Here is a 72,089-nt window from a genome sequence, read left to right as displayed (position 1 = left end):
TACTAACACATACACGTTCATGCCTGCCTCCCTCTGGAAGAATCCTGAAAACAGGAAGCCAACTGGAGCAACCCAGAAATCTTATGGAGCACCTAATTTATTTTTCTGAGTATGATGATAATAATTCCTTTTCTAGAAAAATATATTAATTTTATAATCCAAAGTACTGGTTCTAACATATGCACCTATTAAATGAAACCTAGTCCCTTGAAACCTTGGACATTAAAAGTGCCATCTAAAAGGAAATATCAATTCCAAACTCCAAGCTCAAGGAGTTTATACAATAGTTACACAATGTTTTTGGCATATTTCAACTCTATCTTTATAAGATACGAAACAGTTTGAAATTCTAATCCATGCATAAGAAGATTCTAGGCCATCAATGCAGCATGTAAAGATTCTCCTCCTCATTTTGGAGATCATACCTATTTATATTTAGGGGAAAAGCTGTTATTTATATTAGCATTTGCCTGAAATTCTGTGTGGTGTTGAAACAGATTTCCTGTAATGAGAGAGAACACAGAAAATAAGTGATGTTTTTAATGACGTATTATAACTGCATGTCATCGCCGGCCTGAAATGTTTTCTGTTTTAAGGAGCGGAACGCTATTGCACTTCGGTGAGGTGGAATGAGGGTAGGGACCAAATAAAAATATCTTTGAAAGAGAATCTAATAAAGTCATGAGTAACAGAGCCAAATGGAGTACTAAGGGAAAGGATAGTTCAGATTCACCCTTCAACATTGAGATTGACATTGAGGTGAAAGCTTCAGTTATTCAAGTGGTTATTTCCTTGCTCATGAAAGATTTTAGGGAAACCCTGTTCTTTGGGATGTGTACCAGAAACAAAACACTGGGCTGTTTGAATCATGAGTTTGAATCACAGCAGCACTTCTAATATACATGTATGTATACATGTCTCTGTGTGTTATGCATGCACCTACACACAACATCATCATACAAATACATGCATATCTAGGGACATACTTATATATAACTTTGCATATCAAAATTGTTTTCTAAAGAGAAGAAATGTGTTTTCTTTTTTGACATATAAGAAATGTTAACTTCTTGCTTTTGCCCAAAACGTTTACTGTTTAAAATAAAGTTTTCCTACATCTCAGGAATTTTGCAGTGCCTGAGTAAAGAGACACAGATTATTTATTACCAGCCATACTTACTTGGAAAGCCCCTGTGTGTTTTTCTTAAGACCTTGGTTTTTGAGTGGTTGGATGTAGAGGGAAAAGGGAAAGAAATGCAGAAGAGGTGAAAAAGAGTCTAGTGAGAAACCATGCCTTCCTATATTCTACTACTAACTACATCATATTTCTCACATTTTGGTGAACTTAAAAAGTACCTGAGAAGTTTTTCAAAATGTATGTGTGCGGCCCCCAACACTGGAGATTCTTTCAGTGAGTCGGGGGCCAGGATCAGCAAACTGTTTTTCTGTAAAAGATTAGAGAGCAAATAATTTAGGCTCGAGGCCATATAATATTTGTAGAAACAACTCAGCCATTGGAGCACAAAAGCAGTCATCGAACACATGTAAAAAACGAGCATGCCTGTGTTCCAATAAAACTTCATTTACAGGGCAGATTTGGCCTGCAAGCCATAGTTTTCCCACCCTTGATGTAGACCGAGGCCTGGAATACTGTATTTGGACAAGCGTTATGTATCTCTAAAGTGCCTATACAAATTTATTTTAAAAGTACCAAAAACCCAGCAGGAAAATAGCAAAGATTTAAAATAGGCAGTTTCAAGAAAGGAAATAAAATTATTTTATAAAGAAAGAAAAAAATCCTAAACATAATGAAAGAAATGCAAACTAAAACAAGACACCATCTTTTACCTAATAAATTGGCAAAAGTTGAAAAGTCAGATGAGATGGACTTTTGTGAAGCCGTAGGGAAGCCGGCACACTCAATACCTCGGTATGAGAATAAGTAATACATCTTCAGGAAGCAGTGTGGATACAGCTATCAAAATTACAGGGCACAGATATTTATGTATAAAGAGGGCTTATAAGCACAATAAATCGGAAACAACCTAAAAATCCATCAAGAAGGACATGGTTGAAAAAGTACAATATATATGTTAAGTCATATACTATATAAACATTATAAAGAATAAGGTAGAACAATATGCTTATTGTGGCAGACTGTTATCCCCCCAAAATCATTCTCTCCTCTTTTCTGGAGTGGGGCTGCCCCGCTTCAGGTCACTTTTTAAAAGTCCTTTCCAGCTAGGTGTAGCCATGTGTCTAAGTTCTCTCCAGCTGGAAATGAATGAAATTGGTGTGCGCACCTGCCCGCTCATCTTCTGAAAGGTGTTTACTTTTGAATGGCCCTTCCTTTTTCTAGTTCTTCAGCAGCCACAGAGGTGATGTGTTGAAAATGCTTGTCTTCAATGATATAGGTCCCTGAATGATTTCCTGGAGAAAAACCCACTTACCAGCCCTGCATGTTAATGTGTGAGAGAAATAAATATCCATCATATTTAAATCAGGGCATTTGGGGTTCTCTTTACAGTAGCTTAGGATTTGCCCTAAATAATATGGACATGGGGCATGGTGTTGCCATAACTGAAGCCTAAAATGCGGCATTGGTACAATGGGAGAACAGCGGGTGATGGGGACAACGGGTATTTCAGGCTAAAAAGTTGATGACCCTTGTTCTGCTGTGACAAAACATTTGGTAAAACTATCACCAATAACTGGAAAAGCAGATCACTTCTGTTCTGCCAAAGGAAGCTGCTGGGAAGAATCAGAAGGTCCATCTGTGTTAGCTGCTCTTTGATGTCTGCAAAAAGGTTTTTTAAAAAGTGATCACCTAAGGCAAGAATTGGCAAGTTTGGAAACAGATGGAAGAAATATGAGAGCATCCAGAAAGGCCAGACTTGTCAGGCTTGAAAATCCAACTGATAAGAGAGAAGCTTAAAATAGCAAGGAATTGCAAACAAACCACAGGGAGATAACAGGATTGCTCACAGTCTTTCTCAAAGGCCTGTTAAGACTCCTCAGCCAAAAAAAGAGAGAAGCTTCAGGCCAAGAACAAATTCAGGGTGTTACCTTCCTACCAAGCCAATTTTTTTTTCAGGTGCTGGCCATTCCAAGAGGAAAGAGGAGTGTGTGTCAAACCCACAAGCCAGGAAATATGTCAGTCTGAAGATCTGTGTCCAGAAAAGAACTTTCGAAGTGCTCACTGGCTCAAGTAACTGATAGGAAGCACAGAGACCTGCCAGCTGAGGTTGAGCGCTTTGGTCAGAAGCAGCACTCTGTGGTAACACGTGCTGGTGAATAAGATCCTCCGTAAGTCCACAGGTGCTGGGCCACACGGAAGCATGGTAAACTAGAAGGTGAACCCAAATCTAGGTATGTCTACTCCACTGGGGACAAATCACTGCCCCCTCCGAGACAGGCTAACATACGAAGTGTGGACAGGCTGCTTCCTGCCGTTGGCTGATGGGACACTCAGGCTGGGGGCAGCCAGGTCAGCCTCAGTGAGAGGACGCCCACGCTTCTGAGCCACGTGTCACCTCCACCCCTGCTGCACGGATACTGGCTCCTGAGCACATTGAGGAAACACTGGTGTGTCTGGGAAAGAGACTGAGTAGTCACACGTTCAGAGAGTGGTCACCTTGTCCGTGGATTCTACATGTGCTGCGGCCTATTTGTGCTGCAAGAACATGGCTGGGTCCAGTCTTGAGATGCCCCTCCTGCCTCATGGCTCGATGGTCCAGAGAACACCCCTTCATGATGGGATGCTCAGGCCACATGGTCACAGGTGTCCCATGGTCAGGCTTTCAGGATGCAAATCATAAGGCAAAAGACTTATTTTTCCAGAAGGAGACTAGTTATTTACTTGAGAGGGTAGGATTTGGGTCCAAAACCCTAGAAGCCTTGGCTGTGTGTCTGCTATCAAGACTTGCCACAGACCTCCTGCTTGGTCTCCTACCTACTATTGCCTCCTTCCACCTAACCTTCATATTACAGCCAGAGTGATCTTTCTAAAACTAACACCTGATCATTAATTTCTTCACTCACAGTCCTGTACACATATTTAATAAACATCAATTAGGTGCCAGTGCTAGATCTTGAGGATTCAGCAGAGATGAAGACAGAGGGCCCTTGCTTTAGCCTTTGAATCTGCAAAAGAGGTGCTTGCCTTGTAATTAATTAATAATAATGTATCAATTTTAGTTCATTAACTGTAGCAAGTGTATCCTACTAATGTAAGATGCTAATAAGAGGGGAAAGTAGGTGTGGGGTATATGGGAATTCTCTGCTCTATCTTCACAATTATTTTGTAAATTTGAAACTATTCTAAAATATTTTACTTTTTTTAAGTTGGGTAAATGAAAAATATTGACTAAATGATGGTACATATTGTACTTGAATTTGGAAACACTGTGAAACTTGTAGCCAAATGACTGGATTTGGCTGGTTTTGAGGATAACAGGGGTGACTGAACTGTCTGCTGAACACTCGTCCCTTCCCACCGGTGTGACAGGAAGATGTGTGATTAAACTGCAGCTGTATCTGCCCACAGCTTGCAATATCAGATGATTCTTCTGCAGCATTAATTAGAAGAATCTTTCATCAACCACCCTGAGAATGAACAGCGACTAACCACCAAAAGCGGAGCTGAAACTTCTCCAAGAGTGAAACGTGTCTTTCTCTAGAGGGAACTGGGCCTTCTTGGTGGCTGGGCTCTCAGGGGATTTCTTAGTGGAGAGTCATTATTTACACCCAGGTTCCGGTTGACCACAGGCATTTGACGCTTCAGAAGCCTTGTGTCTTTTAGCAGTACCCTTGGCAAACAGGAGTCCTTATCTGTAGATAAGAATCCTCCCTTGGGGAGCAGGGAGAGGGGGTTGAGGGCCATGCCCAGTGGAGCCCTCTCCCTCTCCTGTCTGGCTTCCCACCCTGGCACAGTCACCTAAAGACCACAGCACTTGCCCCTCCCTAACCTCAGCAGCCAGGCTCCCAAAGTGAGAGAAAAAGTGCCAACATTCCTCATCTGCAAAATGGAAGACAAGAAAGAGTTGGTCTAAATCAGTGATTCTGGAATTTTCACTTCCATGAGAATCATCTGGACAGCTTGTTAAAGCTCAGGTCGCTGGGCCCTACCTCCATAGTTCCTGTTTCGTAGGGCCAATAATTTGCATTTCTAACAAGTCCCCAGGTGATGTTGATGCTCTGGTTGAGCACCACACTTTGAGAACCACTCACTTAAATGATCTCAAGGGCATCTTTCAACTTTCACATTTATTAAATCCATGTGTCTCAGACTCACGTGATCATGAGACTCACCCAGGAACTCAGTTAAGCACACAGGGCAGCAGGCCCCACCCCAAACTTTCTGACAGAATCACAGGGCGAGCGCCCCGGGTGATTCTTTCCATCAGAGGAGTTTGGGAAACATGATGATATCAAAACCCAGAGCACCATCAGTGAGTGTGGTCTTGGAGCAGGACATGGTGGGAGATCCCGGGCATTCAAAGACAGCATGCAGACCCCGGGAGAAACGGGGAAAGCTGGAGGAAGGGGTGAAAAGATCGACGGGGTCAAAGTTTAGCCCTGCCCCTTGCCCACGGCATGCACAGCGCTGCAGAAATCATCTCAACCGTTTTGCATGAGTCTTCGCCACTCCACTCTCCATGCCATGGGATGGGGCAGGCAGGAGGCTCAAGGGAGTCCAAACAGCCAGGGTGATGCAGGGTCAACACTGATGTCACGTTCGTTGAGTATTTTGAATGTGCTTGGTTTCCCCTAACACTCAACAACATACTGGTGGAAAGTTTCTTCCTTCCTTCCATCCATCCATCCTTCCTTTCTTTCTCTTTCTTTCTTCCTTTATTTCTTTCTTCCTTCCTTCCTTTCTTTCTTTTCTCTCTTCTTTTTTTTTTTTTTTCTGTCTTTCCTGTATCCTCTCTTATGGGCACAGTAGTGTTCAAAGACAAACCTGGAACTAGGCATAATTAGGGTATATGGCTTCTAGAGCCTTTTATGGACCAAAGTGTCCAGGTTTTCCCAGGACAGTTTACTATTACCCCGGTCCCCTGTCCAGTCCTCATCTTTTTTTCCTCTCACAAAAATATCCTGGTTTGGATGATAAATTATATGGTCACCTTATTAGGGCTCTAATATGCCACATGTCCATGAATCTAATCATAGTTACATATTTGTCTACAGTCTCATATCTTAAAAGATATTTTTTATAAAATAGGTTGGAAGTCTTCTTATCCCCACAGTGACGCTCTGAAAACACAGGCTCAGAGAGACCAAGTGCCGTGACCAACATCACAAAGCTGTATCAGTGGCGGAATAAGGACTAAAGGCTCTTCTGATCCCGAGACCAAAGGGTTTTTTCCCCTCCACTTTGATGGTGAAGACGTCCTCCTTTTAAAACCATGTTACCTCTGTTTCCCAGAAAACAAAACTCTGTCATTAAGATGTTCATTCCTTTGAGTCTTTTAACATCAGTGTTAGATGTCTGTTTTAAAATAAAAATATTAAAATATGGGATTAAACAGAGAGGTAGCAGAAAGCTGAGCCTAGTCCACTAGGTAATTAAGGCCACGTCACCGGCACAACCCCACCCTGCCCTGGCAGGAAACAGAAGGAAAATAAGAAGCGGAGGAGAGAACAGTGAGTAGGGAGACAGGACCTCTCAACGGGTTGTGGGAAGGGGACTTTAGGGCCAGGAGGGCTCCTGCCTCCCAGTTTGCCTGTGTAGTCCCCAGCAAGTACTAGTTGTTTTGAATTAAATAGAAACTAATACCAACTCAAACTGAAATCAATGTGAAGCTTTAGTTTGGCCTAAATTCTCCTCTCATAGATTAAGGGGCAGAGGGAAACTTCTTATAGAGAAAGACCCTATCCAGTGACGGCAACCCAAGAGGCTCCATTTAAAAGAACGATTTCAAAATGCCACTATCCAAAAAAGAAGCCTTAGTCAGAATGAGACTAAGAATCTAGGATGAAACCGAGAATTAAGGTCTTTCTCCCTTTTCCCTCGGAAAAGCAGGATTCTGGGCCGTGTCATTTGTCCCTGGTGGAACCCTCCTTTCCCTTCTGCAGCTCTGTGTGGCTGTTCAGTTCAACGAGAGACTCGAGGATGAGACTGTTAGAAAATTGGAGAGGGGCTGCTAGAGAGCAGATGCTCCTGCCTTATAAATTAGCAGAAGATTATGCACGGCCAGCTGTACCATAGAACTGCCCGGTTTTTATACCACACCGTGATCCTCTGTGTTTATCATATGGTCCGGCATCTGGTCAATTCCTTCCCCAACTCCCATATATCTATTCAAACCGAGCATTGGCTGGGGATTTATTTATGTGTGTGCTTCAGTCTCAATCAGGATCCTCTCCTGAGGTCTGAACTTGCAACGTGGCAGAAAATTAAACCAGCAAGTCCTTTGTATCGCACGGCTAAGTTACTCATTCACCTGGATGTAATCATTTTATTTTTACAAGGTATGGAAGGTGAGTGGGTGGCCAAACGAGGAATGCACTTATGTGTGGGAGAGAAAGAGAGAGAGAGATATTTAATACATATAGAAGCCTCAAAACCTTAATATACCAACAGAACCAGATATGGATACTCTGAAATCAGGTTAAAAAAACAAAACAATGTATGTATGTCTTGAATAACTAAGAAAGAAAGAAATAAGATTTCTCTGTGTTTAAAAAATCTGGAGCTATATAAGTTTCCTAAGTTTCTTTCCCTTACAAGACAATGTTTCCAAAAAGAAAACCCCTCAGTTGATTTCTTGGCCTTGGGTGTTTGCCTTTGGTGTCTTTGTTCATTTATTTTAGCAAGACCCAGGTATATGGGCCCATCTTCTCGGTTCAGCCAAAAGAAAATTCTCATTCTCCTCTCACACCGCACATCAAAGCAATTCTAGATTGACCAAAGAATTAAATCGAAGAAACTTAAACTGAAAATAAACTTAAAAGAAAGCGCTTCAACTATTTTTCTGATCTCTGGAAGGCAAAGACCTTTTAGAGTATAAAAACTATTGAAATCATAATGAAAAAAGATTGATAGATTTTTATCCCATAGAACCTTAAATCTTATGAATCTTAAAATTTAGCATACACCAAATTAAAAGACAGTGAGGTGTGAATTTTTTCACATTTAATGAACAAAGGGTTAATATTCTTAGTGTGTGAAGAACTCTTATGGAGTTCTCAGTTCTCAAATGAGAAAATACAGGTTGTCAGTAATTTTTCATTGTTCACCTAATTAGTACTTTTAAAATTTCAAGTTAAAACAAAATACCATTCACACTTAACAGCTAGAAAAAAGATTAAATTATGCATTTTTGGCAAGGGTGGGATGAGATCAAAAAATTAGGGAAACCAATTTGGAAAGCAAATCGGCTGTAAAATGTTCATATCCCTTGACTCGGTGATTGTATTTCTGGGCTTCTGTACCAAGGGTAAAAATTTTCAAAATTCAAATAGAAATTCATGCACAGTGATATTCACTATAGTGTATGTTTTAATAGCAAAGCCCAGCCAAAAAGTGAAAACAATCTTAATGCTCTTCAATTAGGGAAATGGTAAAGGACATAGGTGTGTCTTTTAGACTATTATGTTCTCATTAAAAATCATTCTTACAAGAATTTGTAAAGACATAGGAAGGGAGAATAAATTCACATTTCTCTGGCCTGTTTCATGTGACCTTTCCACGTATACCCGATTTCCTGAAGTGTCAAGCCTATGTCAAGCTCTCAGCCAGTTCCCGGTGCATGAAAATTCCTTCATGAATCTTAGCTATTATTGTCATTCTCCTTTAATCCCTGAAACACTCTTGTTAAGTTGGCATTGTTTTACCCATTTCATCAGGAGAGTGAGCCAAAGTTCAGTGAGTTCAAGCCCAAGGGCATCGAGCTGAGCTGCTGTTTGAACACCGATCGGTTGACATTCACAGTCCACGTTCTTCCCAACATATTTTGCTGCCAAAGGCGGGAGAATTCAACAAGACTCATCACAAAATTCAACGAAATGCCGCATGAAAAAGCATTTTTCAACTGTTTGGAGGGTTGACTATTTGCACATTAGGGCAGGTGTAGAAAGAGGCTGCTAAGTATGACTGGTATGAAGGGCGTATTTTAAGATCTTAGGCTGATTTCTTATAAGAAAGAGCTATTATACTAATAGTAATATTTTACTTGCCAAAAGAGCTAAAAAGAAGGAAAAAAAATACATACTCTATGACTTCTTCACCACGATTTTTTCCTATTTAAGAGTTTCCTGATATCTGGAGGCAAGTATGCCTGTAAACTGCAAGTCAGAAATTCTAAAGCTGGACCCTGAAGCACCGTATTGAGTGGGATGCCATCAATGTGACCCAGCTGTTAACTTTGTGTGCTACAAACAGAGGGGTCTCAAAATGGCCCAGCAAGTGACTTATAAATATCAATGATGCAAGAAAGAATAATTTGTTTTTTCCTACCACGCCATGATGTTAAATGCATTCTCTTTGTTAGATTTTGTTACCTACGTTTTTCCTTTGTTTATTTTTGAAAGATAACATCCTTTCTACCGTATTTCAGACTTACGTTAGTATGGAGGTTTGCACGTTAGAGTTAGTCAAAGAGGTAGCTCTGCAAAGTATATCTCTGGTATAGAAAGGAGTCATTTAAGACTCTAAAATCAGTTTGGAAATATTCAAGAATTAGGAGGAAAGGGCATTATGCAAAAAAAGCATTATTTTAAGTTCAAAGAGAGCATTTAAAAAACAAAGGAGATTGAGGGAAATGAGCTGCCTCCTTTTTTCCTAAGATTTTATCTCATTTTAACTTTTCTTAGGTACTCTGGATACAAACATGTCTGTAAACGTCACAAACTTGAAATTACATATCTTGAATTTGAAGCATTAACATATTCAATGGAATACTATAAATGTACTCACAGCTGTTTCCTCACATGCTTCAAAACATAGGTGTCCCAACATGGTCAGCCAAGTGGCTTTTAAATATTGATGATGCAAGAAAAATTACCTTGGTTTTATATAATTGGGCACCATTGAGATTTTTCAAGGCTTCAGATTTTACTGGTAGTAAAAGCTATAAATTGAGTCTTCCCTTAACACCCATCTCTTCATCTCGGACCTGCCCCCAAACTCTATTTTCTCAACATAATAAACAGTTGAACGTTGTCCTAATTAACCAATTTTATAAGATGGTTTTATGACCAACCTAGAATATAGATGATACAAAAGTCTTCCCCTATTATGCTGTGGCAAGCCCACTTTCGTCATATATTTGTAAAGAGATCATTTTCTCTGACCACTTCATTCCCAAGGCGAGGGCTGGGGTAGAGGGAAGGAAGAAATGAAAGTTCTTTTACCAAGAAAATTGTCCTGGTGAGTGTGATATCGGGCAGTAAAGAGCAGTTTGGAGAATGGAGAAGCAAATAGCAGTAGTTTGGGGTTGGAGTTTTTGCTTGGGTTTTGGGTTTGGGTTTTTGTGTGTGTGTGGTGGTGACAGGCTTTAAATTATAATGAAACATTTCAAAAATAGATGACATTTCACTTTAAAAACTAAACAAATGATTATTCTAATATCATCTGAAGAGAAAATATTTACCTTTTATTCCACAGTCTTTTCTTTTAAGAAAAAAAAATATTTACCTTTTGATACAATGGAGAGTGGTCGTATGGTATTGTTGTGTGATTTATGCATAGGAATCTGTGTTTTGATGCTGAAGCCTGTCCATACATACACACCCATATGTAATGTTTCTACTGCTCTCTTACCGGTGGATTTCACAGTTATTTCCATTTAGTCTCATTTAAGGTCTTGTGGGATTGGAGTATGAGAGAGGAAGTCACTTTTCCCATGGGAAACCAAGCTTCGGTGTAGCCTCTCAGTCTGGAGGAAGGGGAAGCCACTGGTACCTAGTTAACTCACCCAGGCAACCAGTGATGAAGAGCACGCACAGCCGCTCTCAGACGAGCCTGCTGCTCCGCCAACAACTACAGGGTGGTTGGATCCCAGCTGTCTGGGCCTAGGGCATATTATTTCTATTGTCACGTCAAAAAACTAGCCCTCTTTTGAATTATACAAGTTTTCTTTTTGCAGTCATTGATTGTATTGTGGAATAAAACTCAGGAGAGACTCTACTATCCACCAGCCAGAATCCTTCTTTAACCAGTAATTTTGTACAAACTTAAAGTTGAAGCTTGCAGTCTTCAGCGTTTTGGGTTATAAACAACAGCAGATATTCCGGCTAATATAAATAAAATATGAATTTGTTAGAAGGATATACATCAACTCCCAGTACTGTTGGGAGAACTCTGCTTACTTACGCAGAACCTACGCTAGGCAAAGCCCCACCGGCATCCTGCTGGACTCGGCTGATCCCAGGGACTTGCTCTTGTGCCACCAGCCTACACCTGCTATTGCAACTAATATCCAAGTGGCCCAGGCCTTGGAGATGCCCAGCCACGTTTTGGTCACATGCCTGTGCTCTAGCAGCCAGGAGTCAAAGAGTGGAAAGAAGATCTGCCTGCCTTTGACTTCACTAGACAGGGGCAAGTCCTGTCTCTCACTCGTCTTCAGACTGTCCCCAAATTGGAAGGGTTCTGTGCATCCAGAAGCACAAAAGATTTAGGGCTTGATGATTGGCATTTCACCTCCACTGTCTCACTGAACTATGACAATAACTGTATTGTTCCCACCTTAAAGATGAGAAATCAAGGCTCGAGAAAGATAAGCAATTGTCATAATGATGGAATCCAAGATACTGAAGTGCAAACATCAAAGAAATCTTAAATTATGTTTAGTACAGTTCTCATGTCAGAGGTGTTTGAGTGTATTTCCTGTGAAAAGCCAGGATGTAAGTGTGATAAATGTGGCAATACTCTTAGCCAAAACATGGGTTTAATAAAAATATTCATTTCTTCAAACACATCAGTATCATGGTATATGACTCTTTAAGAAGAGGTTAGTGACTGCCTGTTGCATTTTATAAGCTGAAAGCAGACTTTATTCAAGGTAACCTATCTGTTTAGCTGAAAATATGGAAGGAATAATATACTCCTAGTTTAGAAGAAAGAATTTATGGAGTAAAGATAAAAAGGGGGTGCTGAAGTTTTTTGCTTCTTTGTGGACCCACAGCACACTACTGCCCTCCTGTGGCCACATTTCAGAGTGCCGTCTTCAACTTCAAAACCAGCTGCTCGTGAGGACACAACAGCAGTTGCAGGAGACGTCTCGGGGTAGTTTGATCCCAATGTGCCATCATTAAAAAATTAGTTGTCATTGTACTCAGATGTGGAATTACTGAGCTAATAAGACCAACTTTGCTCTGCTCAAAAGTCACAGTCTTGTTCCTAATGATTTTCCCAAGTCCTTGCCCACAGCACGGCTTCTGTACTTTTAAAAAATATTCATTGAGTGCCTATCATGTTTGAGGCATCTGACAGGCACTTGCCCTACATTATCTCATTTAATCGTTGCAATAACTATATTAACCCCATTTTACGGAAGAGAAATTGAAACTCAAAGATTAGTAATTTTCCCCAAAATTCACTTCCTCGGGACTTTAGTACTTAGCATATATTGCTTTATAGTATTATTTTTATTTTATTTTATTTTATTTTATTTATTTTTTTAGAGACTCTGTCGCCCATGCTAGAGTGCAGTGGTACAATCGTAGCTCACTACAACCTCAAACTCCTGGGCTCAAGTGATCCTCCTGCCTCAGTTTCCAGAGTAGCTGGGACTACAGGCATGCACCACCACGCCTGGCTAATTTTTCTATTTTTTGTAGAGACAGGGTCAGGCTGGTCTCAGACTCCTGGCCTCAAGCCATCCTCCAGCCTCAGCCTCCCAAAGTGCCAGGATTACAGGGATGAGCCCCTGAGCCAGGCCTATTATTTTTTAAAATGTAGTAAAAACCTTAATCAGATGGGAGGGGTGTTACTTCATAAAGTCCAGAACAAAATCTGCACATGCGGTAGTGAACAGTAGTGACGGCTAATGGGTACCAACTGCTTTTTGCCGGGACATCTCAAACTGCTTTACATGCTCTAAACGACTGCATCTTTATACCAACTCTGCAGTGTAAGCGTTACTAATATCCCTGTTTTACAGGTGAGAAAACGAAACCGCTGAGAAGAGAAATATGTTTATCCTCATGGGTTGAGTTGTGTCTCCACAAAATTCATATACTGAAGTCCTAACCCCCGGTACCTCAAAATGTAGCCTTATTTGGAAAGACGGTGGTTGCAGATGTCATTAGTGAACAGGGGGCCATCCTGGAGTGGGCTGGGCCCCCAATCCAATATGACTGGCATCCTTGAAACAGAGTGCTGTGTGAAGACACAGACACATGCACAGGGATGATGCCGTGTGAAGGTGGAATTATGCTGCCACAGGCCAAGGGGTGCCAAGATGGCAGCAAAGCCCCAGAAGCTAGGGGAGAGGTTTAGAACAGACCCCCCTGACAGCTCTGAGAAGGAAGCAGCCCTGCTGACACGGCGATCTGACTTCCAGCCTCCAGAACTGGGAGACAACAAATTCCTGTTGTTCTAAGTCACCCAGTTTGTGGCGCTTTGTTGCAGCAACCCTAGGAAGGTCACATGGCCACCATCTGGGGAAGCCCGGAAGCAAAGCCAGCAGCGTGGCTCGAGAATCAGTGCTCTTTCCACCACACCACACAGCCTGCAGGGAGGCGGGAGGGAAAAGGAAAGTGATGTTGGAAGCACCTCACGGCCCGTGGGAGGGTGGCCGGCACCCAGGACTAGGGGAAAAGGACTGGCTACAGAACCCCCACGCTGCAGCAGCAGTCGCTGGGGGTGTCCCCAGTCTCTCATTTGTGCTCCTTAACACCCAGGTTTCCCGGGAGTCCTGGGAGAAATGGGCCAGCAGCAGCAGCACGGGCAATGGGGTGACTGTGATGCCACTTTGACCTGGCTACCAGCTGTCACATGCTCAACCACAGCAATAAACAGCATGTCCCAAAAAGGTTAGTGAGGTTTTTTAAGCCTAATAGCTTTATTGGCATTTAATTGGCATATAACGAACTGTACATATTTACAGTGTACAGTCTACTTTATGACCTATGTATACATCCCTAAAACCATCCCCACAACCGAGTTACTGAATGTACCCATCACCTACAAAAGTCTCATAACGCCCCTCTGTAATAGCCCCTCCACCCGCCCTGCACACCTCTCTGTCCCCAGGCAGTCATTGATCCGCTCTCTTTCATGATGGATTAGCTGGCATCTTACAGACTCTTACATAGATAGAATCATAGAGTATATACTATTTCTATCTGGCTCCTTTCACTTAGCATAATTATCTTGCGATTCTTCCATGTAGTTGTAGCAATTCCTTTTTATTGCTGAGCAGAGTTCCACCACAGAAGTATACCACAATGTGTCCGTCCATTCACCTGCTGATGGACACCGGATTGTTTCTAGTTTGCAGCTATTGCAAACAGTCTGTCATGAACATCGTGACCCAGTGTTCCTATGGACATCTGTTGTCATTTCTATTGGGTAAATACTTTGGAGTGGAATGGCTGGGTACTAAGTATGTGTATGTTTAACTTTTTAAGGAACTGCCAAACTATTTTCCTTAGTGATTATACTGTTTGACATCTCATCCCAGAGTATAAGAGAGTGCTGGTAGCTCAAACTGCTCCTTACCAATATTTGGTATTGATTTTTTTAGATTTTGCCATTGTAGCAGCCGTGTAGTAGGATCTCATTGTGGTTTAAATTGCTTCGCCCTGATGATTAATGATGCTGAACATCTTTCCGCGTGCTTATTCGCCGTATCTTCTTTAGCATATCTAACTCTACAACTCTCATCTAGCAATTCCATATGATTCTTTTGAGTCTCTGAACATCTCTTCTATGTTCCTCCACCCCAATTCTTGCCCTTTCTATGGGCAAGAATCAGTATCTGGTGAAGGCCCCTCTTCCAGTTCATAGATGTGCCCTCACATGGCAGAAGAGGGAGACAGTTTCTGGGGTCCCTTTTATAAGGGCACTAATCCTATTCATGAGGGCTTCACCCTCATATTTAATCACCCCCCAAAGGCCCCTCCTTCTAATATCATCACAGTGGTCATCAGGTTTCAACATATGAATATTGAGGTGACACAGACATTCATTCCATAGCAAAGGGGCTCTATCTGGGCAGGGAAAAGCACAGCGCAGGTGAAATGCTGTTGAAGACAGGTGCAGACTGCCCCCCCCCCCCCCCCGTCCAACCCCCAGGGCTGCTGATGAGCTCTGAGAAGCTTGCTTCCCTCCAAGGTACCTCCCCACAAAGGGGGGTTACAGATGGAGACACAATCTGACCTGGAGCTTCCCGGTGCAGAAGCAGCAGCTGGGAGTGGTGACCACACTGCTCCTTTCTGCCTGGGGTACAAGGTCCTCCTGTGTCTCACCTGCTCCCTGTCCTTAAATTCACAAGGTGCACACAGCAGGCCTGGCTTTTGGCCCTCCCCCAATCCACAGTACCAAGTGGAATATACAGAAATAAACCACTAACTCATGATTCGAGCTTTTGGGGGCACTCTGGAATAAAAGAAGAAAGGTATTTGTAAGAGACTGAGATAAATGAGTACATAACTTTTTAAAAAGAGACAGACGATTCCAGCGCTGATGTTAAGGGAAGTGCTCCTTGGGACCTCTGACTGTTTACTTCCTGTGAAGCATTATATTAATAACTCCAGGCCTCTCTCCAACACTTTCACTACCTGATTGGTCAATTTAGGATGACCAGGCATTCTCAACTTCACTCAGCCCTTCTTCCTCCAGGGAGCGAGCTAGCCAGAGAGAGGAGCTCTCCTCTGCTTTTCTCAGGCAGGGTCTGCTGCAGGTCAGCGTTGCTTGGTCAGGGTGGGGAAATGGGCCTGTCCGGGGGTCAGATAAGCGCATTTGGCTCCCTTGCTACATCTTTCACCTTAGATTCCCATCAGTAATAGAGGTGTGACTTTTGCTTCAATATTTACCTTTTTCTTTCATTTTGCAACTAGTTTAGAACTTAGGCAAAAGGAAGGGCATTATCTCTTAGGGACCTCAACAACTGGCAGCCAGAATAGAATTTGCAGTCAATCAGCAAAAGTTCAAAGAGTCTTTTCCTCTTGCTAACTGATGCATGACCTCCACTTGCTACTCAAAATGTGACCTGCAGAAGAGCAGCGCATGCGTGCATATTACCTGGGTGCCTGTGAGAAATGCACAGTGTAGGGTCCCCCCCACACACAGCAATGGAAACTGCATTGTAACAAGGTCCCAAGGGGATTCCTACGCACATTGAAGTTTGACAGCAAGGCACTCGAGAGCTAGTGGTATGTATTAACAAGAAAGTAAGCATCCCTCTCTCTCAACAATCTTACAGTGTAAGTTTAATTTGTTGTTATTAATATTTGATTGTTTATCATTTTATTTAACTTATTATTTTCAGATAGTATTTTACAATAAACTTCTTCACAAATTTTTGCAATAGTAATAAAATTGTATCAATATAAAACCATTTTTGCAAATATGTAGCACAATTTATACTTTAAGAAGAGGGTAAAATAAAACCATTTTTATAAAAGTCATATTTTATATAATTGCAAAATAAACAAGCTATATCGAACACATCCATGTTAATTTTCCATAGTAGCAGAGTTCAGTATATTGGTTTCCAGTCCATAGTTTAGTTTTGCTCTAATACACAGGGCCATCAGAGCTCCTCTAAGTAGAATAAAAACTTTCATATGAGCCTTTATGACAGCTTTGTTTTCATTTTTGGCCAATGATTCACTGCTTTTGACAGAAGAGGGTGAGAGGCAGAGGAAGATGTGACTCATTTATTTTTTCTTTTCAACAGACTGTCAGCCTCAGTGTCACTGCACACGTTTCAAGATGGTATTGTTGTAAGATAATAATACCTTAGGCTTGTATGGTATGCTACCATTAGCAAAGCACCTTCCCATGTATTATCTTGTCTATCCTCCCACTACCTGGCAAGGTGGGTCACGTGAAGCTTTGCTTACAGATAAGGAGAGGCAGGCACTCCGAGGCTGACTTGTCTGAGAGCGCACGGTGGGAAGGGACAGAACAAAGACGGACAGTCCATAGCCCTGACTCTAAGCCCAGTGTCAGCTCCAGATGCAGCCTGGATGCAATTTGTCTGAATGTGCCATGTTCCCCAGAACTGGAGTCCAGATACGGAAATGACAGAGACTAAGAGTGACGGAGTCGTTAGCACGTGTGGGGCACCGCTGTACACGCTTTGCCTCTGAAGATTTACGTGTATTAACTCAGTTCATTCTCAGAACGACCCAATAATCTAGTGATTTTTGTGATTCTTCTTATATAGATGATACATACCTATCCATGCCCTTGGCTTCAGCTTCTAAGAAAATTTATCAGTATCGGATCAAAAACTGGCTTCTAGGCCGGGCGCGGTGGCTCACGCCTGTAATCCTAGCACTCTGGGAGGCCGAGGTGGGCGGATCGTTTGAGCTCAGGAGTTCGAGACCAGCCTGAGCAAGAGCGAGACCCCATCTCTACTAAAAAAAAATAGAAAGAAATTATATGGACAGCTAAAAATATATATAGAAAAAATTAGCCGGGCATGGTGGTGCATGCCTGTAGTCCCAGCTACTCGGGAGGCTGAGACAGGAGGATTGCTTGAGCCCAGGAGTTTGAGGTTGCTGTGAGCTAGGCTGACGCCACGGCACTCACTCTAGCCTGGGCAACAGAGTGAGACTCTGTCTCAAAAAAAAAAAAAAAAAAAAAAAAAAAAACTGGCTTCTATAAAATTTCAAAACACAAGTCTCTTTATTATGAGGATAAATACATCAGTTTGGATTATAAAGGACTTCAGACATGAATGACATTTAGTGGTACACTGGTAAATGTCTCAAAACCAGCTTTCTAGGGAGAAAAGGCCCTAATCTGTAGATTTTGCCAATTTCAGAGGTGTAAAAGTTTCCACCGTGGCCGATTTCAGGCCAGGCTATCAACCTGACATCATGAAACTTGGAGTTTGGAAGAGATGGACACAATCCACTCTTACAAGCTGATACCGATTCCTGGTACAGAGCCAAGCACGACTCGTTTTTAGCTTGGAATTCTTCACACTCATCTGTAAGCCCCAATTGTTTTGTTTTTTAAAATATTTTTACAAGAATTTTGACACTTTTTTGAGTTACTGTTAATTTTTCCAAATATTTTTCTAGCATAAATTATGCTAAGTCTCTGGACAGTGGAAAGACCTATACAGAAGCCTCTAAGGGTTGGCAAACTTTTCTGTAAAGGGCCAGACAGTAAACACTTTAGGCTTTGCAAGCCACACACTGTCTCTGTCAGGTATTCTTCTTTGTTTGTACAATTCTTTAAAAATATAAGAATTCTTCTTAGGTCGTGGACTGCTCAAAATGGCTGGATTTGTCCCCCCGGCTGTAGTTTGCTGACTCCTGCCCCAAGCCTTGGAAAAACAGGTCAGAGAGAGAAATTAGCTGTGTCATGTTGTCATGTGGTCATACACTCCTGATTGATTGATTGATTTTATTTTTTTGTGGACACAGTGTCTTACTCTGTTGCCCAGGCTGGAGTGCATTGGTATGATCATAGCTCACTGCAGCCTCGAACTTCTGGGCTCAAGAGATCCTCCTGTCTCAGCCTCCTAAGTAGCTAGGACTACAGGCACATGCCACCATGCGTGGCTAACGTTTTTCTAAATTTTTTTGTAAAGGCGAGGTCTCACTGTATTGCCCAGGCTGGTCTCAAACTCCTGGCCTCAAGCGATCCTCCTGCCTTGAGGAGCCACCATTCCCAGGCTTGATCTTTATTATCTATGTGATATTGGCAGGTCATAGCTTTCTACCTTAGAGGATTATAAGGGTTAAATTAATTAATTCCTATGAAAGCCCTTTCTAAAGTATAATGTTTCGACAATTATGGGGTATCATTGTTTGCATGATCTTGAATTGTCCATGAACCTGTTGTAGCTATAATCCCAGTTTAATGAAAAGCTCTACCCAGGGCAGAAAGTACCTGGAAGTCTCAACAGCAGGGGAGGACTGAAACAGGCTCAGGCCATTATTATAAATTCCTCTATCTGTTCTAAGCCACTCCTGGAGAAACATCCAGGCCTTCTGGCATTGGAGAGCAATTTCAACCTTAGCTGTACCTTGCATTGTTTGAGTTCTGACTCTGCAAATATGCTGCCTGGCATAGAGAGGTGCTCAGGCTATACTGAATGAATGAATGAAAGATTATTTTCAATTATCTGAGCCCTCACTTTCTGTGGACCACAGCTCTCCTAAGCCACAGTCCCAAATCATGTGCTCAATCAGCCACCTGCCCGTCCCAACACCAAGAGAATACCCTCCCTGCATATGAAGAGGTTTCCCTGGCTCTGTGGACAGGAGAGAAATGAAGGCAATACCATGTACATACCAAATACACCCATCCATAATTGCTGAATAGATGTCTGACTTCCTTTACATCTTAAAAGTCAACATAATTAGAATTACATCCTAATGATAGATAATTATTTTTTAAAAGAAAGAACAAAAAATTAATATGAAGAAATCCCACTTTTTTTTTTTTTTGAGACAGAGTCTTGCTCTGTTGCCCAAGCTAGAGTGCCGTGGCGTCAGCCTAGCTCACAGCAACTTCAAACTGTTGGGATCAAGAGATCTTCCTGCCTCAGCCTCCTGAGTAGCTGGGACTACAGGCGCATGCCACCACTGGCTAATTTTTTCTGTTTTTTTAATAGAGATAGGGGTAGAGGGGTGTCTTGCTCTTGCTCTGGCTGGTCTTGAACTTCTGAGTTCAAGCAATCCTCCCGCCTTGGCATCCCAGAGTGCTAGGATTACAGGAGTGAGCCACCGCGCAGGGCTGAAATCCCACTTTGGAACTGACTGAGAAATCCAGTCTGACAATTAAAGGAGGACTGTCCCACGAGCTGGGTTGATATGAGGACACCTCGGGACAGAGGTGACCTTAAGCTTCATTTCCCTTCCATTATTATTTAATGTTTAGACAAGGCCTCCTTATTTATAAATGCCTTATAATAATTTATTAATCTTGTACACTTTATGACCAAGGATTTTAAAGCACTTGGAAAACAAAGATTAATTACACTAGGGCTTAGCAAAGAAGCAGAGGCAAAATAAATGATTCATTGAACTCTGTGGTGGTGAGGAAGCCTTGATCTACTTCCCAGATAGAGTCTGGGGAGCAGAGAGAGACTGGGGAAAGGTCACACAAAAAATTCAGCAGCAGAACTGAAATTAGAACTAATGGATTTTCATTTCTTTACAAAACATTATAACTGCAAAAAGTTCCTTTCAATTTAAGAAGAAAGCTTTTAAAAATTATTTCTATTTGAACACATGTGGTAGAATTTTCAATTTTAATATCTAAATCAAACCCCTTTTCTCTCAATTCTATTGCCTCAGAAACCCCTGATACCTTCTCTCTGGGGTCTGAGCTGGGACCCCCTTTCAACCTCAGATAGGGACAGTTCCATCTATCTGAAATGTGTTTCTACTTTATGTTTTAAGTAAAACTTTTTTTTCAGATGCCAGAGAGAGAGAAAAAAAAGTGCAACTCTACTTTTTGCCTCTGTCAGTACATTAGGAAAAAGAAATTAGCAATGAATTACATTTGTTCAAATCCAAAGAGATGTCATAATATCCCGCTGAATATAGGAGCTAGAGTCATTAGGAAAGCTGGTATTGAAATAAACAGAATGAGATCTTCATAGACCAATTCGGACCGGTCGATATGTTTTTACAGAGTTATGAAATCATGCAGCATTTAGTTATATTTCACTTTTATTCATCTCTGGTGAAGCCATATCCTAACCAGAACATCCATTTCCAGTAAAAGAAGGACACAAATACTACAAACTAGCGATATTTAAATCAAATGAGTGAAAAAAAAAATTTTTAAAGATCAACTCTGGTGGATTGAAAGAATGAAATCAAAGTGATTCTAACATTACGTAATTGTTCCTAAAAGAACTAGGAATGGATTGCTGTCACCAACTCTCACGGTGTATATAAAAACCACATCAGTGTTCCTCTTCACCATGCCATTATAAAATCACATAATAGTAACCGTCAACTCTCAATGACTTTGTCTTGCGAATTAGCCATTTTGCAGATCATCTATAGCAATACTTTAATACCAGAGCCATTTTCTTCTTTGCTATTCTATGTGTTACGAAGCATCTTCCCTGCCATCCATTGGTACCTTCAAGAAAATAAACTTATTTAGAAAGTAATCTAAGCCTATGTTTTGCAAACTTCATTTCAAGCCATACTAGCCCTATGAGATGTTCTATATAAAAGAGGCTCATCAGCAAATAGATCAGAGTATAACTGCTTATGATTCCTTTCTTGGTGACTCACAATGCACTTGGGATTTTAAAATTTCTGAAAAGTCTCTTGCAGTAATGAAACTCATTTGACCATAAATAGGTTATTTTTTTCTTTTTTTATACAACATTTCTTAACATCCCGTGGAATTAGCGTTTATATGCACACTCTGGGAGATCCTGACTTGCAAAGACTTAGTATGAAGACAATAATGTAAAATATCACGTTAACAGTTTTATATTGCCTACATATTAAAATTATAATATATTAAAAATTTTTTAAATGTCATAGCTACATTTCAAAGCCAAACATTACAGTACCAGAATCACCCACACAATGCTAGGCCCTGGGATTTGTTCTAACTCATTTTCTGCTGGTGCATGCCTTGTCCTGGCACCACAATGCCTCTCTCTGTCTTCAGTTACCCCTGTAGCCTGCCCTAGTTACCCTCTAAGATCAACATTATTTTTTTATTATTATTTATATTTTATTTTATTTTATTTTATTTTTTGAGACAGAGTCTCGCTCTGTTGCCCAGGCTAGAGTGAGTGCCATGGCATCAGCCTAGCTCACAGCAACCTCAAACTCCTGGGCTCAAGCAACCCTACTGCCTCAGCCTCCCGAGTAGCTGGGACTACAGGCATGCGCCACCATGCCTGGCTAATTTTTTCTATATATATTTTTAGTTGGCCAGATAATTTCTTTCTATTTTTAGTAGAGACAGGGTCTCGCTCTTGCTCAGGCTGGTCTCGAGCTCCTGACCTCGAGTGATCCACCTGCCTCAGCATCCCAGAGTGTTAGGATTATAGGCGTGAGCCACCTCGCCCAGCCTAGCATTATTTTTTAGGACAAAATTCTTTGATGTTCTTTGAGCTTAGGTGAAAATTAGACCTCTGTCTTCAGTTAGAAGTTAGCAGTACTTGAAAAATATGTGCATCTAAGCAACACAGTATCAGGAGTATGTCTAAGAAAAAATAGAATAAAAATTTAAAAAGTAATTTTTTAAATGTCAGTTTTGGAGGCATATAATGGTTTTTGGACTAAGTAAAAGCATTGAGACTGTAACTATTTCCCCATAAAATTGCATTAGCCCCAAAACACCAACAGGCAACTGCTGACAACGGCCAAGAAGTAGATAGGAAAGTAGAAAAGACAGTGATGAGAAATGGCCTGTTGAATTCTCCAACGTCTCTTTCTGACAGCAAAATAATCTAATTTCAGGAAATACTAATAGAAGGTTGTTCTTTCTCATTTCCCTCCATTGTTCTCATGGCATCCGGGAATTTTCAAACATAGCACTCACCGTGATTATAATCCCAAGGTCCTCAGTGAAATTACGCTTAATGTCCGTCTCATCCACCAGCGTGTGATCCTCATGAGGGAAGGTGCTCTGTCTGCTTGTTCACTTCTATATTCTTAAAACTAGCACACGCCAGCGCTTACCAGGTGTCAATGAAATGGAAGGAAGGGAGGAAGGAGGGAAGGAAAGAAGAGAATGGATTTTTTTTTTTACTTTTCGAGGTTTGGTTGTTCTGCCAAAGTAATGACGGATTTACACTCTTTTGCCTGGTCTTCCAGTGGCCCCATGGTTTAAGGGTATAATCTGTGGCCACGAAATAGGAGATAACCAACTAGGCATCAAATCATGACATCACTTTCATTTGCATTATGTTCTTACCAGTCTTTGCAGTACAACACTCATATTTTCAGAGAAGAAAAAAATGTAATGTATACTAAGTTGGATCCATCTGGGTTTTATACCTAGATAGAGTCGTATGGTCACATGAGGTCATATGAGGAAAGGAATGGGATGAGAAGAGTTTAAATTTGGTATTTTCATACTATTTGCATGTAACTAAGAAATTTATATTTGATTGTCATGAAACAAGGAACACAAAGGCAATCTGGTCATTCAGCCTCACACTTTCCCTTTCTTCTTCCATTAAAACCCTTACCAGATAACCTAATAAAGCTGCTGTATATTTTTCCCCATGATTTTGCTAAATCTGCAAGCTGAAATTAAGTAGAAGCCAGGACAGCATACAAAGTCAGCAAGCATTTAAATATCGTTAACTTATTGGCATGCTGCACAAGATCATTGGGATTGTCTCATAGAACAAGGGGGAGAAAAAGATAACTGTTTAAATATTGTTCTACCCTGAAAATATTAAAGAAAAGTCACAAATTAACACATTTTTCATTATTATGCTGAGCAGTGTGTAAAAAAAATAGTGCTGCTTCAACAAAACAGAAAAGGACTCAGGTATTCTCATATTTCTTTCCTGGGTCTAGATTTGAGCAGGGCCATTCCATCTGATTGTAATTCCTGTAGGTAAGCAGATGGTCAGGCAGCACACCAAGAATTATAATAATCTATGTGGGATGTTTCTAAGACATGAGTTAATGCTTTCAAACCCATAAAGCTTGGGATTTTATGGAGATGAACCGCATTATAGACCCACATGCAAGCATGTGCTCATCGAAATTACCTCAACTGAATCACCAGCTCAGCTCATTTGCACCTCCTGACCTTCTGGAACTGACCTGTAAGATGCATTCTCACACCCATTTCTTCTTTCTCAGGACTGAAATTAGATACAGAAAAATACACATAACTGGCAATGCTAACATGCATTTTAGGGTTCAGATTCCTTGATCTAAAACAAACATGAGGAACAAGGTAAATTGCATTGCTTATATAAGCAAGAATTCTTAAATTATAATCCATTGCCTCCCTAAGATTTCAAGGGACACTGCCAGAGGTGATTACGAGAGAGATGGGGAGGGGCATAAATGGAAAGGTTCACAGTGGTAAACTGGTTTCCACCGCTTGTCCACGATGCATTGAGGGTCAGTTTTGGTGCAGTGGTAGGAAGGCAGAGTTTGGAATCCAAAGAGCTGGATGTGGATTGTGACTCAGACACTATCATCAGTCAACGGCATCAAGAGGTTATTTAACCTCTCTCAGCCTCAGTGTCCCCATCCTTAAAATGGGGATAAACAATATCTGCCTCACCGCATAGCTGTGAAATAACCTGTGTAAAGTACCTGGGACACCGTCCACAGCCGCAAACATCTTTTACTTTCCTTTCTTCTTATATTTTTTCTTTTTTAGTAATAACACTTTCATTTTCACAGCACCTTATTGTCTTCAAAGCTCTTCTACATGTATTTTCACAACTGATCTCCATGGCAACATATGATAGGAACATCAGTTCTGTTTCACACATGAGAAAACTGAGGTTCATTCTAGAACCAAGGCTATTTTACAAACTCTAGTCCTGTGTTATTCTCACTAGACTGACTATCAAGATAGCTGAAATCATATGAGGAACTAGATCAAAACAGTGAGCAGATTCTAAGACAAAAATATAACAATCTAAATTTTTAAAAGTTATTAGGTCAGATAAACAAAAGAATATTATGGCAATCCAGGTGACATCATTTCATGTTTTACTACGTAGTCAGGGCTACAGGAGACTAGAAATAAACACCTTCTTAAGAATTATAGGCCGGGCGCGGTGGCTCACGCCTGTAATCCTAGCACTCTGGGAGGCCGAGGCGGGTGGATCGCTCGAGGTCAGGAGTTCGAGACCAGCCTGAGCAAGAGCGAGACCCCGTCTCTACTAAAAATAGAAAGACATTATATGGACAACTAAAAATCTATATAGAAAAAATTAGCCGGGCATAGTGGCGCATGCCTGTAGTCCCAGCTACTCGGGAGGCTGAGGCAGTAGGATCGCTTAAGCCGAGGAGTCTGAGGTTGCTGTGAGCTAAGCTGACGCCACGGCACTCACTCTAGCCTGGGCAACAAAGTGAGACTCTGTCTAAAAAAAAAAAGAATTATAGAGTGCATGGTATGGATTTAGTAGGCTTGTGGAGAGCTGTGAGATGATTCATTTAAGAATTCTTTTTTGTTTGCAATAGTCTGCTGACGATACACACATATGAAAATATATAAGACATTTATTAACAGCTCTTGCCGTTGCAAAGCTAATCTTAAATAGGAAGTATGAATCAGTTTTAGCAACTTAAAAAATAATAAAATAATTTATAATATGGTTAAATCCTACTGAGGAAATACCTTTTTTGGTTTTTATCTATTTTCATTTCATTCCTGCAATTAGCACACACCCCATCACTGGAAGTCTTCATTTAGAAATGAAATTTTAGAACAATTTTACAAAAATCTCAGAAATAAAAAGGTGGAAGAAAGAGGTAAAATTCAGAGTTAACAAAGTTTGGAAGAGAAACAGGAATAAAAGTATTTGGAAAGAGGGCATTTGTGCAGCACCTAGCACCCTGTCTGGTAGACGGCAGGCGTTCTAGTCAAGTTTTCCTGTCTGCCAGGTGAAGATATTCAGAAGAATAAATAGCAGAGATAATGAGTCAACGATATTAAATCTGAGAGCAGAGAGAGATGCAAGGTAGGGTCAGGGTGACAGGTTCATGGCTTATAGAAATGGAATGACCCGTCAATAATTTCTTGGAAACCCACTGTGTGAAGCCTGGCTGGGTTGCTGTCACGAGGGCTCTGCTGCACTACCCGGATCCCCATTTCTTTTCCCAGCTGCCAAAATTGTTGGCTGCTTATAGCTGTGCTCCTCTCAGGGAATTGCCCTTGGCTAAAGGGAGCTGCCTCACCCAAAGTCATGCTTCCCTCTCCAAGAGCACTCAGCATCCCGTGACTAACGGCTGCAGGGCTGCAAGGCCCAGTAGCCCCTTGCCTCACCTGGGACAATCCTGGAGGGCCATCCCAGCTTTGCAGCCCCCTGTGGGCTTGGCCAACTACATCACAGTTCAACCTACTGTTCCTGTTCCCTTGTTCCTTCCCCTTGTTGATCCTTGGAGCACTCACCAGTAATCTGCTGCCCGTAAATCTCCATGTCAGAGCTGTTTGCGAGGGACCCAACTGAAGACAGCTGGGTGCAGAAATGGTCCTAGGAAGAAGACTCTATTCTGAGATCTGGGGAATAGATTGTCTACTGGCCGGCCCGCAGTGAGGACCCCCGCAATGGGTGGTAGGTAGGGAGCTGATACCATGGCATGTTGTACGGATCAATTGCCAAACTGTTCAGTGATGGTGAACTGGGATGGGACAGCAAGGAGACAGAATGCACTGGCTAAGGCATTTGAGAGGTGCAATGGACACCAGTGTTACAAGGGTTATGGAATAGGGGAAACCCAATTGACCTGGGGCGGGGTGGGGGAGCTTCACAGCAGAAGGGGCTGGAGTTCAAGCTACACTAAAGTGTGAGTTTGCACGCAAAAGGAAGGGAAGGATGGTTACAAAAGAGCTTTCTGATCAACAGAAATAGCACATACAGCAGCTCTGGTGCAGAAAAGTTCCCATCCATCAGAAGTACAAAATGGCCAATGACTCTCCAGAGAGTGGAAGTGAGCTAAGAGGAAGCATGGTGTCAGAGGAGGCTGGAGAATTAGGCAGGGGCCAAATCACAGTCATGGCAGGATGTGTGGTGTCATCTTATGAGCCATGATAAACCACTGGAGGGTTTGAAGCAAGGAAGCTACAACGTAAGATTTACCTTTAAAAGAAAATCTCTAGCTATTCGTGAACTGATTCAAAAGTGGAAACAAGGAAAGCAGCCTCTTACAGGCTGTTGCAGCTGCCCACGCTGGGAGAAGGGACAGCTCTCACTAGGGCCTGGTCTACTGGCTGAGCTACTAACCTACTTTGTGGTGACGGGAAGGCCAAATCCACCTCCATCCATTGGTTGACATCTACAGAAACGATCTAGGCAATTTCCCTTTAAGATGTAAATCTCTATTTAAATGCTAGAATGTGAGCTCTGCAGCCACAGGGACTTTGTTACTGTGCTATATCCCCAGCCCCTAAAACAGTGCTTAGGACTTAGAAGATGGTGCTCAATAAATGTTTGTAGACTCATTGAATAAATGAATTTGAAAGGAAAAAGTCCTAATGGAAGTGTAGCAAGTTCCTATGGATCGTTCATACCTTGCTATAGGTGATAAGTGTGAGCAAAGGCTCCAAGGGGGCAGTGGGACGATGGAGAAGGAGGTTCTAGCCTTGCCCATTTATCATATTTATATGGCGAGTAAGCATTGGAGACAAGCAGAGGATGCCTGCCCGTTGGAAATCTTAATGAGACTGGCCGAAAATGAACTTCTGAGGCAAGTCGTACCCTTGTGCTGTTAAGAACTTCTCTCAAAGTAATAGCAACTGTCGTGTCTCAACATAAACTGGTCACTGACCCTGTTTTTCATCTCCTGTTTTGTTTTGTTTTGTTTTGTTTAATGGAAGGATTTGGTGTTATTGTTGAATGTCATCTAAGCCAGTTGTGAAACCCAGATGATTTCCAGTCCTTGCTTCCAGGTGTGGACCTGAAGCACAGCCCATCAGCTCCTGACTGACAGGGAACCGTCCTGGCAGCTGTGTTCCTACTCCTGGGCGCCGTTTCAGGGCCGAGACTACGGCTGACAGCCGCACTTGACGCCACTCATCTCTTCAAACCTTTCTGTGCTGCTCAGAACCGAAAATCAATTTTATGTAGGAACAGTAAGTGATCCCATATTGAGGAGGCCTGTACAGGTGAGTCCGTGCCCTCCGTCACGGTTATAAACTAGGACATTGCATATTCATATATAGACAGACCTGGAGGACGCCCACACTCAGCAGCATGAGAGAACAGTGACATCCAGTGGCCAGCCGGTGGCATTTCTGTTGTGCAGGACACAGACTGCTGAGGCTGGAGCTCACCCTTTACTCTTAGATACTGACTTCCGCTTTTGTGCTTCCACTCCCGGGAACCCGGTGAAACTCCAGAAAGATTCTGATTTCAGACCAGATTCTACCAATAATATTTATTCTTCCATATTCTCTGCCAGGCTTTTTACTTTCAGGATAAACATTCATCTCTCTCTAGAGTTACAATGTTTTAAACTGCATCATAAAATTTAATAAATGTTAATGTTCAACAGATGATCAAATGTAAAATTCCAAAATCACATTTTTCCTAGTTTTCAAAAATAAGGTTTGTCATTCGGTCAACAAATGTTTACTGTATACCCACTAGGTGCCAAGTAGTGAGTAAAAAAGGAATTCTCACCTTCCTGGAGGTTGCATTCTTACTGGAGGAGACAGAGAGTAATATACACAAACACGCACACACACAGGCACACACACGCAGACATCCCATAATGTCAAGTCTTGGTAAATGCTAAGAAGAAAAATGAAACAAGGTAAGGGCATAGAATTCGACAAAAGGATTGGTGTTATTTTGGATGGGTGATCGATCAAATATAAGGTCCCTCTGAAAATATTTGGGCAGAAACCAGAATTGAGTGAAGGGTCTGATCATGTACATTCCAGGGGAAAGCATTCCAAACAAAGAGGGGCAAATCATAAAGATAACGTTCACGCAGAATCGAGGTTCTGCAGAAAAATTTAAATTATCATCAGTGTTGAAATAAAAATAATTATAGGTGAAAGGAATTTTAATTCTATTTTTACTCAAAGAAGAAAAGAAGCTATGAGCCGAAGCTCAACTTTCATATTTTAGACAGGAGGCACAAAAGTTCATTACAGTTAATCTTTGAATTAGGAATTTAGAGTCAAAGTATAATAGTGTAGTATAGTAACAAAATGCCACTATTTAGAATTTATTTCCATCAAAAGGCAAAGAGACTGTTAGCCAGGAGTGAGGAGGATTACTCAGGCCACCCACCAAGCACACTCCACAGGAACAACGCCACTGCAAGCAGCCCACCGGCGGGCAAGGGCATTTTACACACACGCACAGACACACTGAAGAAGTTTCACATTAATTATGGTATTTGGTCATAGAAAAGGGAAACTTTTTTCTTTTTATTTCCTCCTTATTGAGGTATAACTTACCTATAGTAAAGTGCACATCTCTTAAGGGTACAGCTTGTTTAATTTTTACAATGTATGAGTTTAACCACCACCCAGATCAAGATATAGAACATCCCCCCAGCTTCTCAGAAGTCTCCTTCATGTCTCCCCATCCCCCCAAAGTTAACCACTATTCTGACTTCGTCAGTAGACAGTTACTTAGCTTGTATTTTGGACCTCTTACACATGAAATCCCATAGCATATATCCTTTATGTGTCTGAGTTCTTTCATTCAACCGTTCATCTATGAAATTCATTCCTATTGCTACATGTAGCAGGAATTCATTTATTTTCATTGTTGTTTAGTATTCCATTACATGAACATATGACCGTTTATACTTTTGATGAATTTATGGGTTATTTCTCGTTTGGGGTTATTATGAATACATCTGTTATCAACATTTGTGTACATATCTTTTAGTAAAAATAAGCATTTATTTTTGTTGAGTGTACATCTAGGATTAAAATTACTGATTCATAAACTGGGCCAGTTACATAATTTGCTAGGCCCAGTGCAAAATGAAAACACAAGGTCACTTGTTCAAAAAGTAGGGGAAGAGTAGCATTAAAGGCATGAAAATATAAAGTCTTTTCCTTTTTTTCACTATCTTTCTCAACTTATGATATTATTTTATGTGCTATTTCATGTCATTCTAAATAAGGAAAAATTAAAACGTTTAAATATTAGCTTGAATTTTACCATTCATTCTATATTGTGCAATGGCAATTTTAAATGCAGATCTGAGAGCATTTAACCTGTTCGTAGAATCACTAAATTATATGATTTATATTCCATAGCTTGTACATTCATATGCATTTCATTCTTGGAAATGCTACACAGAACTAAGTTAAATATTTTTATTTCACTTCTTGATACTTGCACATTATGCTAACACTTTCTAGCTTCAGTTTACTTATGAGAAAGAAAGACTAAAAAGAAAAAGAACTCTAGCCTGCCCGATTTTTCCTTTTCCTTCTTTGTTGCCATTTCTAGCACATGTATCTGACTAACCCAGGGTAATAATGGCAGTATGAAAGGCTGTGATAGGATTTGTTAGTTTTGTGCGTTTCTTAAAATAGCATTGACTTCTTTCTGCATTTAAAACAAGTTCTGGTTCAAACGGAAATGAGGCTTATTGGCTTTCAGAGCCCTCCACTTACCATGTACTCCTTTCAGTTTCATTGAACTCCCAAATACTGTGGTTTCTCTAGAATTCTATGCTGGGGGGCGGGCGGTGGATGCTATAAGTGAATGGGGTAGCAAGAAACAGACACAGACACACAACTTGCCTATACTTCCTCTGCCCGGGTGCACACTCCACTATTTTATAAGACTTCACTTACAAAAAACAAGTTTAAAAATAAAATCATTGGCCCGGCAAGGTAGCTCATGCCTGTAATCCTAGCGGTCTGGGAGGCCAAGGCTGGAGGATGGCTTGAGTCCAGAGTTTTAGGTTGCACTGAGCTATGATGACTACAGTGCACTCTACCTAGGGCAACAGAGCAAGACTCTGCCTCAAAATAAATACATAAATAAATTCATTAAGAATTTCAAGGCATTGATAGCAAAGCATTAATGATGCTGGCTCTTTTAGGAAAACCATTTGTTTTCCAATTTAACCAATTTAACACTTCTACCAGCAATGTATGAGCATTTTAGATGCTCTAACTTCTCACCAGCACTTGGTAGTGTTTAACCATCAAAATGGGAATGTACTAGTATTTCACTGTGGCATTAATTTGCTTTTCCCTGATGACCAATAATGTGGAGAGGCCTGTTTTCTATTTTGATATCTTCTTTTGTAAAGTATCTGTTCAAACTTTTGCCCATTTTTATATTGGGTTGGTCCATCTTTTTCTTATTGATTTGTAGGAGTTATATTTTCTGCATTCTTTTGTACATAAATACTGCAAATGTCTTCTCCTGGTCTGTGCTTACTCTTTCACTCTCTTAATGGTGTCTTTTGATAAATAGCAGTTGATAATTTTAATGAAATCTAATTTACCAGTCTATAGCTTTATAGTTAACCACCATAGCTTGGTGTAAAATGCCCACTTTTGCTTCTTCTTTAAGGTTACCTTGGCCCTTCCATACCCTTTTGAGATAAAAAGCTCTGAAATTATCTATGCTAACCTAGCATTTCCAAAACTCTTCAAATCTTAAGTCCTTAAATTATCCAGAAGAGGAAATTATGCTACATGTGAGGTGAAGCCAGGCTGCATCTGGATTTGGACCAGAGCAGGTTATTAATGTGCCTTGATTTTCCATACTAGCAAAGAGGAATCTTTAGTTTGCTTTCACACACTCTGGCTAATTAGCATCCCTGGCAGGTACAACCACCAGCTGAATTATTATCAACAGTTGTTGCATTGAGGATTTTTTTGGTGATCATGAATGCCAAGGTCATTCAACACTTGCAAGGATTTTCATCTTCTTTATTGCCACCGTTTTTTATGGGTCTGACTGAAGCAACTTCTGTGGCTATTTACAGATCCTTCCAGAAGCCATTGGTTCTGTTGTTAGAAGCACTGTTCCCATTTTTCACAGTAGTTCTCAACCTCGAAATAGAAAAGACCCAACAACATCACAAATCCCATCACAAATTCAAAGAAGTTAAAAAATCTTCTGAAATTAAGTGAAAATTGCCTAATACCCAAATATATATGTTAATGCATCCAGAACATATAAGTATACAACACAGTATTCTGCTATACATATATGTGCGCGCGTGTGTGTGTGTGTGTGTGTGTGTGTTTTCTTCTAGTTTGTGGCTTATCTCAATTCTCTTTTAGTGTCTTTTGATGAGCAGAAATTCTAATTTTAAAGTAGACAAACTTGTCAATCTTTTTATTTATGGCTAGTCTTTTGATGTTTGAGAAATGCTTTTGACCCCAACATCATACAGATATTCTACTATATGGTCTTCTAAAACTTTCCTAGTTTTACCTTCCCAATTTACATAGGTTTGCCAGAGCTGCCATAACAAAGTACCACAAACTGGGTGGCTTAAATGACTGAAAATTATTGTCTCTTTGTTTTGTTTTGTTTTTTGAGACAGAGTCTCACTCCTTTGCCCTGAGTAGAGTGCCGTGGGGTCAGCCTAGCTCACAACAATCTCCAATTCCTGGGCTCAAGTGATCCTCCTGCCTCAGCCTCCCAAGTAGCTGGGACTACAGGCAAGAACCATGACACTCGGCTAATTTTTCTATTTTTTTGTAGAGACAGGGGCTCGCTCTTGCTCAGGCTGGTCTCAAACTCCTGAGCTCAAGCAATCCTCAGGCCTCAGCCCCCCAGAGAGCTAGGATTACAGGCATGAGCCATGGGACCTGGCCTTGAAAGTCATTGTCTGATGGTTCTGGGGATTAGAAGTCTGAAATCAAGATGTCAGCAGAGTTGGTTCCTTCTGAGGCCCATGAGCAAGAATCTGTTCCATGTTTCTCTTCTAGCTTCTGGTGGTTCACCAGCAATGTCTGGTGTTCCTTAGCTTCCAGATCTCCACCTGATCTCTCTGCCTTTATGTTCACATAACGTTCTCCCTGTGCATGTGTCTGTGTCCAAATCTCCCCTTTTTATAAGGACACAGTCACATTAGATTAGGGGCCCAGGCTACACCACTATGATCTCATCTTAACTAATTATATCTACAATAAACTTATTTCTGAATAAGGTCACATTCTGAGGTACCCGGGGTTAGGACTTGAACATATGAATTTGAGGGGACATAATTCAACCCATAACAGCTCTTTAATTCACCAGAAATTATTTGTATGTGTGGTGTAAAATAAGGCAAATACCCAATTTTTCCAGAACCACTCACTGAAAATCCCATCCTTTCCCCACTAATCTGAAGTGCCCTCTTTGTCAATTATCAAATGTCCATAAATGTGGGACTCTATAGACCATTTATTTTATTGATCTTTTTGTCTACCACATCATCTTAAGGTAATTGTATGTCTTGATATGTGGCGGGAAAGTCTCCCTCTCTAAATTTTTTCTAAAATGTCTTGGTTATTTCTGGACCTTTGCAAGTCCATTCAGATTATATAATCACTTTGTCAAGTTTCATAGAAAGCTGTTACAATTTTGTTTGGAATTGTATCGACACTATAACCTAATTTGAGAGACATTGAGTCTTCAATCCATAACCACAATCCATATCTCTCCATTGCAAAAGGCCTTCTTCAATATCATTCAATGAAGTTTAACACATTTTCCATAAAGGTTTGCATGTCTTAGATATTTTGATGCTACTAAAATTGATACTTTATTTTCTTTCTAACTATTTATTATTGGTGTATAGATGTGCAATTGCTTTGTGAATATTGAATTCATACCTAGAAACATTTTAAACTCATGGAAATTATCCATGGATATTTTCTCACTGTCTATGCACATAATCATATTATCTATGAATGATAACCCTTCTACCATCATTTTTAATTCTTGCAACTTTATTTCTTCCTCTTGCCTTACCACAATGGCTAGAATATCTGGTATAATATTGAATTCAGAAGGAAGGATAGAAGACACACTTGCTTTGTTCCTGACCTTAAAGAGATACTTTCAGTATTTCATCATTAATTATATGCTCATGATAGCTTTTTTTGTTTTTAAGATCCTCTTCATCAGATCAAGGACATTTCCTTCTATTTCAAAGTTGCTAGACTTTTTTCATTTTGCTTGATTTAGGTAGCCATCTTATTTTTCTCCTTTATGCTTTTAATGAGTTACAATTATTGATTTTCCAAATGTTAAAACATCGTTGCAGTTTTAGAATAAACCTTGCTTTGTGATGATGGATTAGCAATACATTTTCTCAGTGTAATTTTTTTTATCAATCACTTTATCAGGATATAATTCACATATCACACAATTTACTTAAATAAGTGTATAACTCAATGGTTTTTAGTACATTCACTAACTTGTACATCACCACAATCAATTTGGGAATGTTTTCATTACCCCAGGAAAAACCCCTGTACCCATTAGCCATCACCCCCAAACCACTCTCAACCACCACCACCACCACCACCTGCCCCAGCTCCTGAAAATAACTAATCTATTTTCTGTCTCTATAAACTTGCCTATTATGGACATTTCATATAAAATCATATAATACGTCACACAAGGTCATGACAGTTACCTTATGTTTTATTTTAGGAGTTTTATAGTTTCAGCTCTTGCATTAGGTCTTTGATTCATTTTGAGTTAATTTTTGCATATGGTATGAGGTAAAGTCCAAAGAACTTCACTCTTTGGCTGTAGATATATAGCATTCCAGCACCATTTGTTGAAAAGACTAATCTTTCCCTATTGAATTGTTGGCACCCTCCTCAAGAATCAATTGCCCATAAATTATTATCATTATTATTTTCAATGATAATAATTTTATCATTTTGATTTCAATAAAATAATAATTGTATCATTATTTTTATTTTACTAATATTTTATCTCAATTATATGTCAATGATGTATTTAATTGAGATAGCTAATGATAATAATTTTATCATTTATTTTATCTCAGTTATATGTCTGTGATGTATATGTCTGTCCTCAGCAAAACCTCAGCACTTTTCCTCGAGGCTCTATCAGAAGAATAAGAATAAGTGGTTTGAGGAGAAGGAAAGAAAAGTTTATTACTTTGCCAGCAAAGGAGGAAAACTGGTAGATCTCCTCATCTCAAAATTCAAATTTCCTGAACATTAGCAGAAATACAGAGCTTTTAAATGGAGGGGCCTCAGTTTTTGGCTAGTGTGGTTAATATTCTAATTATCCCATCTTGGCTAAAGACAAAGCCCTATCTGGGCCCACCTAGAGGGCTGGCCCCAGCCTGGGTTGGCTAAATTATCTCTTGTAACAAAAAACTTAACCTGCCTCAGGGATACAGGCCAGGACATAGTTCCCAAGAAGAGTGAGGGAAGTTTTAAAGGGACAGGAAATATTTTTGCCAGTTTTTTTTTCAGGCCATTTCCTTTGTTACATTCCCTCTGTTAAAAAGAGTTTCTTTTTTAAAAATGTGGTATTGGTGCAAAAATAGACAAAAAGACCAATGAAAAGAGTAGAGACCCAGAAATTACTCTGTGTGCGTGTGTGTGTGTGTGTGTGTGTGTGTGTATCATCAATAGATTTTCAACAAAATGGCTGAAGCAATTAACTGTGGAACGAAAGTCTTTTTAACAAATGCTATAGAAACAACAGGATACCTGTATGGAAAAAAAATTAATTTCTACTCTTTCCCCACACCATGCACAAAAATTAACTCTCAATGTATTGCAGACTTAATTGTAAAAGTGTAATTGTAAAACTATAACATTCCTAGGGAAAAAATATTTTTCAACCTTGGGATACACAAAGACTTCTTAGATGGGACACCAAAACACCGTGAACTAAAATAAAATCTTAAGTGCCCCCTGCCAGATGACTGAATGGATCTCCTTTTGGCCAAGGGAATCCCCAAAATACCCGAAAGCTGAGTTGCTACCTAGAAGAAGGAAGGTCAGACCTGCCTCCTCAGGCCCCCTTCCCTTCTTGGAAATATCCTTTATAATTCATTAACAGGCGTAAGGCTATGCAGGACAAAGATCAAACCATACCTGCAGGTCCTCAATTTACTCAACAGATCACTTGAGTCTATGTCTGGTGACTTGTGTCTGATTAACAGACCTCTTTATCTTACAACATTCCAAGCCTTTAGACAAAGCTTCATTTCTTTAACCAATTAAAAATCAAAGAATCTTTAACATACCTATCACCTATAATCCCCTGCTTCAAGATGTCCCGCCTTTTGGGGCCATGCATTGATTTATGACTTTATGTGCAATTCCTTTCTCCCTGAAATGTATAAAACCAAACTGTAGCCTAACCACAGTGAGACCACTTGCTCAAGGCTTCTTGGGTGTGGCTTTCTGGGCCATGGTTGCACATACTAGGCTCAGAATAAACCTCTTTAAATTATTTTACAGAGTTTGGGTTCTTTTCCATTGACAACACAATCATAAAGAAAAAAATGAAAAATCTGACTTTATCAAAATTGAAAAGTTTTGCTCTTGCAGACATCATTGTAAAAATGAAAAGGCAAGCCATGAAGTGGGGAAAAATATTTGCAATATGCATATCTGACAACATGCTTGTATCTAGGATACAAAAAGGACTTCTTACAACTCGTTAATAAAACAACCCATATATCTATCAACAGGAGATGGATAAATCAAATGGAGTGTATTCAAATAATAGGATGTCAGGGAAACAATGCTCCATGAATATTTTAATGTTTTTGGATAGTTTTTCTTCTTGAGCAAAGGAAATTGGCAAGCCGTGGAATATCTCCTCTTCCACATTACAAGGGTGTTAGACCTGGAGCTATCTGGTCTCATTTAAAGGATAATAAAACTTATCTCCTAATAGCCCAATGTTTGCATTCCAGGGTAGGTACTTTCCCCTTTGCCTTCCTGACAGAATGAATTTACTTTCCAAGGAATCTGTTTACATTAGGGAGCTAGGATCTCTCTTCCTCTCTTAGAAGACAGTGGCAGCTAAGTGGTGTGTCCTACATAAACTCAATATTAGCTTGTCTTTTCATTTTATTTTTAATGTGTTCGAAATAATCCATTACATACATTGAAAATTATGACTTTAGTAGTTATATGTGTGCTATTTTACAGTTCACATCTCAAATGTATTTGCTTTATTTTCTCCGTGTAAGAGGCACATAAGGAAACCACTAAAAGCACAAACTTTGAACTTACATTAACCAGAATTCAGATTCCAGTTCTGTTGCTCATTAAGTGAATGACCTGTCCAAGCCTGTTTCTTCATTTTGAAACTTGGGGTAACGTGACTAACTCACAGAATTGTTATAAGGATTGAAGGAGGTAGTCAATGTAAAATTCTTAGTATAGTATTTGACTCAAAGTATTAATTAGAATTCAGTAACTTCGTAATATTACTACTATTAATATTATTATTATTATGTACCACCCCTGAAACCATTTAGGAATTAAACTAGGAAAGGAAAAAATCGTATTTTGAGTAAGAAGGTTGAGATGGGGAGAGACTAGGACAGCTACTTCCTGATGTTAACAGAAGTGGGTAAGAGGTTAGATTTAAAGGTATTGAAACTCCCTAAGGTGAGTTCTGGGTCATAGGTAAAAACAAAAGCTATGACTAAGCTCATTAATTCAATGCATGGGGAAACATGAACAGAGTACCTAGCAAGTTCTCAGTCACACTCATCCTACAGAACCACGGGCATCCTGAGGACAGAGTGGTGAGTTTGTTAACATATTAAAGACAAGCCTTCCAGGAAACTGGTGACTGCCTTCTGATCAGCACCTAGGGGACCCTGAAGAGGAAAAGAGAGGGGAGGAGGGGCATGCAGAAAACTGTTGGTTCTCAAACAAGGGATGGCCCATCACAGGGGAAAAAGCTCCGAGTCCCAGTTACCCAACCCATTTTTACTTCCTGGTTGGGGGAAAGACTTGGTGAAATAATAAAATGTCACTGTTCAAGTTCGGAAGGTTTAGGAGATAAAGGAGGACTATGTATATGCCTGCTTTAGCCCCTGGAAGGCCATGAATGATTCATGCTTGAACTGAAATGCATACCAGTCCTAAAGTTTAGATATCAAAAAATGATTGGCAAAAAATACTTTGGCAGCAAATATACACTCTATTTGACCAACAAGATTAAGATGATAACGATGGAGATAAACTAATACAATTTATAATTAAAAAGTAAGAACAGCAGCAACTCAAAATAATACTGATGATGTATTGATATAATAGAGTCCTTCCTAAAATGTTCTCGAATTACAATAGAATCAGTAAGAGTCCCGTCAGGAAAACAGGAACCACACTAGTTATTTTAACAGAAAGAATTTGCTATCAGGAATTGCTTAAATGGAGGTTGGATCATGCAGGATATGGTTGGAAAAGAAAAAAAACATGTTGGAGGACTAAAAAGTAAGAAAGGGATACTAAGATTGAAACAGAGAAAGTAACTACCATTTAATAGAAACAACTGCCATCCTTAGGGCTGAAGAACGAAGGGAAGATTGTGGGGGTTATAACCTAAAGAAACGGCCCGTGAAACTGGGACTCAGACCTCTGAGAATGGGGTACGGCCTGCCCGATGCTGGTATTTCTAAGGAGATACAATGAGGCTGACTCTGGGAGTGCAGGAAGAAGCTGGAAGCCAGAACCAATTGCTAGGGGCACTAGCTGCTCCTGCCAGGGTAAAGAGAGGCTGTGGGGCCTTACTGGACAAGAACAGCAAACAAATAGCAAGTCCCTTCTTCCCTCTTCCAGCTTTCAGTATTCCTTCAGCGCCCCCTAATGGTAGAAACTAAAAGAGCAACTAACAAACGGGGTTGCAGAGTCCTAGCTGCAGCATCACAAAGCCTGGGTCCCAGCCTAAGGGACCACCTAACCTGGATTTCTCTTCTGTTTCTAAGTCTCTCAGGGATGGGGAAGTAGCATATTTAGGGGAACTCAGAAAATCCTTCCCCATCCTCTAATCTCTTACTCCCTCCCCTCCAAAAAGATTATTTTTTTCAATTACTGAAGATCATTTTTTCTAAGATAAAGATAGTAGATCTAATTTTAGCATTGTTTCCCTTTATTTGTACTTTGGAAAACAGGCATTTGAGGAGGAAAGAGATGGAACACATCTGAGGTAAATCATTTATTTCTCTATTTTCAGGCAGTGCCCAACCTTCACAACTACCTAGAATGGAGCAAAGCTGAGACCAACTCTCAGATTTTTCTTATACTATTTCGACATTTCTCTCTTAATTTCACTCTTCCCCCCTCCCATATGACGAGCAGGGGCCCTAGTCTCAGGCCTGGTGCGGGGGGTCTGCATGCCGCTGCTCACAGGCACCCACAGGCTGATTCTTTGACTTTCTAGGATTCCCTTTCCTCCTCTGGAAAATGGAACAATACCTCCTTGCAGGTTGTAAGAGTTGAATGAAATCAAATACAGTTGCACAGCAACATTCTGGTCAATAACAGATCACATAGATGACCATGGTCCCATAAGATTATAATGGAGCTGAAAAATTCCTATTGCCCCTGAAGACCTTCTAGTAGGACAAGATGTGGGGGTGAAAGACAGTGATATTGGTGATTCTGACCCTGTGTAAGCCCAGGCTAATGAGTGTTTGTGTCTTAGTCTTCAACAAAAAAAGTAAAAAAACAAAACAAAACAAAAAAACCCCATAATAATATAACAAAAATAGAAAAAACTTTATAGAATAAGGAAATAAAATATTTTTGTACAATATGTTTGTGTTTTAAACTAATGTTATTACGAAAGAGTCAAAAAATTTTTTAAAAGTTAGTAAGTTTATAAAGTAAAAAAGTTACAGTAAGCTAAGGTTAATTTATTATTGAAGAAAGAAAAAAGTTTTTGTAAATTGAGTGTAGCCTAAGCGTACAGTGTTTATAAAGTCTCCAGCAGGGCACAGTAACGTCCTAGGCTTTCACAGGCACTCACCACTCACTCACTCCCTCACCCAGAGCAACTTCCAGTCCTGCAAGCCCCATTCACGGTAAGTGCGGGATACAGGTGCACCATTTTAATGTTTTATATGTATTTTTACTTTACTTTTTCTATGTTTAGATAGTTTAGATTCACAAATACTGACCACCGTGTTACAACTGCCTATATAGAATTCAGCACAGTAACCTACTGTAGAGGTTTGTAGCCCAGCAGCAATATAGGCACGTGGTAGGCTATGCCACCTACGTTGTGTAAGTACATTCTGTTATTTGCACAGTAATGAAATCGCCTAACGATGCATTTCTCAGAATTTCCATCTTCGTTAAGCCACACATGACTGTACAATGTATGGCATAGCGCCTATCAGTATGTTGAGAATTAACTATCCATTTCATTCTTCCCGTACTGAACTCTGACGTTTCAAGTGACCATTACCTCGGCCTGAATTCCAGCACCGCTCTGCAATGGGCTCACCTCACCGTCTCATTAACAGAGGGAGGTGTCACCTGCCTAGTGACCTGGTTGGTCGGGAGGTGGAAACTCACAGACTCTGAAAAGTGAAACGCCGAGTGGCCAGGTACAACAAATCCGCGAGAACCTGCGCTGGCGCTGGCACCCAGCTCGGGGCCGGGGCGTCCGCAGCTCGCGCGCCCGCTGCTCCCGGGGCGGGGGCGGGGGCCGCAGCGCCGCCTCTGTGGGTGCTGGGCCTCGGGGAGCGCCGCGCCGAGAGCTCGGGGCGCCGAGGGGAAGCCGCGCCGCCGCCACACGTGGCCCGAGCAGGCGTCGCACGGAGACGGCTGCCCCTGAAATGTGACCCAGCCTCGCCACTCATGCGGGTCCCCGGGCCCCCAGCGCCAGGCCACCCGGCCCTGTCGCTGCTGCTGCTGCTGCTGGTGGCGGCGCCGTGGGGACGAGCAGGTAGGTGAGTCACACCACCACCTGGTGCGCTTTGCGGACCTGCCAGCCGGGTTTCACTTTCCGGGGTGCAGAGGGCGAGGCTCGGGGTCTGCGGCGGGAACCCCGGGAAGAAACTCGTCCCGGCGCGGGGTCAAGTTTGCGCGACTCCGCCTTTCACTCTTCCCATTGCGGAAGATTGGAGGGGGGCGGAGGAAGTTCGGCGGTGGTCGCCCTGAGTGGTACCCACAGCTGTAACTTGCGGTTGGTGACTGTGAAACCCCTGGGAGGGTCTGCTCCGAAGGAAGGGGGTCTAGGAAGAGGCAGCGCTTCTAAAGGAAGCTCCCCCTTTCCTGGGCACGTCATTCTTTCCTTCACAGTTATAATCATGTACAGATAGTGCTCTTTGATTTTTCTGAAGTCACAAAATTTTTAACTGATTTATGACGTAAGGTAACTGAAGGGCTTTTTTGTTTTGTATTTTTAAAGTTAAACTCGCTACCAATTGGATCCAGGAAACCAGAATTATTCATTAACCTGATTGATTTTTTTTTCTTCTGCATTTCTGGTGAATGAGAAAAAGATGTTTTTTGTTTGTTTTGTTTTTTAAAGCAAGATATCTGTTTTGTTTTTTAAAGCAAGATATCTTTTTCTTAAAATTAAAAACAACAGCAACGTTTCTCAGGATACTGCACTTTGTACAGACTGGGTTTAGGCTTGTGTATCTTTTAACTGTGCAACAAGATTGAACGGAAGAAGAAAGTTGTCCATGAAGGTGCAGAGAGTCCTTAGTAGTCAAAGAAAAAGTTATTTAAGTCCAATATGGTTACAAAGATAAGAAAACTGTGCATACAGATCTTGGAGAGATTTTTGAACAATAGATATTGTACACACAAAAAAAACTTCTAAATCCTAAATTTATCAGAAATTATAGTTATTTTGTCTTTTTAATATTCCGGGGTAAACTGAACAGGAAGAGACTGCTCCTGACTTGTGCAAAATCGAACCATCAACTAACAGATATGAATTTTCTTGTTTCCATTTTTAATCAAAGAGAGAAATAAAACTTGCTTCTCAACTGGATTGGGCGACTGACATTAGAAGGTAGTGATATTCTTTACTTCAAAACAAAATTTGCCAAAAAAAAAAAAAAGAAAGGAAGAAACTTTTATGACTCAAGAGACCCTTTCTTAGCTCTTCTTAGGGCACTCCTGTCCTCTCCTGGGTCTCCAGGCACCCCAAGGACTGCTGGGAAAACCACCTTAGAAGTTGTATGTAGTTACCTGGAGACTACCTGCTCTTATTTGACAGATCATCTACAACGTCTGCTGAACAATGTGGGCGTTCTAAGAGTTCTGTGACTTTGCCACTCTTGGGCAGATGAATGCTTTAATTTTTTGAACTTTTTAAAAATTCAGAGTCTCACAACTCAGTTTTGCATCAGGCTGTATAATACCACAACATCCAAAGAGAGAGAAAAACAATTCAATGTGGTATCAACATTTTAAGGAAAATCTTGATATTTCATTTCAAGTAAACTATTAATGCAAATCGGAATGTCTGTGCAGCTCCCACAAGGCAGGTGTGGACACACTGTCCTTCATTCTCTAAGCTCTCCAGGGACAGAATTTCACCAGGAAGTATACCTTATACCTCTGCCCTATTGGCCATTTCCATATCTTATTCCTCAGTGAAGGTAAAGAACTGTGGCCAGCATTATATAAACAGGCATTTAAAGTCAATAAGAAAGAGTAGGAGATGGTGACTTCCTGGGTCATGTGTCTCCTCTGCTCAAAGCCCTTGAGAGGTGTCCACTGTTCTTAGAATCATTCTAAGTTCTCCTACAAGGTCCTGTGTGGCCAACTCCTGCCTGTCTCTCCAGCCTTACCTCACATCACTTAATGCCTCCTATCCTGGCCTTTTTCCAGTTCCTAGCACAAGCCAAGCTATTTCCCATCTCAGGGATTCATACTTGCAGTCCCTCTGCTAGAATGTCCCCTCCCCACTCTCTCCCGGGCTAACTCCTGCTCAGACCTGGCATCTCACCACCAATGAGCCTCCCTGGGTGCACTGGGATTTAGGGAGGTCTTCCTTACATCCCAAAAGAGGGGAAAAAAAGTACTTTATTATGTCTATGAACAAATGAACCTATCTTTGGTTTGGGAGCTTTAGAATGCAGTCTAAATATTGCTCCAACAGCTACACAAATTAGAACTAATATGCACTTAAAATGAATGCAGTGAGGGTATTTTTTGAAACTTCTCTTCTTTGACGGGAGCACAGCAGCGTTGGATATTTTATTTCGCTGAGTAGTTATTGCAGGATGTACTTCACACACACATGCATAAATGATTCCTGCAAACTAATTAAACTTTCGTAATTATTTTCTTTCTTTAATTCTTTATTTTGAACTAACTTGAGACTTCAGAAAAGTTACGGAAATAGCACAGAGAGTTCCCATATACCACTCGCCCAGTTTCCCCCAGTTTGAACATCTTGCAAAACCTTGCACAATGTTCAGAACCAGGAAATTGACACTGGTATAATTCTGTTCACTAAACTATAGACCTTGCTGGAATTTCACCATTTTTCCACTAATGCCCTTTTTCTGTTCCAGGATGCAACCCAGGATCTCACATTACATTTAATTGTCACCTCTCTTTAGTCTCCCCCAGTTGGTGACAATTCCTTAGCCTTTCTTTGCTTTCATGACTTTGACACTTTTGAAGAGTTCTGGTCACCCCTTCCTTAGACTATCCGTTGGTTTGGGGTCATTTGAAGTTTCCTCATCATTAAAATGAAATTTTGTTTTTGGCAAAAATGCCACATAAATTATGTTGTCTTTCTCAGTGCATCATTTCAAAGGATTTATAACATCAATATTTCTTAGCGATGATGTTAACATTGATCACTTGGTTAAGGTGGTATTTTCAGGGTTTCTGATTATGAAGTTACTATTTTTCACTTTGTGATTAATAAATATCTTGTGGGGAGATACTTTAAGATTATGGAATTATCCTGTTTATCCACAAATTTAACACCCACTAATTTTAGTATCCATTAGTGGATTTTGACTGTAACAATTATGCCTAACAGTGATTTTTTAATTTCACTCTTTCCTTCCACATTGATTAACTGTAATTCTATTGCAGCGAAAAGCTGTCTCTTTTCCCTCATTTATTCATTCAGTGGTTTAAATATATCAATGTGGATTCATATTTATTTTATTCTTTCAGTTATAATCCAGTGCTATGACTGTTAGTTTTGCTGCTCACATTCTTCCATCTTTGGCTACTAAGAACTCTTTCAGTTTGGCGTCTGTGTCCTTTTAAGAAGCTCCACCCTTTTTGAGCAATTTATTACTTTCTAGTACCACAGAATATTCCAGTCTCATCTTGTATTTTCCCTGCCCCAGGTCTGGAATTAACTATGTCCTCAAGGAGCTCTGGTTCCTGTTATTGCAGAATGGTGTTTAGAAACCAAGATCTAGGTGCTAGACATGTTCATTGCTACTGGAATGTTGTTTCTAGGTGCTCTCAGTAAACAGAGCTGAGAAATATGTATATGTATGCCAATCCAATTATACACACACATCTACACTTCTCTATCTATCTATCTGTATTAAAGACCATGAGTTTATACTGATACTTCTGATTTCATCCAACAACCAAGATTCATTCTAGCCTTCCTCTTTAGTTGTAGCTTCTCTCTCCAATAGTGAAAAACCCAGATATCATTATCTACAATAGATATAGTTATTTGTTCAATTCTAGTATAAAGTAGTTCCAGAACTGCTAACTCACGCTCCTCTGAGAAGCACATTTACTAACTAGATTACAGTATTTACATATAGTCTTTTGGTCGTTAGCTTTATAATATCCAGTCAAGATACTGTTGGCCAAAGTTACCTAGGTTAGTTTTTTTTCCTTACCCATTTTAGTGTGGTTATATTATCCATTGGTAATAAGTAAGGTCCAATTGTTACTGCTTATATTTCAGTTTGGGTTCTGCCACATGCTGGTTGGTTTTAATTCTTTGTGCAGTTTGGGGTGTTTAGAGGATAGGTGAAACATGACTGTGGTTCTAAGAGTCAGAGTTCGACAATATGGTGTACTCAGAGCATCAGTGCTCCCTCCTCATCCTCACGACCTTGTTCATATTCCAAGCAATTACTTGTGTAATTATCTGCTGTGTGAGCAAATACTTAAGACACTCACTATCCTACACCCAGAAAGGCAGGTTGTCCTGTCACTGCAAACTTCCAACTATTCAAAAGTTCTTTGGTAAAATGAGCTGAGACTCATTCCCTTTAATTTTCACCCATTGTTAGTCCTCATTCGAAGCTGATGAAGCCACACAGAACGAGCTATTGGGATCATCGAAGGCATCCATCATGTTTCCGTTGCGTCTTCCTTCCTTTCCACCACTGCCCTTTCCAGTTTATAACCTCTCGGGCTGACTCCCTGCAGATCATGATGAGATGGCTGCTCTACTACATTCTAAACACTTAACCGGGAAGGTTTGTCCTCAAACGGTTCTGTTCAACATCAGGTTCTTGATGAACACAGGTTCCTGATGCCTGGAAGGCACCCTCTTTCTCTTCTTTGTTGTCTGCTATGAGGACCAGACCTCGACCCCTCATTCAAACTCAGAATCTCATATTGATACAATTTCACTTTGTGGAGGTGATTTCCTTTCTGTTTACTTTTCAGAGTATAGAGAAGGAAAGTATAGCATAATATTTTATCTAGAACTTCTGATGTCTTTGATGGTGCTCTTTAATGCAACTAAGGCTACTCTTTTCAGGAAAGACAATTTTTATTGATTACACAAAATGTGTTCTGTTTTTGAAGGGTGGGATCACTTCATTGCATTTTGAACCACCAAAATGGCTACTTCAATCACACTGTCCCCTGTCCAATCAAATACCAACTCTACCTGGAACACATAGAATGCAGGTACTTTGTCCTGTACAGACTTTTCAGTAAGTTTTCCTTAGACTTCTTCATTTCAATATGTATACTTTTCATCCAGCTTTCTTTTGGCTGCATAATCCAAAGTTCCATTCCATAGAGCTACATTTGTATTTTGGTGACATGGGATATTTTGGTAGCTGCATACTCCTGTATTTGTTTACATTATTTCTCCCATTTAAATTTCCTCCTTCCCAGTTTTGCAGGTATTTTTTTTTTTTCCTATATCAATCCATTCATCTTCACTTGCAGGTGACTTGGCAGCCCGTAGAGCATTCATTTTTCTCTTGAGTACACATTGTGCTCATATTTAAAGAAAGATACAAGCAAGCAACAGATACCTACTGTATTAGTTTCTTAAGGCTGCAATAACAAAGTTAAGTTAAAATAACATAACTTTATTGTCTCACGGTTCTGGAGACCAGAAGTCTGAAAGCAAGGTGTTGGCAGAGTTGCTTCCTTCTGAAGGCTGGAGGAAGAATCTTCCATGCCTCTCTCCTCACTCCAGGTTATTGCTGACAATCTTTGGCATCCCTTGGTTTGTAGACACATCGCCCTGATCTCAGCCCTCATCTTCACATGGAATTCTTCCTGTTTCTCTTCACATTGTCTTCCAGAAGACTCTGTGCATGTCTGTCTTTGAGTCCAGATTTCCCCTTTTTATAAGGACACCAGTCGTATTGCATTTCAGCCCACAGTAATGACCTCATTTTAACTTGCTCACTTCTGTAAAGACTGGATTTCCAATTAAAGTCACATTCTGAGGCATTGGGGGTTCGTATGTCAACATATTTCTGTTGGGCAACACGATTCAACTTATAACAACTACGACACCCTTCGAGACTGGTAGAGTAGTAAGCAGGGCCTGTGGACTTGGCTGCTATAGTGGAACAAAGCTGTCTTTTCTGCAGCATGCAGTGGTTTCTCCTCTTGAACATGTTTAGTAGTGTGTGTCTACCACCAAAAGGAAGCTTTTGCAGAAATGTCAGACCTGAAAGGCTCTACTGAGAATACTGAGGTCAGAGATGAGGTCTTCTCTTGTGCTTTCCATAAAGGAGCATAAGGGAGAGCTGTCAATGGGACCTTAATAAAGAATAGTGATGTTTAAACGTCTTCAGAAGGGCTCACTCTTCTCACACCTTTGTCTCCCATCCTGGCTGCTCTAGGGAGCACTTTCACTGCAAATTCCTATGCCTTGCTCCAACAAGGACCATTTTCATATGTAAGGCATAACTATCCATATTATTCCAACCCAGTGACCTCCTTCATTTCAGATTAAAATATATATGTTGCAAACTACTCAACTTGTTATTTTAAAAATTAGTGCATAGAATTTAAGTGCAAAATAGAATATCACATGCAGCCCGTAACTTAGGGGAATGAGGTATTTGAGGTTAACAAAACAGGATTACCTTAATCCCCACGCATCCATTTTGAGTTTTCAAAAAGTTTAAATATATCCTGACACAGTGTGGTTTTTAAATAGTCTTTCTATGAGTTCTTTTTATTCACTCATTCATTCAATGTCATTCTTTTATCATATTAGGAACTGTTCTAGGCTTCAAGGTGAATAAGAAAACAAGGTCTCTTTTGTCATTTAGTCTCCAGAGATGCAGACAATTAAGTGATTACATTAAAGCATACATGCCAGAATTGAGGAAAACAAGTTTCTTCAGAACCACAGACCAAGACCTCTGATCATGATGTCAAGCAGGGCTTCCTTTAGGAAGGTTCTTTAAACTGAGAGTTATAAAAGTTGTTGGTTAATTAATATACATGTATGCACATACATATATACGTATGTATATATATGTTTATATCACATCACATTCTTCCTGCATGGAGAGATAAGGTAAATCAGAAAAGAAATTTGATATCCAAGTAAATATCTTACTATGAATACTTTAAATACTTTTAGGAAAAACAATATGAGTTCAATAAATAGTCATAGGTAGGTTGCCATCCATATTATGTAAAATATTTATAATTCAATATAAATGCAGATCTTTTTAATTTAAATGTTAGCAAGAAAATAAAGCTAAATCCTGCTGTTAGCATATTCTACCTATAAATTACTAGGTAGTTAGTATTCCTTTTGCATATATTTCTTTTTTGTAGAACTAAAAATAAATAAAACAAAAAACCAACATAGCAACATCCCATGAATTTTCTGGCATGATGTTTCTGTGAGTGGTATTAATAGTTATCAGGTGGCAGGAGTCAGAAGCTTTGTGGCCATGGGACACTGAAAGGTCACTGGCAGCCTCAACAAGTCACTGTGGTCTGTGGCTCTTGGCAGGACTGAATCAACCACGCTTATCAAAAGGCACACAGATTACAGCTGTGGTTTCTAACATAGGTGCTGTTTCCCACTTTCTGAGTCAACACAGTCCTTTCAAGGTTGTGTTAACTTTCACGAACAAGAGCAAAGGGAATGTCTCCATCGGTCCCGTCTCCACGTTGAGAAATGGAGATGTTCCAGTGCCACAGTGGATTGAATAGTGTCCCTCAGAAACTCATCTCCACCCACAGCCTCAGAATGCAGCCGTATGTGGAAATAGGGTTTTTGCAGATGTCATTCGTTAAGGATCTTGTGATGAAATCCTCCAGGATTAGAGTGGACTGGTGCCCTTATAAGAGAAGAGTACTCTGGAAGGCCTTGTGAAGACAGAGGTCAGCAGAGACTGGGACGACGTTGCCACAAGCCAAGGAACACCCAGGGCAACCAGAAGCTACAATAGGCCGGGAAGAATTGTTTCCTAGAACCTGCTGAAGGAGCATGATCCTGCTGACACCTTAATTTCAAACATCTAACCTCCAGAACTGTGAGAGAATAAGTATGTTGTTTTAAGCCATGTAGTTTGTGGTGCTTTGTCATGGCAGCCATGGGAAACGAATACAAGAGCCTTTGACTTGCTGCGTTGCCCTGGCTACTGAGCTAACAATTATTGAGCTCTTTGTGCCAGGCACTGTTCGAGGAGCTCTGTGTAAAGAAATCTTATTTAATCATCCCAACAAGCTTAAGAGGCAGATAGTATTTCTCCGTTTTCCAAATGAGGAAATTGAGGTGCAGAGATTAAGAAAGTAACTGAAGGGCACACAGCTGGTAAGACATAGAGCAGGGAGTAAGCTCCAGTGTGACTCTAGAATGCATGTCCTAGAACCCCTCCCTGACCTGCTCACATAAACAATTATTAGAAACCAGTGGGATAGGGGAGTTGGCAGCACCTGTAGGAGGGGACAATATTATTACAGAGAAATCTGAGCTAGTGCACAAGTACAGCAACAAGTAGTCAGAGAAATAATAGTGGGATAGTGGTTAGGGAAGAAGAAAATCAGGTTCAAAGGAGCTAATGTTAGTGCCAAACCATGCTCTCTCTTTTATAGAAGACAGTTGTATATCTTTTTTCTCAGCTAAGTAGTAGCTGAATCATATTTTAAGTGCTGTTTAGAAGACTCACTTTTCATGAACACTTGATACTTAGGAGGGTGAGGAAGAGAGAACAATGAATATTTTTCAGGAGAAATGGCTTGGAACTTGAGACAAAAGAAAGCATGTCTTTCCTTTCAGAGTGACGAAGTTAGAACAATACTTAATCTATTTGAAGGCAGTCATACCTGTTGTGCTCCTCTTTGGTGGTTAGATGTAGTTATTTAAGGCTTTTGCTTCCTGAATTTGGTTAATCACCCTCTGTTGCTTTTTGTACTTCAACTCTTTCTAACCTCATTCCCACAACAGAAAACTCACTCAGGGTGGGGATTTTTTTTTTTCTTACAAGCTTAGTAAGGTATGCTCCTACTTAAAAATACACCTGCTATATGTAGCAACTGTTTGCCATGGGGTTACTATTCCTTGGTTAAAAAGTGGCTTTGGAGTATCTTCTGGCTGTGCTGATATCCTGTGGGTAAGATAAGCTCACTAAGGTGGTTTCAAGCTATAAAGATTTGGTGGTTGGAGCTCTTCCACCCCAATTCAGATGCTCAGGTGAAGTTGGGTTCTGTCCTGTCAACTAATCACCTTGATTTACGCCAGCCCCACCGGTCCTGGTCAGTTCAGCTCAAAAGCATTTATTTGCCAGGTGCTGGGGTTACAAAGACCTTGTAAAACATGGTGCCCAACGTGAAACAGCTCAGAGCCTCATGGTTCCTTCACTGCTTCAGCTTTAGAAGGATAAAGTGGGTTAGGGCGTCTGGGGGCCTTCTCTGGGCAAGTTGGGGCAGGGCTTCCTCAATGCTACGGCTTCCCTAGTTAGTCATGAGCTTCAGAAACTTGAATGGCTCCCAATGGGAAGTCCTCAGAAGTGGACACACTTGGCTGTTCAGTCTCTTGTAGTCTGGTTGTTTCCACACCGGTTGATGAATGTACTGTCCCTAACGAGAGAGTCAAAATGCCTCAGCCACAAAAAAGAGAGGCTGGGTTAACCACAGGGGCTGATCACCCTCTCTCTTGGTGAGTTCACCCTAAGAAGCTCACCACTTTTCACTGGTGCTCGTCAGGCATTAGTCTACACATCGCCTTTTCCTGCAGTATAACAAAATGCAAATAATTTTTACTATCAGGCATATGATTAAAACTGCAACATACTTAACGACCTTAGTATTAGCTTTGAAGCCATTAGGAAAATGTCACGTACCATTTTGTTATACCTAGAGACCTGTATTCAAGGTAACTCTTAGAACCGATGTAGCTGCCACATTTTATAAAACTCCACTAATAAAGTTATCATAAATTTGCCCATTTTAAATCTTATTTACCCATTCTCTTCCTGCTCGAAGGACCTAAGAGTAGCCACAGGGGTTTTTCCTTTTGGTGTTGTTACAGAGATAAAGCTGGGCTAGAAGACTTTGCCAAAGGCCAGGTGTCTTAGTTCCTTCCAGCTGCTAGAACAGAATACTATAGATTGGGTGCCTTGTAAACAACAGAAATTTGTTTTTCTGTTCTGGAGACTGGGAAGTCCATGGTCAAGGCAGGTTTGGTATCTGGTAATGGCCCACTTCCTGGTTCATAGACAGCCATCTTCTTGCTGTGTCCTCACATGGTGGAACAGGCGAGGATCTCCCTGGGGACTCTTTTATAAGAGCACTAATCTCATTCACGAGGGCTCTGTTCTTATGACTTAATCACCTCCCAAATACCATTACATTGGGCTTTAGGATTTAACATATTTTTGGGGTAGGGGGAGACACAAACATTCAGTTTATAGCACCAAGGTATAAAAAAGGGAAATACACACAGAGGAGACACAAATCTGAACCATGTGGCTTACAGGACATAGGTAACCAATTATTACGTTGAGACCCTTCACAGCTTTATTAAGGCAGAGGCTGTGTCTCATACCTACAGCTCAGGGGGCACCCTCAAGTATCCTTCATTGTTCAAAGGCCAGACTCTAGTCAGGAAAGCCCAAAGGGAGCCCAGGGTCCTGCCCCTTCCCTCAGTTTTCCAGAAAGACCAGTCTCTCATCCAGATGTCTGTAGTCAGGAATGCTCACTTTATTGAAAACCATTCATAACCTACATGACATCACAGCATAATCATGTAGTTAAAATAGCACAAGCCAATAGTCGTTAAATGATGTGCACATGGAGGAACTAGGGGTCTTTGAGTTCCAGGAGATACTGTAGGCAGAGGGGACCAAAATTGTAAAGGCATAAAACAGCAGATTAAGTTCAGGTATTGAAAGTGATTTGATGTGGCTGGTGAACGTGGTGCATTTGGCAGAATTGTGAAAGGAGAGGCCAAAGTCTTATGAAGATTCTGTGTGCCACGCCAAAGTTGGCAGGGTCCAGCACTCCCCAAACATAAAACTGTGTGCACCAGTCCAACAGCTCTTTAATTTGGGATATGAAATCTGTGGACTATCAGAGAATCAGAGCTGTCCTTCCAGGCCATCAATCTATGTGAACAAAAATGCTTTTGTTGCCCATTCATGGACACATGATTCCTGATATCAATGTGGGTGTGACATATTTTCAATTTGGTGTTGATTAGATGATCTTATCAGCACCAACAGGCTAGAAAAATGACTTATTTTAATTGGAATGTTTATCCTGGAGTGTCTTTCTTTGTTTTCCAAACTTGAAACAAGCACAGTGCCTAAAACCTTTGCAAATATTTTTTTAAAAACAGGAGAGAATACCTGTTCTAGTTATCAAACTATTTTTCTTTTTTAAATGTGCTATCTCTTTTCCTTTAAAAAAAAAAAAGTGCTTATCAGCAAGCTGTGGCATCTGGGAAAAAAAAATAAGAAAACAAAACAAAACAAAAAGTGCTAGTTCTATTTTTTTAATCATTCCTTTGCATCATCAAAACAGATAAAAGGGTGAGTATGGCTTGATAGATCCTCATCTGTTGATTTGGTGTTCACAGCACAGCCCCTCTCTTCCCGATGGGATTCCTGCAGTTTTGCTTCATCAGGAGGTCCCACTTCTCCCTTGGAGCCAAAGCTCCAAGCTGCGCCATCTCCTCCACAGCCTGCATCTTGGTGCAAGGTCAGCTCCCACACTGGGGCTCTGCAGTTATGGTCTTACTGGTCTCCCTACTCTTGCCCCCATCCAATCTTTTCTCCCCTCAGCAATGAGGTGATCCATTAGAAATGTAAATAGGTTTGTATTTTCCCCTGCTAAACAGCTTCAGTGCTTTCCCACTGAATTTCAGATATAATCCAGACTCCTTCCCAGGGCTTACAGAGACTGGGGACTCTAGCTCCTTTGTACTCCTTCCATTTCATCTTGGCTACAATCGTCTTCTTCAGTTTTCCAGCCTCGCTGACCTTTTGACAGTTCCAAGGACACTGTCTTTTTGGATGGGCTCTTTCCCCTCTCGGATTCTCTGCCTGGAACGCTGCCCTCCCGCCCCATGGCTGACTGCCCAGCCCCTGTCTCAGTAGGTTCTGCACCCTACCACTCCAGCCTTATTTGCTTTCTTACCCTGATCACCAAATTTGTAAGTACATATTTGTTTATTTATTTATTTTACTTTTTAATGGTGTTTCTCTTCCCACTGGCCTGGGAGCTCTCTAAGGGCAGGAACATACCTGTGTAGTCACTGCTAGATATCCACAGAGTAGACACCTGCATTCATTTCCTAGGGCTGCTCTAACACAACTTATTCTCTCACAGTTTTGGAAGCTAGAAGTCTAAATCAAGATGTTGGCAGTGCCTTCCTAGCTTCTACCAGGTTTTGGTGGACCCAGTCTTGTAGATGTGTTGCTGTAATTCATCACCCTCACGTGGCACTCTCTGTGTCTTCACATGGCCATCTTCTTATGAGGACACCAGTCATGTTGGATTAGGAGCCCACCCTCCTCCAGTATGACCTCGTCTTAACTAATTATATCTGCAACAACCCTATTTCCAAATAAGTTCACATTCTGAGGCAGTCAGGGGTTAGGACTTCAATATATCTTTTTCTTTAGGGGAAGGGACATAATTCAACCCATAATAGCACCCAATAAATATTAGTTGGATGAATAAATAAGATGACTCTTGAACTGATGTTTCTGATCAATACAGATGGGATTGACTGTAGTGTGTTTTATATGAGAGATACAGAGCTAAAGCCCAAGACCAAGGCAAATATATCTCTCTCCATGTCCACAGGTTTTAACATGGTTTCAAATGAATAGAAATCAGCCACTAAAAAGAAACCAGAGTAGAGTCAAACACAATCTTCTTTGTAGTCATCATATTTTTTTTTAATTTTTATTTACTTATTTATTTTTTTGAGACAGAGTCTCACTCTCGAACTCCTGACCTCAAGTGATCCTCCCACCTCGGCCTCCCAGAGTGCTAGGATTACAGGCGTGAGCCACCACACCTGGCCTGTAGTCGCCATGTTGTCTGGGGAATGTGTTAAAGGAGGAGTGCAGTTTCCACTTGGATTCTCTAGGATCGGACATGGGAGGAAATAAAAGGAAATATTCTGACAGGAAAAGAAAAGGGCTTCCTGCTACAGGATGTGGTGGGATTAAAAAAAAATTACTGACCAGATCGGTACCTAATACTTTTTAATACTTAAATTATTTTATATATTAATATCTTAGAATAATAAATGTTTTCCCATCGGCCTTGTCTTATCTTTGCTTAAATTCAACTTAGTGTACAAGGGTGGCAAATGATAAGGAGGTTAAGAGTGTGGGTTCTGAACTCAACTCCTCTCCTTATGAGCTCTGTGAACTTAGACGACTTACTTAGCTTCTCTGTGCCTCAATTTCCTCATCTGTATAATGGAGATGATAACAATAGTACCCACCATAGGACTGTTGTGAAAATTGAATGAGTTGGTTATGTAAAGCACTTAGAACCCTGCTGGCTGCATGGTAAGAATTCAATGAGTCTTAACAGCTATTTTTATTATGTGCTAGCCAATTTGTCTCACATCAACTAAATAGTATGACATATAAAGGTTTTTGCAATATTTATGGGTTTTTACGTCTTATGCAAGTTAGTTTTATGTATATACTGTGTCTACTATTAAAACAGAGCCTCTTTGTCTGTTATGAATGGATCCCACTTTTGACATTATTTTTAGCTGCACCTAAAGAACTCTCATGTCCTACTGTAACCAGAACCAATCCGAGGGAGCAAGCCGTCCATGTGACAGAATTCTTTTAACTCTTCTTTGCAGAAAAGTCAGACCTCACTGTAATAAGAGCCATCCATTTCTATTATTCAAAAATAAATCATTAAAATTCTATAATTAATGAAAATTATAACTGATACAGATAAACAAATTACTACCAATCCAGAGCAATTGCCAAATATCCATGTCTGGAAATAACATTTCTGTGAGCAGGAAGACAAGATGTACTGTGCCTGATACCAAGAAGGATGACTAACATGGCTTAATGTGCTCTGGTTAAAAAAAAAAAAAAAAAGTTTCAGAAACCAACAGACCCTGTCATAACAAAGAATATTTTGTGTCCTGGGGAGATTTAGAGATGGGCAGATATCAAGATGTGACCTACTTTTCTCATGATAGGGCGCCTTCAAATAATACTTTGATTTATTGACAAGGGGATGATCCCAAACTGATATCTTTTCTGCCTGTGCAATCAGAAAAATAATGTCAATCCAAGTGAAGAATCTGCAGGATTACAGGCTGCAGTATTCTGTTCCAAGAAATAGTGTACAAAACAGTGACATCCATTTTTCAGTGGATTTCTGTTAAAGGTGTTTACTACTCTGAAACCTTGTCAATGTATTTAGAATGAGCTTAACTAAGCATTTATTTATTTTTTAATCCAAAAAGTTGTTGCTGTGATTCTCACTTGCTATTAAAAGAGTGATAAGTTTCTGGTCTTCTCACTGAGTTTTTAATTTTCTTTGTAATGTTAACATTGAACCATTAAAAAGAACATTTCTCAAGATTGTTAAAGCAAAAGTCATAACAGTATTGGCAATGGGAGGGGGCATTTTTTTTTTCTTTCTCCAGTTTGTTTGTTTGTTTTAGTGATTGGTCTTTCTTAGTTTCTTTCCTTTTTAGATTTTGTTGTTGTTGTTGTAGTTGTTGTATTAGTTTTCTACTGCTGTGTAACAAATTACCTCAAATTTAGCAGCTTAAAACAATAAATATTATTTCACAGACTTCTGAGGGTCAGGAGTCCAGTAATGGCTTAGCCAAGTGATTCTGGCTCAGGGTCTTTCACAAGAATGTAGCCAAGAGGTTGGCTGGGGCTGCCATCATCCGAAGGCTCGACTGGGGTCAGAGGAGCCACTTCTATGATCACTAACGTGCCTCTTGGCAGAAGACTTCACTCAGTTCTTCACCAGTTGTTGGAAGCCTCCATTCCTTGCCACATGGGCCTCTCCTTAGTGGGCTGCTTATAACAGAGCAGCTGATTTTGCCCAGAGCAAATGATCCAAGAGGGAAAAAACAAGATAGAAGCCACAGTGCCTTGTATAACCTAATCTCAGAAGTGTTAATACCATGGCTTTTGTCATAGTCCATTGGTCCCACACACCAACCCTGGTACACTGTGGGAGAGAACTATACAGGCTGTGAATGCCTGGAGGAAGAGATAATTACTGGAGGCTGTCTTGGAGGCTAGCTCTCACAACTGTGGTGATAGAATGATTCACCCACAATGTAAACTTGCAGAGGAGGTATATACATGGTTCACAGCATTTATAATGATATATATTTTCTTTTCAAAAAAAAGAATGGCATAAAAATTGTTTAATGTTTTGATGTTATTATTGTCACATTATTCATTCTCTTTATTTAACCTATTATTACTGAAGTTTGCTAACATTTTGGATAATTGGCATAGCATTTGTGAAGAACCATTTAAACAATTCCAAAGCATTACATTCCAGAATATAGTTCCTTTCAGAAGAGAAAAATTGCTTTGTTTCCTATGACAGCAACCAAAAAAAAAAAAAAAATGAAAATAAAATGAGCAATCCATTTCTTTTATTCCAAGTTATCTCTTAAAACTTTTTTGGGTATGTTTTAGTCATCTCTAGAATTCTGTCACTCTTTTACTTATATTAAAAAACAAATAGAAACAAATGTCTTGGAAGATAAAGATTTGCCTGGATTGAATGTTGAGAAAATATACCTGGACTATAGTATCTAAGATAACTTGTGTTGCTGTCTCCAAATTTACATTGCCAGAAACTGGAATATTCTGTTTCCTTATCAATTAGTTCTATAAAGCCATGTGTGGGCAATGTCTTCCATCAGTGATGCCTTAATACGCAGTCTATTTTAATTTTATTTCTTACAAGTTGCTAACCATTCTTCACATGTTAGGACCATCTAGAAATATAGAACCACAGCATTTTAGATCTGGAAAAATCTTTGGAATTTCTATGTTAAAAGTGTTCTCCATTTTTTGAAGGGTTGGGAAATATTACTCAATGGTGCTGCTTCCCATGTTCTGGTTTGTCTTCAAAAATTTGTTTAAAATTTAGAACCTACTAATAAAACAGAGCACTATAAAGTCATTGATAATTATTCACTGTGTATAATCTCCAGAAAATGTCAACACCATTGATACACAATGGTTCCAAAGAGTTAGAAGAATAGAATCAAAGACAGACATTGGGCAGGCTATAACCTTTTGGGATTCTCCCTATTCCTACCGTACACATACCTACACACATACTGTGTGGCAGTGATCAGGTGATAGTGCGTCTCTTTGAGTATTTAACTTTCCTCTTAAAAGTAAAACTGGGATATTTAAAAAAAAAAAGATCAAGGTTAAAAGTAGGAGTCATTACAAATGGCAAGCACATGCACATACACACAAACACACCCTCATCCACCTTTGTATGTTAAAGAGCTTATTTTGCTTAGACTTAGAGTCATATTACAAAGTTTAATTCTAAAGTAAATAATTTTTTTCTTTTCATTTGGCTTGTGAAAATACCATACATTGTATAGAGTTCATCTTAGCCCAGGATTACTGCAAGCATAATTCCTTTCTCTGACATTAGTTTCAGCTAATTTACACAAGAATTATGGGATTTAGGCCAAGATTGGACCAGCCTTCAATGACTGAGTTAAATTTTATTTCCTAAGTTAGATTTGCAATATTAAAATTTAATATTTTCCAAGTTCATTAACTAGAATATGCATATTTGTGGTAGGATAAGTTCTTCATAAAATCTGATTGATTATTAATTACTCAGTACTTTGTGATCTTTCCAATATTTTAAATTAATACTTTGATTCTTATATGTTATCACTGAATTTTTTTCATTTATTTTAATTTGAGGATCATCTTTGTTTTCTTTTATAAGAAAGTTTCCTCCACTTTCCTTTTCTCATTTTTTGTAGTTTCTCGATTCTTTTTCATTTTTCTCTAAACAGGATGTCTACAAATTAATCCTCTAGGATACAGGTTTTTTTAGAACACAGTGATGTGAACATATCAGTGTTTAAACAGATTGTCTTCCTTCACTGGTTCTTTTTCTAATTTTTGCATTATTATATACTTCCGTAAAGCCAACCCCAATTCTAACCTCCCAAACTCTGGCCTTTCAGGGACATCTATTCTAAATTTTATATCTGTACCTAATAAAGAAATAATTTCACTTCTCTGCTGGTGCGTAAGAAACTACCCCAAAACATAGTGGTTTAAAACATTTTATTATTTCTTACGATTCTTGGAGTTAACTGGGGCTCTGCTGGACGATTCTTCTGCTGGTCTCACTCAGGATCTCTCATGTACCTTCAGTTAATGGCAGATGGGACTGGAATGATCACAATGACTGCATTGTGGCCCCTTAGTTAGAAGCCTGGGCTCAGCTGGGACACTGGGACAACTGAGCCTCTCCTCCTTCACATGACCTCTTGACATGGTCTCCCCAGCAGGTTATAGCTGTTGTTTTACATGACCACTTATGGTTTTCAAAAGGGCAAAAGTGGAAGCTCCTGGGCCACCCTAGAACTTAGTCCCAGAGTCACTTCTGCCTCATTTTCTTAGTTGAAGAAAGTCACAGGGTCAGCTCAAGTTCAGTGTGGGAGGAAGTCCACAGGGCATGCATACTGGAAGGCATGGTCCATGGGGGCGGGGGGCGTCTCTGGAGACTAGCTACTACAGGGGTCATGTTTTCCTTCTCCACTAACACCTCAAATCTTCTCTACTCCTTTTTCAGTTCCCTGTGTCTCTGGCGGTTTGCCTAAACCTACAAATATCACCTTCTTATCCATAAACATGAAGAATGTCCTACAATGGAATCCACCAGAGGGTCTACAAGGAATTGAAGTTACTTATACTGTGCAGTATTTCATGTAAGTTGGTTCTTTTCCTTTTGGCTAATTTATAAACACAAGACTCAGACTCCTGCTAATTGTGCAAAGATAAACCAACTAGGGTATTAAATAAGTGTTTGAAAAAGAAAAAAGTTTTAGATATCCCATGTTAAGTTTTCTTGATAGGTTTTTTTAGATTAAATTAGAAAACAGTTTCTTCATGGAGACAGAAACACTGGGTGCTCAAACAAGGGGAAGTTATGGAACTGAAGAAGAGAAGTTGGCCAAAACATTATTATGTGGCTGAGCAAACAAGGCAATCCATCATCTCTGAAACTGCTAAGCTTTTTGGAATCATAGACATTCTGAGACTTAGTGAAACTGAGTGCAGAATTCTGTGCAACCAGCTGTTCCTATTAAAGATAGCAGTGAATGGACATTTTTACTTTTCACCTCTCCCTCAAAACTCATTGCAAGCAAGAAAAAATGCAAAACAGACAACATCCATCTTCAGATAAACAAAGGAAATGCCATAACCCCAAACCATAAACTCTGCAGCATATAAGCCAAATCCTGTGGAATCTGAAGGAAAACAACTGCAGAAGCTGGAAGCAAACCTATACCTTCTCAAGCTCCAACAGTAGGAAATAATTTCATAAGAATAAGTGTCACAGTACTAAGAGGCCCACTTAACAATCTAAGAATGTAGAAATCTAAGGAATTGCCACCACCAGAAATTGAGGAAATGTCCCCATGGAGAAGAATTCAGACAAGCAGTTGTCCATAGTTTTATTAGAGTTCATAAACAACATAATCTCTAAAAGTAAAACTCATAGAAAATAAAACAGTGAAAGAAGAGATTCTAAGACAACAGGGAGAATTTTTTTTTATTTGAATCAAGTGGGTGGAGCTTAGGAAAAAGTTGGAAAATAAAAATATTCATTAAGATGAAACCCTATTATAGCTAAGTGATAATAATGGTTGAACAGGTAAAGACTATTTGGAATTATATATTATATTATATATTATAAATTCATGATATGTCTAGAAAAATCTAATAAAAACAATAGCAAGGCATACTAAACTTTAAGAAAATTAAATGATTTATAGCCATTATAGCAAAAACAGAACTGAAGTTGGAAGAAAGGGAGAATTTCTGCCTGGCAACACTCAGCAGAATATATCTTCCAGGGGAAAGGCAAGTGTGACCTAAGATTCTTATTAAGTTCAATAGACAAGTATTTTCAAGCAGGTGGGAACTCAGGGTATCACTTCCCTGAGACCCTTGGGGGAGGGGAGGTACCACTAGCTAAAGAAGATATCCAGCTAACATAAAGATGAATTCAAAAGCATTCAGTAAGGACACAGTTATGGCAAAAATAAAACAAAATAAAATAAAATAACCCAGTGACATGCATTGAATTCATCTAAATGTAGAACTAAGACTAAATAGTGATGAGAAAGATAGTTATAGAAACTTTTTTGTAAATGCTTGAATTTAAACAATAATATAACAAATCAGAAGTGGGGAAGAACTATAAGTATACTGATTTGCATGTCAGGAAGCCATTAAATGTGACCTAAAATGAAAATACAAATGCCTCATTATTTTAATAACAAGCCTCGCAATATTTTTCACAAGCCATTTTCTTAATTTAAAAGCTCTTTTAGGAACTAATATATTTTGTAGTAACGAAACATTTGAACTTCAGCAATTCCTTTAATTTCACTTAAATTTCTTTTTTCTATTAAAGTTCAAATCAAGTTATATTTGCTACTTTTGTTAAAACTATATGTACGATATAATTTAATTTTTGTCTGTGCTGCTATCTAATCATTCTTCTGTTTATATGTAAGCATGACAAGATGCCCAGAATCATATACCAAATGTTTCAGGGTAGTTGGTTTTAGGGTGATTTATTTCTCTTTCGATTATACTTTTCTGCATTGTTCGATTGTTTGGATTAAAAATCATTTACCATATTTACAAAAAAGAATAAAGTCATGTTTGTCTTTGAAAAAAAAATTCTCCCACTAATAGCTAGCAGCTATTCACAGCAACCTCATTTATCTAGAAACTCACTCTCATTTCCATTTCCAAAGAGTTTCTCAGGAGCTGGTGTTACAGAAAATAAGACATGGCTCTGCAGAGAGAAACGGCTCGTGAGCGTGCCCTTGCCTCCTTTTCCATTAGGTGGAGCAAAGAGCTTGCTCTGTCCTTTATATTTGTCTGTGATTCAAAAAGGAATTTACAAAAATAGGCAGAGTCATCACTGCTGTGTGAGAGCAGATAACTTAGATTGTGCACATTTCAAAACTGGGTATTTAAAAAGAAGCTTGCTGTGTATGTCAGAGTTCTTGCACGCCCGTGCATGTGGAATGTGGACAGGAATAGAGGGTGGTGTGTTCCCCTGCCAGAGGGCTCCAAGCTCAGCTCTGGAGTCAGGCAGTCTCCAGGTCATAGCCAGGCTGAGCAGGTTACATATTATACTTTTACACTTGTGCATGAAGTTTGTTTCCAAGATGAAAATTTAACTAAAGTTTAAATTATATCCACGAAAAGAATTGAATGCAGGGAAGTAGAATGTAGCACTAAAATCACAAGCTTTGGCATCAGGGAAAAGTGATTCAAATCCCAGATATGCCTTTTATTAGTCATGTGAACTTGAGTGGTTCCCTTAATCCCTCAGTTTCCTCACCTGTAAAATGGTATGAAAATAATGCCACCTGTCTTCTAGGGTTGTTACGATAATGAAGAGGGCCCCTACGTGATTTTTTGCCATGCCTGAGCATCGTTACTGAAATATTTGTTGAATGATTCTGGTCATCATTTATTTTGCTCAGAATTTGGTAAAGAGCATTTTCTCCTTCATCAGCGTCTGTCATGGGAAGCTGCCCTGCCCTTGGCAGAGTGAGGAAGTTCCAGGAGGGAGGATCACACAGGCATTGGCAATATTTTTCAAACCACAAGTCGAGACCTGTTGATAGGTTATGAAATCAATTTTGAGGGACACAGCTAGCATTATTTTTAATGGAAAGGAATGGAATGGTGTAAAGTAGAATGGGAAATAACTGAATGCATGGTGTCTAGTAAAGTTTAAATATTATCTTGTAAAACGTTTGTTTTAGTATGTTAGATGTATTTTTTATGAACTGAATCACAATGTAAAATATATTTTTCCCCCATGGATCATGGTCAAAAAAATTTTTTTTGAAAGCCCCTAAGGAATTTCAAAAAATTTGAAAACCACTTGGATGGAGAAGTTGGTCAAAAAGATCTGACTATATTTCTAATGTTTTTTAGTAGGTGTGGTACCTATGGAACGGGAGACATTTACTTTCAGAAATCTGTTGCTATACTCTGAAGCTCTGGCAATGCTTGTAAAAGTTGACATATCCTCCTCCTCAAGGGGAGTCACACTCTTTCCTTGACATTTGTGATACATGTTTTTCCTCTTCTCTCTTTAGCTGCTACTTCCAGGTCTACTTTGTATCTAACCTTTAAATCTTGTTGCTCCTGAATTTTTATCCTAGACATTGCTGTGTCTGCATGGAGAACTCATTCATGCCTGTGCCTTCAATGAGCAGCTTTATGCCGTTGCCCTGAGCCCCACTGCCTGCCGGTCATCTGCATTTGGATATCTCATGCATACCTCAACACATTCCCACATCTGCTCCTCCTCAGTGTTCCTTACCTTGGAAAATGTTACTACTGTTCTACCCATCGCCCCAGACAGAAAAAGACATCATCCTTAACACCTTCATTTCCATGATCTCTTTCATCCACTCAATCACCAAGTCCTATCTCCTAATAGTTGTTTTTTTTTTAATTTTTTAAAAATTATTGATTGATTGATTGATTGAGACAGAGTCTCGCTCTGTTGCCTGGGCTAGAGTGCCGTAGCGTCAGCCTAGCTCACAGAAACCTCAAACTCCTGGGCTCAAGCGATCCTCCTGCCTCAGCCGCCCAAGTTTAGCTGGGATTACAGGCATGTGGCACCATGCCCGGCTAATTTTTTCTGTTTTTAGCAGAGACAGGGACTCACTCTTGCTCAGGGCTCAGGCTGGTCTCGAACTCCAGAGCTCAAGCAATCCTCCCACCTCGGCCTCCCAGAGTGCTAGGATTACAGGCATGAGCCATGGTGCCCGGCCCATATCTCCTAATAGTTCTTGCTTTTGTCCTGCCCTCATTCATTCTACTGTTACCATCCTTGTCCAAGCCACCTACACCTTCCCTTGGACCACTGCAGTATCCTCTCAGCTGCTCCCCACGCTGCCACTTCTAACCCTGTCACCTTCTCCACACCCTCTCCAGAGTTAGCTTCCTGAGACAAGCCTCTGATCTTGTCCCCCAACACCCTGCCTTAATCCCTTCAGTAGCCTCCCACACAGCTCTGTCTCTTCCACTGTCTCATCCCATGTCACCCAAACTCTACACCTGACTCTCTCCCACCTGAAAAGGGCTAAAAATATTTCCTTCTTCCTATTCACTCTGAGTGTTGTGTTTTTAATAAAGAAAAAGAAAATCAATATGAACAACCTAATCCATATCATCATTAACATCATCATCCTCCTCTTCCTCCTCCTCATGGTAACTATTGAAAATGCAGGTTTTTGTATGCACTCCAACCTCATGAATATTCCCCAGAACTTTTGATGCCTAGCAAATTTTTAAATTTTAAGAAAGTGTCAAGATAATTTTTCTTCCAAGAAAAAAAATGACTAACCATTCGTAAAACAACACATCAAACAGACCTCATGTACAGGGTGGACTATAAATTTACATAGATAATTACAGGAAGAATGGATCATACAATATGTAAAAATTTTACTGTAGCCAAAGAAATAAAAATAAAATACATGCTTTTCGAATGTACTATCCACATTATAATTCACAGAAAAGAAAGGTGATTACAGAAACTCTGACTCATGTTCCTGACAGCTAATGAAAAAAAATTGCCAGCAGCAAAAATGGATTCTTTTTTATCTCAATGACAAGCACTTTTGTTTTTCTGAAGAGAAGGTCTTCAGTTCCATTCAGTTTTATATAATGACTGGGAGTTTTCTTAATTGTAAAGTAGAGAGGGCATCTCATTATTAATTCCAAGTTTCCTTCCTAGCAGATATGGGCAAAAGAAATGGCTGAATAAATCTGAATGCAGAAATATCAATAGGACCTACTGTGATCTTTCTGCTGAAACTTCCGACTATGAGCACCAATATTATGCCAAAGTTAAGGCCATTTGGGAAACAAATTGCTCCAAATGGGCTGAAACTGGACGATTCTATCCTTTTTTAGAAAGTAAGTAATGCAGCTATCACAATTGTTAAATATGTATTAACATCAAGTTAACCTGACCTCCTAATTTAACCCTCTCCCCTCCCCTTTAAGCACAAATTGGCCCACCAGAGGTTGCTCTGACTACTGACGAGAAGTCCATTTCTGTTGTCCTGACGGCTCCAGAGAAGTGGAAGAGAAATTCAGAAGACAGTTCTGTTTCCATGCAACAAATCTACTCCAATCTGAAGTATAACGTGTCCGTATATAATACTAAATCAAATAGAATGGTAAGCCCAAAATGGAATGGAATATATAATCTATGTACTACTTTTTGTAGCTGATGCTTTGAGTCTCTGCCTGCGAATCAGGGAAGATGTGATGATATTCAAAGGGGATGCCATGCAGATACAATTGAAGCTGAAATGTAGAAAATTTACAGAACTGACCTCAGATTTTCCTTACAGAAACTCTCTGTTAACAGGATGTGATATTGCTACTGGAATATAGACTGATTGTGTACTTCACTTTGATGGAGAGCTTTTACTTGTATAACATCTGTCCATCACTCTCCTAGAAGAAAAAATATATATATATTAGCAAGAACACAGGACAAAGTTGAATAAAAAAAAATCCATCCCTGTGTTTTTTTGAGAATTGGGGATTGGTCCAGTTCCTGACTGTGCCCTGCTGAGCTAAAGAAAAAGGGTGTGTTGAAACTGTTGCTGGGGAAAAAAAAAAAATGTACAGTGACCATAAAGAATTAAATGGCATCTCAGTCTTTTATTTCTTTCTAGAGTTATTTGTCTGGGGTGGTCCCAGAAATCTCTGGCTGTAACCGCTGTTTGCAATTCCCCATCCTAGTGGTCCCAATGTGTGACCAACCACACGCTGGTGCTCACCTGGCTGGAGCCGAACACTCTGTACTGTGTCCACGTGTCGTCCTTCGTGCCGGGGCCCCCTCGCCCAGCTCGGCCTTCTGAGAAGCAGTGTGTCAGGACTATGAAAGGTAAGCTTAAAAAACTCAGTCCACATGAGGAAGGAAATCTACTAAAACTAGAAGGAATTGTGACAGTTTAGATAAGATTTTGACAAATACATGTCTGATAGAAACAGGTTGGGGCAAAGGCAGAAACCATCTCACCAGAAATGCACTCAGCAGCCGCGGGGGGTCCGCCATGGAGCCTGGCGGGTGTTGGGGACTGTCGTCACCCCCTGGAGAACTGTCAGTGCAGGCCTAGAGTCCACGGCCAACAGTCCTCCCACAGCCGTACGGCCACCCTGTGAAACAACAAGGACTTTTACACATCTTTTTTCTTCTTTAAAGCCCTAATCATTCTGATCAATAGAAGTTCTGTGGTCTTCAAGAGCATCAGACAGCTTTACTGCTGGCAGCAAAGCATTATCCTAAAAACACTGTAAAACAGAAATTTTTTTTGTCCCCCACCCCCTTGTGAATCCTAATGCCAGGCAGGGTCTTCCGGTAGTGTTCAGATACCACCTACTGGCTGCCTGAGAGCCTGGGACCAGCAAATCAGTGGTCACTCCTTTCCCCTTCCAGTTGCGTCTCTCGCTTTCCTTCCTTTGTCTCCTCCTCACGCTTTCTGAACTGAGCAGCCGAGAAACCCTGGTTGAAGATACTCATTGCTGTTAGGAGATGCAGAGCTGTGAGCTTGGCATTTGTTTAATCTTTCTTCTCCTAGGCGGAGAGGAGCTTGAACCCAAAACCTGAATGAACATTGAAAGAAAATAAATCCTAAAGTTCGCCTGCATCCAAGGGCTCTTCACCCATTATTCTTTGTTTCTCATCCAAACATGCTGACTAGAGACAGATTCTCACCACCCTTCACCCCACGCCTGGGTCCTATCATCCTGGGTTCAGCCATGAGTAGGAATGTACAACCCCGCTTCACTCTTCCCTCAGCTCCCCATCCCCAACCTTTCTGGATGCAGTTACCCCAAGGAAAAGAAAGGGCACGTTGTAAGTACATGTGAAAAGTGCAGGGCCTTGTTTTTGAATCTCTGTCTTTATCATACCTTTTCCTTTAAAATGAAGAGTTCTCTGCCATATGCCAAATGAAACTAAAATGCCAAGCAAAACAAAGCAGGTGGAAGAAATCATTTTTGTATTTGGGAAAGGTGCTCTATTTACTAGCAACTTGATCAGTGCCAACTGGTAGGAATGAATTTCCAGTGGAAATCGTTGAGGTAGTTAGTTGGCAGAGCAAAAGCCACGAAAGCACCAATGAAATTAAATACTTCCCAGTGAGCAGACAGAGCCCACTTTCTCACTAGTGTAGGCAAAGTAACAAACTAACGAGGCACCATTTCTGGTTCTGAACTTTCCCCTGAAATCCCTGCTGTTGGATCACCAGGGGTACTTTTCCTTCACACTGGCATGAGGGCTGCTTTCTGAAAAATCAGTGTTACCTCCGTAGAGACTATTCTTCTTGAAAAATATTTCCATTCTCCATAGTCCTCCAATCCCTAAAATCCAGGTACAGTTTACCAGGTTTATTGTAGTAAATGTGGTGCCCTAAATGCCGTCAGTCATCGTTGTCTTGACTCTTTTTATTTGCTTGTTTTTATAATTGTCTTTTATTTTATAAAGGTTTATATCCCCCTTGGGAATGGAAAGAAAAAGCATAAATGGATTGTAATTTTTTGTAATAGTAGTATTTACTTATATATTTTTTATATGTGACTCTTTTGCCAGAGTCATATTTTTTTATTATTATTTCAGCATATTGTGGGGGTACAAAAGTTTAGGTTACGTATATTGCTCTTGCGCCTCCCACCCCCCACCGAGCCAGAGCTTCAAACATGTCCATCCCCTAGACAGTGTGTCTCGACTCTTTAATTAGAACAAGCTCAGTGCAGGGACCAGGGATTGCATTGAAGGGCTGGACTGAGTTGCAGCCTAAAGTGGAGGCAGGTGGTGCTCAGGCACCTGCAAGCATCCAGCTTGCAGCATTGGCACATTACTGCACGGAACCTGACGACAAATGTGCTCTTCCGGAATTGTTCAGGGTCACCGAGCCGGCAGCTGGCCCCCACGCTGGACTTTTCCCACCAGCTATTGTTGTCTGCCCTCATCGTCCGTGACACATCTGCTTTCAGTCTTTAACTGGATGGGGACCTAGCTGCCTTCTCGCAGGCCCAGGCATCAAGAGAATCCAACATCCACATGAATTAGAACGCTTCTGTCACACTCTTGCTGGTTTTATTAGTGTGTAAGAAATACACTAGGACTTTTGTCATCTGTGCTAAAGCTGTTCCTTTTTCTACTTCTGTATTAGGATTCTCTAGAGAAACAGAACCTGTGTATATCTATGGATATATATAGATAGATATAGATCTCCTATTGGTTCTATATATTGTTTGAGAGAGAGACATTTGTTTATTTTAAGTTGGCTCACAGGATTGTAGAGGCTGGCAAGTCCAAAAATTTGTGCAGCTGGAGACCCAGGGAAGAGCTGATGCTGCAGTTTCATCCAAAGGCAGTCTGCGGGCAGGGTTCCCTCTTCCTCGGGGTTGTCAGTCTTTTTTTTTTTTTTTTTTTTTATTAAAGTCTTCAATTGCTCAGATGAAGCCCACACACATGTTATAGATGGTAATCTGCTTTACTCAAAATCTACTGATTTAAATGTTAATCTCATCTAAAAAACTACCTTCACAAAAACATCTTGAGTAATATTTGGCCAAACGTCTGGATACTGTGGCCTAGCCAAGTTGACACATAAAATTAAGCATCACAACTTCCAAGCACACCACAGAAGCTTAACAAGCATAAGTTAGTGACAGTGAGCTCTAGTCATCAGCCATATAGTCTGATCAATGGTGGGCCAGGCCTGTGCTTCTTAAAACCTTTTCCCTAGGTCTTTCCATTTCTCTGTGGACTTTAGCCCATCATGAGCCTACAGCACAGCAGCACCCAGGAGGGAGTTAACTGCCACTCTCAGCACACCCAGGCCAGCTACCTCCCTACACACACCCCCAAGCTCCAGCCCTACCCAGAAAGTCTGGCCAACCAGTGCAAGAATGATTTGTTGTTCTTATAAAAGGTGATGCCATGCATTCACGTCCCCCACTGAATATGAGGAAGATTGAGTCAAATGAGTGGTGTGGGAAAGTGAGGCCACTCAATGGGATCTTCACAAGAGGGTTTTGTTGTTTGGTTAGAAGTGCCATGAGTTCCCCGAATATCAGACACCCTTCAAATAGCTGAACCCACATGGATCTCAGAGCCAGAGTGTTCCAAAATGTTCCAAAATGTTGGAACACCTGCTGACTTGGATCATTGATGTATCCTTACTATAAAGATTTAAGGTGCATCCAGATGATTCCTTAAAACCATCTACTGTCAGAGAGAGTAAGAATTCTGAGACCCTTATAACATTTAGCTTAAGCTTCTCAACATACAGGTGAGGAAACTGAGTTCCTAAATGTAAGTGATCCGCCCAAAGCCAGTTTTCTCCCACCACTCTAAATCACAACTCTCTGACCACCCCCACTTTTTTTACAGATCCATCTTCAGAGTTCAAGGTTAAAATCATCTTCTGGTATGTTTTGCCCGTATCTGTCACCGTGTTTCTGTTTTCTGTGATGGGCTACTCCATCTACCGATATATTCACGTCGGCAAAGAGAAACACCCAGCAAATTTGGTGAGTGCTTGGTGGCAGGAGTATTATATCATATCATATTATATTATGTATATTATATTAATATTATAACATACCTGCGGGAGGATAGAAAAAAGGATATAGAATAGATACAGTTCCAATTAAGGGCAGAGTGAATTTAAATAGTTGATAAATTATAAAACACTTTCTGGATTGGCTCACTAACATACCCAAAGATAAAGATTCCATAGCTTTGCAAAGATTTTATTTAATGATCTTCTAGAAGAAGTGCACGTGTAGTCGGGGGCTAGAATTTCTAAATAATACATGAAGATTAAGATGAGAGCAGGCACTGGGGCCTCTGGGAGTACAGGAGGGCCGGATCCCCTGCGTGGGGGCTCAGCTCTCATGCCAGGGCTTGGTAACGGGAGGTGAGTAGGAGCCAGGACACTTGGTGCAGTCAGAAGAAACAGTGGGGCAGCCGTGGGTGGAACTGCGTGACCCTGATGCAGCATGGGGCTCCGGTGAGAGTGGGAGGAAGGCCAGGTGGGAGAGCCGGGGCGTCCTAAGGAGCTGGGGCTTTACTCTGCCTGCAAAGAGAAATCGCCGCAGGGCTTTAAGTTGGGAGCTTCACAGTCAGTGTTGGGTTTTATATCCAACTGGCTTTTAATTCCAGGACAACTTTATGGGGTGTAAGGCTAGAAACAAGAAAAGCAGCTAGGGGACTGTGGCAGGTGTCCAGGAAGAGAAGATGCAAGTCTAAAGACGAAAGAGGGACAGAAACACACCTAGGAGGAGCACGGCCAGGACTTAACCATTCACAGCAAGAGGGGAGAAAGTAGGAAGAAGGAACAAACCTGATGTTACTGGGCCATCTGCTGAAGGATTCCAAAGGGCTGAGTGTATTTTCTTAAACAATAAAAGCTATTTCCTTGGGAACTATTAATGTTCTTATGCACACAGTAACATACACTGGTTCCTGTCAGTTCCGTCTGTAAATGTTTCTATGACTCTGCCTGTACTTAGGTTTCAGAGTTGGCTTCTTAATGGCATCAGGAGACCTTTCCTGGAAGGGAAATTTACAGGAGAACTGACTACCTGTGATTTTTTTGAAACCAGAAATTTTGTAAAAGAAAGAGGCTGAAGGTCCTATTTTGTAATATTAAATGAAATCAGATGGTAGAGTGACAATGAGGATTGTAACATAACCCATAACTGATGCTCTCTTAGATACCAGGCACCTTCCACATACCCCAGCAATATTTTAATCTCAACTGAGCTTCCCTGAATTGATGTAGAGTTTCTCTATTTGCCATAAACTGGCAGATGAATTTCCTTTTTTGTCCCTATTATAACATAATTAGAATGGTGTAAGGGGTAAAAGCATCCCTACTCATGGATTTCTCTCCCTTTCTACATCCAATTTTCATGCCTGTCCACATTTCACGTCCAGGGTATATCCCCAAAAGGGCTGGTAGCCCAGGGAACCACAGCTAATACACAAGTCCGTAGCAGACCGTGTGCAACAAAGCAGTTTCACAAATTCTGTCTCACTCTTCTCTGCCACTCTCCATGTGACCAAGATTCTGACTTCTCAGAATTAAAAAGTTTCCAGAAATTAAGCCACTGGCCTGCATTTCGTCAGCCAGTTAGAGGAGTGGGCAGCCACAGCCCAAGCCTTGATCTGAGAAATACCCGCCCAGGGAGCCACTCTGCACTTCTGGTGGCCTTGTGTGGCTTTGGGTCTTCAGCCTCCTAGTGAGCGAGTTTTCTCTGTGTATCTCGAGCATAACTTTCACTTTCACGAGTTGGTAAGAGAATGTCTTTAAAACTATCTGGGGACACTATAGTCTACCCAATAGCTGTTTTTAATGTCTCTCCGAAGGGAAAAGGTGAAAACCATTCTCTTTTCTCTTTATAGATTTTGATTTATGGAAATGAATTTGACAAAAGATTTTTTGTGCCTGCTGAAAAAATCGTGATTAACTTTATCACCTTCAATATTTTGGATGATTCTAAAGTTTCTCATAAGGATATGGGTTTACCGGAAAAAAGCAGCGATGTATCCAGCCTTAGTGACACCGAGCCCAACGGGAACCCGGAGCCGCCCCAGGAGGAGGTGGAGGTGGAACACTTGGGGTACGCTTCGCATTTGATGGAAATTTTCTGCGACTGTGAGGGAAACACCGAAGGCACTTCCCTCTCCCAGCAGGAGTCACTCAGCAGAACCGTACCCACAGATAAAACAGGCATTGAATATGAATATGACATAAGAACCGCTGACATCTGTGTGGCGCCTGAAGAGCCAGCGCTCAGTTTGCAGGAGGAAGCTTCCACACAAGGAAGATTATTCGAGCAACAGGCAGCTTTGGCGAACTTGGGCCCACAAATGTTACTGTGCTCACGCACCCCTCAGCTCGGAGACTTACACCACCCAGCACAGGAGCACACAGACTCAGAAGCGGGGCCCGAGGAAGAGCCATCGGCCACGCTGGTGGATTGGGACCCTCGCACCGGCCGGCTGTGTATACCTTCACTGTCTGGCTGTGACCAGGACTCCGAGGACTCTGAGCATCCCGAGGATGATTGTCTCACGGAGGAGGGTCTTTTAGCCAGACTCTATGAGGAGCAGGCTCCAGACAGGCCACCAGAGGAAAATGAAACCTATCTCCTGCGATTTATGGAGGAATGGGGGTTATATGTACAGATGGAGAACTAACGCCAGAACTTCCCTTGGCCACACCCCTCGTGCGACACATGCGACACGGCCTGTGAGCGCGAACTAATGAGTGACCCGACAAGAAAGTACCTTCCTGGGATGAAAGAAGTTGATTTTTCAGTGGTAGTGAGAATTACGTGTTTCTTCTCTCTATGCTCATAGCACTTGTTTGGTCCTGCTGCCTGCGGGTGGTTGGTTCATGCACGTGGGTCTCCTGCAATGGCGGTGGCAGCCAGAGTGCACTGGCTGGCCCGCTGCATTCTACAGAGGACGCAGTTAATAAATGTTTGCCAGATTGGGTGCAGAATTTCTTCACATGGTTTTACTGTGGCCTGTTTGTTTATTATTTTCCACCAAGAACACTTGTACAATTATTTTCTGGGTATTTACTGTGTGTATACAGCATTGTAAAAAATATTTCATAAAGATAATCACTTTACAAACAGCACTTTTTCAGAATTTGGTTATTGTGCGAATGAGGAGATGCTTAAAACATACACGTACCACTAGGTCAGTGGTAAGTTGGTCACATGTAAAGACCTCGACTCACTATTCAATCATAATAATCCATGTTTAGGGGAATAAATCAGGCACAGAACTTCCTGATCTCACACACTGTTGCCTACTTTAAGAAGCCAAATTTAATATGAGTAGTTATGGAGTATAAACATAAATTATTATTTTATAATCAGAAAAATGTCCTCCCAATAATTTAGCAGGGGCTTCCTGTTGTCCTTCCAAATTAATCTGAAAGAAAATGCCACCATTTTATAATAGAATATTACATTTACTTCTGGAAATGTGTTTTCAAAGAGATATTTACATAGTCCATAAACTAGAAAGTCGTTCAGCAGTTGAAGCACTGTGTTACTATTATAACATTAAATATTCTATTAGAATGGGCGGTGCCTCAAAGACTTTTGAATATGTATGAATGAATATCCTCTGTCCACATAATATTAAAATCAACAAATAAGCACAGGACAAACAAAAGAAATAAGTTAAATGAATATGTGAAGGAGAGTTTATTAAAATTTGATATAATTTACTGTGGGAACTAAAGCGTAACATAAAACAATACCTTTCTAGTTAAATTCCAGCAACTGTTCCCATTTCCTTTACCACTTAAGAAAATTAA

At 40.5% G+C, this 72,089-nt stretch overlaps 1 protein-coding gene across 3 annotated transcripts; it reads left to right on the top strand.

Annotated features, from left to right (window-relative positions):
• Positions 1-40,568: 40,568 nt before the first annotated feature.
• On the top strand, positions 40,569-71,350 carry IL20RA (interleukin 20 receptor subunit alpha). 3 transcript variants are annotated; one of them, XM_069487878.1, is made up of 7 exons: positions 40,569-40,680; positions 58,235-58,370; positions 63,455-63,633; positions 63,724-63,899; positions 64,474-64,618; positions 68,135-68,274; positions 70,154-71,350. In XM_069487878.1, the coding sequence occupies exons 2-7, from the start codon at positions 58,294-58,296 to the stop codon at positions 70,949-70,951; spliced, it is 1,515 nt and encodes a 504-aa protein (XP_069343979.1). In that variant the 5' UTR covers positions 40,569-40,680; positions 58,235-58,293; the 3' UTR covers positions 70,952-71,350. The 3 variants fall into 3 exon arrangements, with proteins under 3 accessions (XP_069343979.1, XP_069343978.1, XP_069343976.1); XM_069487877.1 differs by lacking the exons at positions 40,569-40,680; positions 63,455-63,633 and having other exon boundaries at positions 58,244-58,368; positions 63,788-63,899; XM_069487875.1 differs by lacking the exons at positions 40,569-40,680; positions 63,455-63,633 and having other exon boundaries at positions 58,244-58,370.
• The last annotated feature ends 739 nt before the right edge of the window (positions 71,351-72,089 follow it).

This window comes from Eulemur rufifrons, chromosome 15 (assembly GCF_041146395.1).
Source record: "Eulemur rufifrons isolate Redbay chromosome 15, OSU_ERuf_1, whole genome shotgun sequence".
Classification (NCBI taxonomy): domain Eukaryota; kingdom Metazoa; phylum Chordata; class Mammalia; order Primates; family Lemuridae; genus Eulemur; species Eulemur rufifrons.
The sequence above is the reverse complement of the archived record's forward strand: the minus strand, read 5'-3'. Positions and strand labels throughout refer to the sequence as shown.

Excerpts from the sequence above, each read along its gene's own strand:
- IL20RA (XM_069487878.1), top strand. The coding sequence starts at position 58,294 with ATGAAGAATGTCCTACAATGGAATCCACCAGAGGGTCTACAAGGAATT. Across the intron at positions 64,619-68,134 it reads GTGTGTCAGGACTATGAAAG|ATCCATCTTCAGAGTTCAAG; the intron begins GTAAGCTTAAAA and ends CTTTTTTTACAG. Across the intron at positions 68,275-70,153 it reads AGAAACACCCAGCAAATTTG|ATTTTGATTTATGGAAATGA; the intron begins GTGAGTGCTTGG and ends TTCTCTTTATAG.